We start from the raw sequence: 60,948 nt of genomic DNA on the forward strand, positions 1-60,948 counted from the left end.
GGAAAACTTCCAAACTCATTTTACGAAGCCAACATTACCTTGATCCCCAAACCAGACAAAGGCCCCATCAAAAAGGAGAATTACAGACCAATATCCCTGATGAACATGGATGCCAAAATTGTCACCAAGACACTGTCCAATAGGATCCAACAGTACCTTAAAAGGATTATTCACCACCACCAAATGGGATTTATTCCTAAACTGCAAGGGTGATTCAGCATTTGCAAATCAATCAACATGATACATCACACTAATAAAAGAAAGGACAAGAACCATATGTTCCTCTCAATTGATGCAAAAAACATTTGACAAAATACAGCATTCTTTCTTGATTAAAACTCTTCACAGTGTAGGGATAAAGGGTACATACCTCAGTATCATAAAGCCATCTATGAAAAACCCACAGGAAATATCACTTTCAATGGGGGAAAATTGAGAGCTTGTCCCCTAGGGTTAGGAACACGGCAAAGATGTCCACTCTCTCTCACCACTGTTATTCAGCATAGTACTAGAAGTCCTAGCCTCAGCAATCAGACAACAAAAAGAAATAAAATGCATCTGAATTGGCAAAAAAAAAAAAAAAAAAGAAGTCAAACTCTCCCTCTTTGCAGAGGACATGATATATAATGTGGAAATCCCAAAAGACTCTACCCCAAAACTGCTAAAACTCATACAGGAATTCAGTAAATTGACAAGATATAAAATCAATGTACAGAAATCAGTTGCATTTCTATACATCAACAGCAAGACAGGAGAAAGAGAAATTAAGGAGCTGATCCCATTTACAATTACACCCACACCCACAAGATATCTAGGAATATATCTAACCAAAGAGGCAAAGAATCTGTACTCAGAAAACTATAGAATATTCATGAAAAATTGAGGAAGACACAAAGAAATAGAAAAACATGTTCATGGTTTGGAAGAACAAGTGTTGTGAAAATGTCTGTGCTACCTAGAGGAATCTACACATTTAATACAATTACTATCAAAATACCATAAACTTTTTTCAAAGAAATGGAAACAATAATCCTAAAATTTGTATGGAACCAGAAAAAAACATGAATAGCCAGAGGAATGTTGAAACAGAAAAGCAAACTGGTGGCATCACAGCTCTGGACTTCAAGCTCTATTACAAGCTCTCTTTCAAGCTCTAATCATCAAGACAATCTGGTACTGGCACAAACAGACACATAGACCAATGGAACAGAAATAGAGAACCCACAAATGGACCCTCAACTCTAAGGTAATCTAATCTTCAACAAAGCAAAAAAGAATGTCCAAAGGAAAAAAAAGACATTATCTTCAACAAATGGTGTTGGGAAAATTGGACAGCCATAGGCAGAAGAAGGAAACAATCATTCCTTACACCACACACAAAAATAGACTCAAAGTGGATGAAAGACTTAAATGTGGGACAGGAAACCATCAAAATCCTTGAGGAGAACATGGTCAGCAACCTCTTCGATCTCAGCCACAGCAACTTGTTTCTAGAAGCATCACCAAAGACAAGGGAAGCAAGGGTAAAAATGAACTATTGGGACTTCATCAAGATGAAAAGCTTTTGCACAGCCAAGGAAATAGTCAACAAAACCAAAAGACAACTGACAGAATGAGAAAAGATATTTGCAAGTGACATATCATATAAAGGGCTAGTATCCAAAAATCTATAAAGAACTTATCAAACTCAACACCCAAAGAACAAATAATCCAATCAAGAAATGGGCAGAAGACATGAACAGACACTTCTGCAAAGACATCCAAATGGCCCACAGACACATGAAAAAGTGCTCCACATCACTTGGTGTCAGGGAAATACAAATCAAAACCACAGTGAGATACCACCTTAGACCAATCAGAATGGCTAAAATGAACAAGTCAGGAAAAAATAGATGTTGGCAAGGATGCAGAGAAAGGGGAACCCTCCTTCAATGTTGGGAATGCAAGCTGGTGCGGCCACTTTGGAAAACAATATGGAGGCTCCTCAAAAAGTTGAAAATAGAGCTACCCTATGACCCAGATAAAAGAGACAAAGATACAAAGATAGTATCTTTGTATTTACACCAAATATACAAAGATAGTGTACCGACAGGGCACGTGCACCCCAAAGTTTGTAGCAGCAATGTCCACAATAGGCAAACTATGGAAAGAGCCCAGATGCCTATTGACAAATGAATGGATAAAGAAGATATACAATGGAACATTACGCAGCCATGAAAAGATGAAATCTTGCCATTTGCAATGACATGGATGGAACTAGAGGGTATTATGCTAAGCGAAATAAGTCAGTCAGAGAAAGACAATTATCATATGATTTCATTGATACGTGGGATTTGAGAAATGAGGCAGAAGAGGGTCACAGGGGAAGAGGAGAAAAAATGAAACAAGACAAAACCAGAGAGGGAGATAAACCGTAAGAGGCTCTTAATCTCTGGAAACAAAGGAGTGGAGGGAGTGGTGCGAGGGATGAGTGGCTGGGTGATGGACACTGGGGAGGGTATGTGCTATGGTGAGTTCTGTGAATTGTGTAAGACTGATGAATCATAGACCTGTACCCCTGAAACAAATAATACACTTTATATTAGTAAAAATTTAAAAATTAAAATTAAAAAAATTAAAAGTGCAAAAAACAGGTATAAGAAGAGGAAGAAGAAGAAGAGGAGGAGGAGGACTGGGAGGTGCAAGTAAGTGACTATTTGAGGAAACAATAGTGTGGGCCAGGGCTCTATACAAAAAAAGTGTTCAGTGGAAGAGTATCTACAGGCAATAACTACATTCAAACCAATCAGACGAGTTCCTTCTGAAATTCAGGTCAAGCAAGTCTGAATATGGTGCAGCCCTGTGCGCCGTGGGAGCCTCTCCCTTGTCTTCTCCTAAGGGACTGTTCTTTCCTTGTATCTGTTCTTTGCTGACCCAGTGTGGATTTTTCATGCTCTCTTTTGGTTCCCCCGCCCCAAAACGAGGTCTGGAGAGTGCCATTTCATAGCAGTTTATAGACAAGGAGCCACTGGAACCCGGTACTCCCCCAAATTCTCTTGAGTGCGCTCTCCACATGTCGATAGTCCCAACATTGTGGATCCTGCTTCCCAATTTAGAATTTAAAAACTGACCTTCCGGGGCGCCTGGGTGGCTCAGTGGGTTAAGCCGCTGCCTTCGGCTCAGGTCATGATCTCAGGGTCCTGGGATCGAGTCCCGCATTGGGCTCTCTGCTGAGCAGAGAGCCTGCTTCCCTCTCTCGCTCTCTGCCTGCCTCTCCACCTACTTGTGATTTCTCTCTGTCAAATAAATAAATAAAATCTTTAAAAAAAAAAAAACTGACCTTCCTCCCTAAGTGCAAAGAGGGATTTAAGTTCTGTTGGCACACGCACCCACAGGGGTCTTGGTGTGCAGTGAATCATACTGGGGAAACCGCTAGGTCCCCAGCATTTCTTTCGCGGGTGCAATATTGCTTTTGGCTTCCTTCCAGTTGCTTTCTTTTGGCTCTTTCTGCATAAGAAAGGATCAAAGGATCAAAGACAATACAAGGGGATCTAACCACTGTTGCTACATCCCTCCCAATTACGCCTTGGGGAATAAGTGAAAAAACACAGGATATACAGGATGGGTTTATATTCTAAGATGGAAAATTCCACCTATAAACCTGGTAGTCTGCTGGATATAATCCAGGGATTTCCTTAGCTTTAAGCCAGTTTTGTTTTTTTGTTTTTTTTAGTCTCTGAAAATTCTAGACATGTTCCTCTCCAGTCACAGTTTCCTGATACCTGCCATGGATCCCTAGGAGTAAAATCGGGAGGAATATGTACAGAACATACTTGCGATGTTTTCATAGGGCTTTTCTTCAAAGTAAGTTGGTGTCTGCTGTTCTGGAGGAGATCTGGGTCTGTGATCCGACTCAGGTCTGGCTACTGAGTAAGACGCCGTAATTCTGCATCAGGCTTCTGACTCCAGACATAAAGGATTCTCAGCTGTGCAACTCCAGTAAGAATGAGTTGACTCCTCAATTGTTTTCTGTTCTAGGGACCGACTGACCACATCCCTGCCACCGAAGATGCCTGTGGGCAAACAATTTTTATTCATACTCCAACGTTTTTTTTGTCTCAGGGAACCTTGCCTGACGTGTTTAAATGTCCCTGGTTTGGGATCGCATCACCCCTATTGAAATCAGGAGTCTGTTTCCATGGACTCACCTCTCACTTATGTTGCTTGCTTGCAAAGTAGAGCCTCTCCTGTGCTTTTTAAGTGGCACATGGCTTGGGCCAGAGTCCCGCTCCAGATGGGGAGCCACAAGAGGAACAGCTGAGGGGGTCAGACCTCAGCTGCAAAATCCACCTAACCACTTTGAACCTGAAGACAGGCCTCAGAAACAAAAGTCCAATGTCAGAGGGGGCTCCGGCTGGGCCAGCGATGGCCAGAGCCACATCCCTTCTGAGACTCTAGGTCCATAGACTCATGGTGGAGTCCTCACTCTTAAAGAGGAGGTAACTGACACTAACCAAGAGAGGCAGTTGCCCAATGTGACACTTCCTAAAAGAAAGAAGACCTTACTTGGCACTTATCTTTTTTTCTTTTTCCATTTTGAACATGACCTCAATGCAGGGAGGTGAAAGGTCATGACTTGTCAGGGAGGAAGAATATCCTCTACCCTTTCAAGGTCCTTCTAGCTGACTAAGAATTAAATTGAGGGGAACCTGCTTGGCTCAGTTGGGTTAGGTGTCCAACTCCTGATTTCAGCTCAGGTCGTGATCTCAAGCCCCATGTTGGGCTCCCTGCTCAGCTTGGAATCTGCTTAAGACTCTCTTTCCTACTTCCTCTGTCTCATCCCCTGCCCCACCCCTCAAATAAATAAATACACCTTTTTTTTTTTAAAAAAAGATTCCATTTACTTATTTGGCAAACAGAGATCACAAGTGGGCAGAGAGGCGGGCAGAGAGAAAGGGGGAAGCAGGCTCCCTGCTGAGCAGAGAGCCTGATGCGGGTCTCAATCCCAGGACCCTGGGATCACAACCTGAGCCGAAGGCAGAAGCTTCAACCCACTGAACCACCCTGGTGCCCCAATAAATACACCTTTTTAAAAAAAATAATTAAATTGAGATGAGACAGATTAACAGGAGAAAAATAAAATTTAATTTTGTGCATGTGGGGAATCCACATAGACATGGAAATTCCAAAGACAGTCGGGCAACATGGGGTATATATGTCATTCTGAACTAAGGGGGAGAGGTCTGAAACTGAAAGAAGACATGCACTTCAACAGAAGATGAAAAAGTAAATGTTTGGTAAATATTTGCTGGACCACCCAGAGATGATGGGACATAGAGACTGTTGTTCAAACCTGCCTTACTAGGTCCCTCCCTGTTTACCATACTTAGTTCATAGTATCATGTACTTATCTATGGTGATAAGTACACTGCTATTCCTGGAGCAGGACTCCTAATAAATTCTTTTAGGCATTTATGGGAGAGGTAAAGACCACTTCCTGAATCTACTGCTAAATCTGATTGCCTTTAACAGGAAAATAATCTTCATGCCAAGGTGGCCCATCTTAGGAAAGCCTGCTTCGGTCCCTCCATACTCTTAGGCTCCTTTCAGAAATAAAGCTCACTTGGAAGCAGATGGATAGTGCGGGCCTGGGGCCAAGACCAAAGGAACCAATAGATCTTGGACCATCAGGATCTTGGGTCCAAAGAACCTGAAGCCAGAGAATGACGTTAGTAGAGGGGGTGCCCTCCCTGAGCCCCCCAAGCATAAGCTCATTCTGATGGAGGTCCTGCTCACAGCAGCAAGCCTGCTTCATTCTCTGCCGGCCGCTAAGCCGACTGCCCCGGCTTCTCCCACCAGACCCTGTGGGAAACCAGTGTGATTGTCTGAAAACCAGCTGCAGCCTCTTTGTAGCCTTATAATAAAGCCGTTATGACAGTGGATGGGAAGCAGGTAAGCGCATCTTAAGTGCTGATGACCTAGCCAGGGGCCATCTCCCCATCCCGCCCCCACCACACACATGGTCGCTGGCCTTCTCCCAGGCTCACAGAGCCCTGCTGTTCACGGGGCGGCAGGAGCCCCTCTGCAGATCCAGGTGACGGGCTGGAAGCATTCTGAGACTGCCAAGGAAGCCCTCGACTGGTTTAGGAGAAGAAAGGTGACCCAGTTCCAGGCAGTGAAGGGCGGGAATGAGACAGTCAGGGGGTGACGGGAAAGCTGTAACTCCCAGAAACCCAGAGGCATGTGATAGGTGATGCAGTCGGTTGGGCGTCGGACTCTTGGTTGCAGCTCAGGTCCTGATCTCAGGGTCATGGTCTCGAGTCCTGCGTCCAGCTCCAAGCTCAGCACAGAACTGGCTTCGAAGTCTGTCTCCCTCTCCTACTGCCTCTCACCTGATGCTCACACGAACACATGCCCTCTCTCAAGATCAAACAAATAAATAAATCTTTTTTAAAAAGAGAGAGAGAGACACGTGATGAGAAACATCTCCCTTCACTGCCTTTGGACACTGCCAGGTCAACACGTGCCCCTTACGTCTGTTGCAGCCACAGCGGACCAAGGCGGCTGGCCTCCAGGTAGCTTGAGACCGTAGCAGGACTAACTCCATCTTGAATTCACTTGGCTTTGAACGTTTCTCCCTCCCCTGTTACTCCACAGTAGACCCATTCGTAGGCTGTAAGCGCACTGGGGGAACTCGCTGACCTTGGGGTAAACCCGAATGCGGGAACTAGCTGACCTTTAGATTTTAATGAGAACACTGAATTAAGACCGGACACATTACACAAAATAAACTAACCAGCACATTCTTTCACGTCACTCCCTAAGCCTTCATTACTAATAATCAGTTCTGTTTAGAGTTTCTTAGGGAACTTGAAGAACCTGGCCCAGGTTTATTGAAGACATTTGATTGATGGCTCAAGGCCTGGGGAAGCTTTGGCAGGTGTCTTTTTCATTCCTCTTCTCCTTTAGAAGACCTGCCTGCATGGAGTTGGGAGGGTGAATTTTGGGGCCATCAGTACGCCATCTTCTCTCTTGGCTAGCTTTCTTAACAAAAATCATTTTCCATGCCCCAACACTTGGTCTCTCTCCATTTACTGGCATGTCCTACAGTGAGCAGATCGGACCTGGGTTCAAGGACAAGCCACAGTGATTCCCTCTTCTGAGTTGGGTAATCACTGGCCCTTCCATATAGAGCAAATGTTAACTCTCCTTAAAAAAATAAAATAAAATAAAATAAGGAAGTTTATGATGGCTTCTGAGTGAATCTGCTGGTTATGTGTATGACTCTTGGCCTCAGATCAGGTCTGGATCTCAGGGTCAGCCATGTGAGTCCTGCTTTGGGCTCCAAGCTAGGTATGAGCCTACTTTCAAGTTTCAAGAAAACAGATTTTTATGCAGTACTTTTTAAAGAGTATCAAAAGGAGGGACGCCTGGGTGGCTCAGTTGGTTAAGCAGCTGCCTTCGGCTCAGGTCATGATCCCAGCGTCCTGGGATCGAGTCCCACATCGGGCTCCTTGCTCAGCAGGGAGCCTGCTTCTCCCTCTGCCTCTGCTGCCATTCTGTCTGCCTGTGCTCGCTCTCTCCCTCTCTCTCTCTGACAAATAAATAAAAATCTTTAAAAAAAAAAAAAAAGAGAGACTTTAAAAAAAAAAGTATCAAAAGGAAAAGTGAAAGGAAAACTCTCAAAGTTGCTATAAAAGTGGGTCCACACCCAGCTGAATAGCAGACACCACCATGGCTGAGGTAAGCCTCCTGGGACTTCCTATCTGTGGCTCTCCGGCAGCAGGGCAGCCCTCTCCTCTAAGGGACTGAGTCTGGGTTCCTGGTCTTGGCACACTGAACTCCAGAGTTTGGAAAGGCTTTAGAAGGATGTTATGGAAAACTCTTAGTTGTTTCAAAGTCCCTTTTCCTGCAGGACAGTGAGGGCTTCGGGCCCAGTGAGCCTCCTCCATCCTTTGGCTCAGCACGGGGCGCAGGGGCTCCTGGGGAAGGAGCTGTGGTGGGTTGGGGACTTCGCTCACCTGAGCTGGGAAGCACCTGGTGTGTGGGCCTGGGGGTGTGGGGGGTGGTATTCCAGGACTTGGGAAGTGAGGAGATCCCCAATAAGCTTATCTCCCTCACGGGGGCTGGAGTTCAGTGCCTGCCCAGCTCTACCCGCCCCCCTTGCTCTTCCCTCCTTGGCATCTGTCCTGCCTCGGTAGGTATGCTGCAATTCCAGCTTTCTGACTCCGGACCTCCCTTTCGTTTATTTTTTTGTTTTGTTTTGTTTTTAAGATTTTATTTATTTATTTGACACAGAGAGAAAGGGGAGCTACAGGCAGAGGAAGAGGGAAAAGCAGGCTCTCTGCTAAGCAGGGAGCCCAACTCGGGGCTCGATCCCAGGACTCTGGGATCAGACCTGAGTCTAAGAGAGTCTCTTGACTGACTGAGCCACCCAGGTGCCCTGACTGATCTCCCGACCTGTCAGCCCTGATGTGCAGATCTACACAGGTCTAGGCAGGGGCAGGCCGGCTCCCCGGTTGGTGTGCACTGAAGGGGAAAGAGTTGAACTCAGGCAATTCCAGGAAATGAGGCTGTTCTCAGAAGGAGCAGCCCAGTCTACACCCAGCTGATCATGGGGGTGGGCCAAGGGATGGACTGTTGTCAAAATAAATCTGGCTTTTGTTGCCCGGGCAACCTCTCCTTCTCCAAGCCAGCTGGGTTGACCATTTAACTGCCAGCAGCTCCTGTGCAGGAGCTAACTAAGCTAACTAAGGTCTGGGCTGACCTTAGTTAGACACGGAATCTCAGAGTGAAAAATCCCCTTTTGATTCCCATATGGGAACCATCCCTGGGCCTGCTGTGCCCTGGCTGAGAGAGAGGAGGAGCAGGGCCCCATGTCCCTGCCCCGCGGACCCTCCAGCCCCTTTTCCATGCAGAGTCCCTCTGACCCCCCATTCCAGGCCAGACCCTTCACTGGATCCTGGGGGGCAACATACAGGATCCTGCCCCAGGGGAGCTCAAAGCCCAGAGGGAGGTGCAGACAGACACAGGGAATCCCAGCAGGACACGATGCATGCAGAGGGAGGTACAGGTCCCAGGGACCTGGGGGCCCAGAGAGTGGCAGCTGAGGCAGTCTGGGGCCCTGAGGGCAGCTTCTCAGAAGGATGCTTGATGTGGGGGAGAAGAGGAAGGGAGGGGGTGAGGAGGTGACTGTGACTCAGACAGACGGATATGCAGAAGACCAGAGACAGGAGCCAGCTCTGTGTTGCGGTGAAGGGCAAGCCAGTCAACCTGCGGGCAGAGGGCGGGGACGGTGAGGAGGGCTGAGCTGCCCAAAGTGTGCGCACTGAGCCCTGAGGCCATGGGAAGGTCATAGTGAGATGTGCCCCTTGAGAAGGCCACAGTGGGTCTTGGGGAGACTGGATGTGGGGTTGCAGGGACAGGAGGCCAGGGTGGGCAAAAGAGATACAGTCAAGAAGCTGTAGAGTTGAGGGACTGGCTGGCTAAGTCAGAAGAGCATGTGACTCTTGATCTCAGGGTCGTGAGTCGAACCCAGCTCCGTGTTGGGTGTGGTGATTACTAGAATGAATAAAATTTAAAAACATAATACTCAAGGCTGTGAGGTTTTAGAGGCAGGCCCAGAGACTGTCCTGATGAGTTCAGAGGGTAGGAAGTGGACCAGGACATGAATTCAGGAGAAGCCCCCAGGGTTAGATTTGGTAGTTGGATATTGGCGTGACAAAGAGGACTGAGGAAAGCTGACCCTGGGTCCCTGATTAGATGGCCTGGAATGAGGGACAGAGGGGTGTGGTTTGCTGAAAGCAGGCACAGAAGGAAGAGAAACTGAAACATTCTCCAATCTGATGCTGTGGAAGCCTGGGAGCTGGTGGGGGGAGGGGGGAGGGGCACTGAGGAGCAGGAAAGTGGTGTGGATGGGGAGGGAGGCAGGGGCAAATCAGGGGGAGAAGAGGCAGCTCAGCGCTGCCCAGCTGAGTGCTCTGGGCCAAGCCCCTGTCTCTCTGACCCTCAGTGGCCCACCTGAGCAATGGGGTGATGCTTCCTTCCCTCAGGACTGTGGAAAAAGTGCCTACAGAGGCCTGCTTTGTGCATGCTGGGTGCAGGCCCCCTCAGGGCCAGAAGTTGGCCAGCCCTACAGATCCTCAGGTCCCCTCAGGATGCTGTCAGCTCATGTCCCTTGGGTTGGCATCTCCAGCAGCGGGTGTCCCGGGGCTGGAGGGGACAGAATCTGAGTAGAGCAAGTGCCTGGTGCAGCCATGGCCACTGAGGGACAAGAGGTGTGGGGAGGACTTGCAGAGGGTCGAGAAGCTGCCGACTCACCTCCCCGGCTGCTGGGGAGGGGTCTGGGGCCCCCAGGCTCAGAAGGGGTTTTCACACAGATGGTCATGTCTGCACACACAGGGGTAGGTGTACAACGTACCTGCACATGCACATCACCGACTTGGTGTGCACACAAGTACACCCAGCACACACATGCATACCAGACAGATACACACACACACACACACACATGCGCCCATGAGTACTCCCAACACATACATGCAAACCCAACATACACACACACACTAGTGTGTGCATGACAATGCCCAACACACACACGAAAACCCCCATGCAACACAAAAGATGTATCCCACATACATGCACAATCCCAACATATACAGCACATGCTGATATGCAGGTACATAGAACACAACACAGAGAACACACAAGCACCACATGTACATATACACATGTGTGCTCCCCCACATGCATGCCATACAACGCAAGCATGCACACACGTGCATACATCATAATATGCACGCACTGAATCAATCTCTACTCCCCTATTCCACAAGGACATTTTCTCCAGGCTTCCAGGACCCAGTGGTGTGGAACTCCGGAACATGACGGCAGGACCAGGACCCCACAGGACCCAGGAGTTCCCTCCCATGCCAGGCTCCCACCAAGTGGTGAGCATCACCCAGTGGGGTCCCCAGGCCAAGCTGCAGGGCCCTAGCTGCGCTGTCTACTGTTGCCTGGAAGGCTGCTTACACCACCTTGGGTTTTTGTGTTACAGTTTGGTCAGGAACCCAAACCTGGAGACCTGATTGAGATTTTCCGCTTTGGCTACAAGCACTGGGCTGTCTATGTGGGAGATGGTTATGTGATCCACCTGGCTCCTCCAAGTAAGCGCTGTTGGAAATATTATTTTGTTAATTTCTATAATCATTTGTTCTGTTTTTGAGATTCCGCATATGAGTGAAATCATATGGTATTTGTCTTTCTCCGTCTGATGTATTTCGCTGAGCATAATACCCTGTAGGTCCGTTCACTGTGCCGCAAATGGCAAGATCTTTTTTCATGGCAGAATAGTACTCCATAGGGAGTTTAATTTCTGGAGCTTGGTTGCCCCTTCCAGCCTTTCAGCCTCAGTAAGGGCTGTGCCAGGTGTACCTACGGGTCTCCCTGGGGACCCACCTCTAGCAGTTGCTTGGGGTTTGGGTCCCTCTGCACCAAGAAGGGTGGGAACTCCTCATCCACCCCCCTTTTCTGCAGTCATCAGCTTTGTACTTGTCAAGGGAGTATGACCTTGATGGAATCACAGAAGGTTCATAATCTGTTCCCCCAGGGAGAAGGCGGTGCTCAGCCCATATATGCATAACCAAGAGGGCCGCAGAGGAGCTACAGGTGTAGAAGGTCCACTTCTCTAGAAACATTACTGCTCCTCATTTCAGTTTAGGAAGCCAGGGCCCAGAGACCACAAGCACCTCTCCAAAGCCACACAGCCTGTGACTGACCCTGCTCCCTTTTCCCTTCCCCTCTGCTCATGCTCTTGTGGACGGTGCCAAGGGCCTGTGGAAGGACCCCTACAGGCCTGCCCAGCACAGATCCCCCTGTTTTCTCTTTGTGAATCCTTAGGCGAAGTTGCGGGAGCTGGTGCGGCCAGCATCATGTCCACCCTGACCGAGAAGGCCATAGTGAAGAAGGAACTACTGTGTGATGTGGTTGGCAGAGACAAGTACCAGGTCAATAACAAACACGACGACAAGCACTCGCCGCTGCCTCCCAGCAAAATCGTCCAGCGGGCGGAGGAGCTGGTGGGGCAGGAGCTGCCCTATTCGCTGCGCTGTAAGAACTGCGAGCATTTCGTGAACGAGCTGCGCTACGGAGTCCCCCGCAGTGACCAGGTGCGTCCTCAGCCTCGTCCCCATCCCCAGGAGCCAGACTGTTCCGTCAGCCGGCGGGGGATGGGCATCGGGCACCTAGAAGGCCGAGGAGGCCACACTCAGGGTAGGGACGAGGGTGGGGAGACGGGTAGGTCGGCCCCGTGGGCCGGCGCCGTTGTGCACCATGACCCACGATGTGAGTCACTGCCCGGGAAGAATCCTGTGTTTTGGACAGCACTGTTTGTCTTTTACCCACTTAAACATTGCTCAAAGTGAAGAAAGCACATGAGAAGTTTCCTTTTCCCAAAACAATTCTGAGGCTTTAACACGGAGAATAAACAGCTCATTCTCGGTAGTCTCGTAGAATTCCTGTTTATCCATATTTAAAAAAAAAAAAAAAAAAGGCAGATTTCTTAGCACTTCTAATGAAGAACAGCTTTCGTGTTTCATAATATTCTGCTTTATGACCTGTGCCGCCCACCTGCAGCCCTTTTGGGGTCAGAGCTCTGGTAATTAGGCTCCCCCAGCAGCCCGGCCCGTGAGAAGTCAGTGCGTCCCCCCCTGCAAAAATGTGCACTCTCAGACTCACCAGGGCCCCCTGTCTTGTGTTTGGTTTCTTTGCTTCCGCACCGAGCACGCTCACAGCGAGCTGTTGTTGATTTCCTTGACGAAGTTCCTTTTGTGCGAAGTCGCTGTCTCATGCATTCTCCCTCCATGAGGTTCTGTAAAGAACCAGGGGCACATTGTTCCTCCTCCCTTATCTGCAGACTGTTTCTCCCACCCTGACAAATCATTTAGCAAGGAAAATGCTGGGAACGAGAGCTTTCATGTGGGTACCGCCCCCCCCCCCCGAAAACCGCTGCGGCTGCCACAAAGCCACGCCTGATGACCTCTACCGTGAAGGTTAAAGACTGACTCGCAGTCACATCTTGGGTCTGTAGCTTCGTCCAGACCTTGTCATCCTGGCCTCTGGCTGCTAGGAACCTCAGTTCTGGGTACCGTGTGATGTCAGGGACACTGGTGTGTTTCCTGTCACTGCACACCACCACAAGGGCCCACTTAGGGGCAGCGCCGAGATGTATTTATTTTTAGCCCGTGAAGACCTCCAAATTCTTCTCTATAATGGTCATTAAGGGTTTGTGGCAGCCACATGCATACAATCTAGGCAAGTTCTGTGCTTAGGGGAGCAAGGGCAGTGCCGACCGTGTCAGGTAAGGGCGTTAGTTTTGCGTACAAAGTTCATATTTTCATATTTTTTATTCCTGGGATTTGGGGTACATGGTTCTCACTGGACTTGTTGGCATAAAATCATGATTAGACATCTTTCTCTTTGCTTGTTCTTGATTCTGCTTAAACCCCTGGCTTGGCTCGTGGGTGAGATTTCTAGATCTATGTTGGTGACCATCTTTCACGCCCTCGTGTGGGAAAAAGTACGGTTTTGCTGATTTGGGCCATCGGGCCTTCATTGGGGACAGTGGCCATGAGAGCAGACTCTCCATTTGCATTGTCACGGGGTCTGGTGTCCCCAGAGCTGTGCCCGGATAGTGCTGGAAATAGGAAGAGGCCGAACTTTCTCTCTGTTTCTTGCTGATCTGAACTGTTTCCACTGGGTTCTGTTCCCTTCAGTGTCGCTGCTGGACCTGATGGACCATGAAGGCGCTGGAAAGGGGGCCCTAAGGACATTGTGGCGCAGAGACTGGGAAAGAAGCAGGGGACAGGGCCGCGGGATACACTGACCTTGCAGCCAGACTGCAAATTAGGGCAACAGACTAAAGTGTTGGGATGTTTTCTGAGTCACCTGCTCGTCTTCCTAAAACACCGTGGTCTTTGCCTCCCCTGTGGGATGGTTTCCTCATCATCTTCTTACCTTTCAAGTTTTTTTAGATGTGGCAGTGGCATTTGAAGTTGGAGGGTGCAAAAAGATTTTGTATCAGGTTTCTGGGCTGACGAGGCAGGCTGCTATTTCTTTGTCCTTTTTTTTTTTCTGGAATAGTTTTTAAAATTTAAGTTTTAGATTTTCAAAGTAATGCGAGCGTAGAAGTTGTAAAGATAGCCAGTTCTCAAAAATCCCCTCTTTGCTCCTCCCCATCTCACCAGGCCACCATTCTTTTCTCTTTTAGCTTGGCACAGGAGCTCCTCCTTTGCACAACCACCTTCTGGGGATTTAGGGACTTAAAATACCCACAGAGTAGGTCGAGTTGGCCTTGGGCCCGTGCACAGCCCTGGCCAGCGGCCTCCACCCCGGGTTCTGTCCCCATCCAGCTCTCTTTTCCCCATTTCCCTGCCAGTATGTGTTGACTCCTGAGTTGTCGGGTGGGCCAAGGGGCACGTGAGTCTCCTGGAACTGAGTGTTCTTGTTGAACGGACTGTCCGTCCTCAGATCCCCGACAGCGTGTGACCTCCCCCTCCCTCTCTTGCAGGTCAGAGATGTCGCTGTGGCGGCCGGCATCGCAGGACTGGGCTTGGCAGCCATGGGCCTCATTGGAGTCATGTTCTCAAGAAACAAGCGGCAGAAGCAATAAGTTGAAGGGCCTGACCCATCGGCAGGGACGTTATCCACTGAGCGGGTCTGGTTGTGCCAGAGGTTTTGCGGTTGGGTTTGTGGGTTTCATTCTGTTTTATAGTGAGGCTTATTTTTACAGAATAAAATAAAGCCCAGCAAGGGAGCGCTTTACTGGAGAAACCGCAGCAGGAACTGGCTGGCGTCAAGTCTGTTGGGGGCGCAGCGGGGCTCGGGGCCTGGCCACGCCAGCGGGCGCCCTGGGCCTTGGGCGCTGTCCTCTCCCTTTGTCTCTGTGGCTGTGGCCTTTGTCCTGCAGGAGTCAGCCCAGCTCTGGCTGTCTCAAGGCTGGGGTAATTCTGGTAATTCTGGTTGTGGGGAGGCAGGGGAGCAGCAAGGGGGACCCGCAGCCCTGACTGATGGGCCACAACACGACCCTTCAGACAGCGAGGACCCTCGGCCCGGAACTAGAGCCAGCGCGGCTTCTCGGACTCTGCAGCTGGATCTGTGGGTGTTTGGCGGAGTCAAAGCCAAACCAAAGCCGACGTCTGCCACGAGGAAAGTCAGTAGAGGCTCTTGCCGATCTTGTGAAATCCTTTCCTATCTCCCTCTGTTCTCCACACCTGGAATCGGGGTTACATATAGGAGGTTGGGTAAGGGGCAGTATCCTACTTCAGGAGGCTACCACAAGGTCTTACAAGCAGTGGGGCACAAAATCAGAACCTTTAGAAGTCTGTTCTGGTGACAGATGTCCCTGGCTGAAAGCCACTCAGTTGGCAAAACAGGGCGGAATCCCAGGTGGTCTCGGGATGCCCGGGGTCACAGAAAGAATGGAGGTGCCCGAGTGCAGCAGAGTTCCTGATCATCTGAGCAGAGAAGCCATCTGCAAATAGCGAACCTCCACACTGTTTTTTTTTTTGTTCCGGGTTACCATAAATCACCAACAGGGTCAGGGGACTGCTTTCCCAGCAGGGCCCTGGCAAGCTGCAGAAATATGGGGAGACACCACCCCGCCGGAGGAATGGAGAGGTGCGCACAAGAGTACTCAAAGTTTGCAGACTCCAAGCTGGGTGGCGGGCCAGAGATAACAACGCTGAGTCAGAGGCTGGGTGAACACAGAGTGAGGAGGGAAACCATGGAGACAAGAGTGGCTGCTTGTCTGTGAAGGTGCCCTGAAGAGTTGGGGGGTGCAAGCATTCAGTTCTGGGGCTGGAAACCTCAGCGGGGTCTTTTTCAGCCCTCCATTGGTTCTGAAAGCCTAAAGGGAGCAGAGGAGCGCCACCTAGTGGATTCTGGAGCCACTTACACTTAGCCCAGTCCAATGACAAGGGAGGGCAATTCTGACCTGGGTAGAGCACCTGACCATCATTGCAATAGGGACCTCCCCCAGAGGACCGGCAGGAACATCCCTCATGCGTGAAGTTTACCCATCGTAGAGAACTGCAACGTTTCAGCTCTTGGGGGAAACAGTATATAATATTTGTTGGGTTTATTTTTTTATTCTTTAGTCCCTTGGCATTTTTTTCAGCTATTTCCTTCTTTCAATTCTTTTTTATTATTTTTAAATTTTTATAATATAAACATATACATTCTATACATATAATTTTTTGTTTCCTTTCATTGTATTTTAATTCAGTTTTGGATATATGTAGGTTTTGCTTTCTTTCCTATTTCAAGATCTAGTTTCCTTTAACAAGCAAACCAAAACACAACCAAGATCTAGTTATTTGTTTTGTTTCTAGTTTGATTTTTTCTTCTTTCGTTCTGTGTCTGGTTTTTTTTTTTCCTGTTTTGTTTTGTTTCTGTTGTTTTTGTTATTGTTGTCTTTTGTCTTTCTTTATTCTATTCCTTTCTGGACAAAATGACGAGACAGAGATATTCACCCTAAAAGACAGAACAGGAGGTAGTACTCACTGCCAGGGATTGAATCAATGTGGATATAACGTAGACGTTTGAAGTAGAATTTAAAACAATGATTATAAAGATACTAGCTGGGACTGAAAAGGCATAAAAGAAACTAGACAATCCCTACCTGTAGAATTCAAAGAATTTAAATCTAGTTAGGCCAAAGTTTAAAATGCTATTATGGAGATGCAGTCCCAAAGGGACACTCCAAAAGTGAGAATAAGTGAGGCAAAGAAAGAGTCAGTGATATAGACAATAAAATGATGGAAAATAAGGAAGCTGAAAAGAAAAGAAAAAGACCACTACTGAATCTCAAAGGGAGACATTGAGATCTTAGTAATTCCATAAGTGAAATAATATGCAGATAATAGAGGTCCCAGAAGACAAAGAGAAGGAGAGGGGCAGAAGGTTTCTTTGAACAAATTATAGCTGAGAACTTCCCTAACTGGAGAACAGAAACAGACATTCAAGTCCAGGAGGCCAGAGAAACCCCTCCCCCCAAAAATCAATAAAAATAGGTCAACACCTCCACATATACTAGTGAAACTTGCAGATTCCAAAGATAAAGAGAAAATCCTCAAAGGGCTAAAAGGTTAAGGACAAGAGGTCCTTAACCTACCAGTATAGAAACATAAGACTGGCAGCAGGGCTGTGCACAGAGACCTGGCAGGCCAGAAAGGACTGGAAGGATATATTCAGGGAATAATAAATGGGAAAAACATGCAGCCAAGAATACTCTGTCCAGCAAGGCTGTTATTCAGAACACAAGGAGAGAGAGAGTTTTCAGGACAAACAAAAACTAAAGGAACTTGTGGACACTAAACCAGCCCTGCAGGGAATATTAAAGGGGATCCTTTGAGTAAAGACAGAGCCCCAAAATAACAAAGACCAGAAAGGAACAGAGACAATCTACAGGAACCACTACTTTACAGGTAATACAATGAAACCAAATTCATATCTTTCAATAGTTACTCTGAATGTAAATGGACTAAAGGCCCCAGTCAAAAGACATAAGGTAACAGACTGGATAAAAAAGCAAACCCATTGATATGCCGTCTGCAAGATACCTATTTTAGTCCCAAAGTCACCTCCAAATTGAAAAGGAGGCAATGGAAAACCATTTATCATGTGAGTGGATTGAAAGAAAGCTGGATCCTTATACCAGACAAATTAGATTTCAAACCAAAGACTGTAATAAGGAATGAGGAAAGACATTATAGCATAATTAAAGGGTCTATCCAACAAGATCTAACAATTGTAAATGTCTATGCCCCTTACTTGGGAGCAGCCAATTGTATAAGTCAATTTGTAACAAAATCAAAGAAACAGATCAATAATAACACAGTAATAGTAGGGGACTTTAACACCCCCCCCCCTTAAATGGATAGATCATCTAAGCAGAAGATGAATAAAGAAACAAGGGCTTTGATTGACACACTGGACCAGATGGACTTCACAGATATACTCAGAACATTCTATCCCAAGCAACAGAATACACATTCTTCTTGAGTGCACATGGAATATTATCCAGAATAGATCAGATATGGGGTCACAAATCAGACTGGGATCATTCTCTGGAAAATTTCAGACCACAGTGCTTTGAAACTGGAACTCAATAACAAGAAGAAATTTGGAAACTCAAACTCCTCTTTTGGGAGGCCTGTATGCTTATGTTTACTTTTTGAGAGAGAGAGAGAGAGAGCAAACCTGTGCATGGAAGTGGGGAGAGCATGAACAAGAGAGAACCCTAAGCAGGCCCCACCCCAGCACAGAGTCCAACGTGTGGATGGGCCTCGATCTCAGGACCCTGAGAGCATGACCTGAGGTGAAATCAAGACCAGGAGCCTAACCCCTGAACCACCCAGGGGCCCATGGAGGCCTGTATCCTTCTTCACGGTGTGAGGCTACACAAGGGGGAGGGGAGACACACGTGTGATGCATAAGAACAGGAAACATGGGCCTGTCCCAACCTGGGCCTCAGTGAGTGGAATTGTGTGGGAGACTCTGGGCCGTGAACGTGAGGCCACCACCAGTGAGGGAAGATGCCCCATCCTCCGGTTATCCCTGCTCCTGTCTCGCTTCCACAAACGATGGGATCTCTCACCACGTCCTTCCTCTGCCTCATCACTTCCACACCCAGTGCTCCTGCTTCCTCTCCACTTGGGCTCGCTGGGACCCCCAAGTCTATGATCCCATACCCCTCCTGCAGCCCCTCTTCTCCCATCAGCTCAGCTCCATCTTTCCTGCTGAGGGGGGCCACTCCGGGTGTACCCTGACCAGTTCCCCAGAGTGTGGTGGGCTCAGCGCGCCCCGGGGCTCAGCCTTCCGATTGGCTGCCGTGCATCAGGTGCTCTCATTCGATCAATCAGCTCTGCCCCATGAGGCGGGGTCACCCGGCTCAAACCTGAGATCCAGACCTTGAGGTCCAGACCTGATTCAAGGCGGAGAGTCAAACGCTGAGCCAACCGAGCCACCCAGGTCAGTGCCCAGGGACTGCTCCTCCAGCATCTCCATTCTGCTTTCACAGCAGGCTGGATGAAGGGCCCAGTACTTCTTTGGTGAACACACATTTGGCAAACGCCTAGGTGTGCCATGAAATTTGGTCTGAGGTTTGCTTCGTTATCAGCTGAGGGTGAGGCCCGGGGAAATGGCTCACAGGAAGGCAGTCGGACACTTCCATGGTTACCATTAGGTGCCCGTTGAAACCCGAGAGGTGCACGGGAAGGTGACAGCCCAGCTGATTTCCTACCATGGGGGCCAGACCATGGCTCACAGAGATGGTTCTGGGGCCATAGCAAGCCCCTCGCAGGTGCCAGCCTCCTTCCTCTTCACAGGGTGGGCCCTCAGCACAGATGGGGCTTCTGGCCAGGTAAGGGGGTGGGAGCGGAGGGGCAGAGACCTCTTGTTTCTCCCCCGCTGTTCCTGATGCCAATGAACAGACATTCCAGACATGAAAAAAATAAATGCAAGAGTTGGAATCCAATTTTTTCTTTTCCAAATAGCAGCAATAGGTAGGGGAACCAGACCTCATGAGAGATGTGAGTCAAGGAATGTTCCACGGGTCAAGCCCCAGGCTCCCAGCAGCTCTTGAGATGCCAAGATTGGTGCTGGCTCTGCAGATCCCGGGTGGCTGGGTCGTCACAGGTGCCCATCAGGCATGGCTCACCTGCAAATCCCTCCCTGTGGAACTTATTTTGGGGCCAGGTTTGCATCCTTGTTCATCACAAACATTGGTCCATAATTCTCCTTTTTGGTGGGGTCTTTGTCTGGCTTGGCAATCAAGGTAATGCTGGCCTCAGAAAATGAGTTTGGAAGTTTTCCTTGCATTTCTATTATTTTAAACAGTTTCAGAAGAATATGTTTTAATTCTTCTTTAAATGTTAGAATTCCCCTGGGAAACCATCTGGCCCCGGGCTCTGTTTGTGGGGAGATTTTTGATGACTGCTTTAATTTCCTTGCTGGTTATGGTTCTGTTCGGGTTTTCTATTTCTTCCTGGCTTAGTTTTAGTAGTTTATTATCTCTAGGAATGCATCCATTTCTTCCAGATTGCTTATTGTATTAGCATGTAATTACTCATAATCTCCTATAATTATTTGTGACTGCATATTTTTCCCATTCAGCACCCTAAATATATCCTGCCAGTCCTTTCTGGCCTGCCGGGTCTGTGTAGACAGGTCTGCTGCCAGCCTTATGTTTCTACCCTAGTAGGTAAGCACCTCTTGTCCCAAACTACTTTCAGAATTTTTGTTATCTTTGAAATTTGCAAGTTTCACTAGTATATATCCAGATAGTCACCTATTTTTATTGATTTTGAAGGGGGCTCTCTGGGCCTCCTGGACTTGAATGTCTTTTTCTGCTCTCCGGCTAGGGAAGTTCTCAGCTCTGATTTGTTCATATTATTTCACTTATGGAATTACTGAGTTCTCCATGTCTTCCTCCAAGATCCAGTAGTGATTTTTAACTCTTCTTTTCAGCTTCCTTATTTTCCATCATTTTATTGTCTGTATCACTGACTCTCTCTCCTGCATCACTTATTCTCACTTTTGGAGCCTCCATCTGGGACTGCATCTCCGCAATAGCATTTTTAATTTGGGCCTGACTAGATTTAAGTTCTTTGAATTTTATAGGAAGGGATTCTCTAGAGTTGTCTATGCTTTTTTAAGCCCAGTTAGTATCTTTATAATCATTATTTTAAATTCTACTTCCAACATCTACGTTATATCCACATTGATTCAATCCCTGGCAGTGAGTACTACCTCCTGTTCTGTCTTTTAGGGTGAATATCTCTGTCTCATCATTTTGTCCAGAAAAGAATAAAAGAAAGTGAAAAGACAACAATAACAACAGAAAACAAAACAAGCTAGAGGAAAAAAAAAGCAAAAACAAAACAAACTAAGAAAAAAATCAAACAAGAAACAAAACCAAAAACTGATCACGGGTGTGTTTTCCTCTTTCGTGTTAAAAGAAACTAGATCCTGAAATAGGAAAGAAAGAAAGACTTAGATATATCCAAAACTGAAATAAAATACAATGAAAGGAAGCCAAAAATAATATAGACATAGTAAATATATATATGTGCTAAAAATTTAAGAATAAAAAAGAATTGGAAAAAAATAAGAAAATAGCTGGAAAAAATAATACTTAAGGACTAAAAAATTAACAAAAAAAATTTTTTTAAAAACCGTGAGTGTTATTTTCCCCAAGAGCTGAAACTAGGCAGTTCTCTATGATAGGTAAACTTCATGCCTGAGGGATATTCTTGCTGGTCCTCTGGGGGGCGCCCATGTTGCAATGATTCTCAGGTGTCTTTCCCAGGTCTTTGCCCTCCCTTGTCATTGGACTGGGCTAAGTGTAAGTGGCTCCAGAATCCACTAGGTGGCGCTCCTCTGCTCCCTTTAGGCTTTCAGAACCAATGGAGGGCTGAAAAAGACCCCGCTGGGGTTTCCAGCCCCAGAACTGAATGCTCGCACCCCCCAACTCTTCAGGGCACCTCACAGACAAGCAGCCACTCTTGTCTCCATGGTTTTCCTCCTCACTCTGTGTTCACCCAGCCTCTGACTCAGCGTTGTTATCTCTGGCCCGCCACCCAACTTGGAGTCTGCAAACATTGAGGACTCTTGTGCACACCTCTCCACTCCTCCAGGGGGGAGGGAGGGGGGGTCTCCCCATGTTTCTGCAGCTTGCCGGGCCCCTGCTGGGAAAGCAGTCCCCTGACCCTGTTGGTGATTTATGGTAACCAGGAGCACAAAACTGGCAGGGCCGGGGGGAGGGGCGTGGCACTGTTTACAAATGGCTTCTCTGCTCAGATCGTGGGGAACTCTGCTGCACTTGGGCACCCCCATTCTTTCTGTGTCCCCGGGCATACTGAGACCAAGCTGTCCCACCTGGGAGTCCACACTCCTTGGCCACCTGGGCGCCTTTCAGCCAGGGACATCCCTCACCAGAGCAGACTTTGAAAAATTTCTGATTTTGTGCCCGGCCACTTATAAGACTTTGTGGTAGCTTCCCTGAGTGGGCTACTGCCCCTCGCTCTACCCTCCAATATGTCAGCCCAGATTCAAATCTCTGCACCTCCTACCTTGCAAAAAGTGGTCACTTTTCTATTTGTAGGATTGCAACATTTCTTTTCTCAGATCCCGGATTGATTTTACAGGTGTCCTGAATGATCTGATATCTAGCTGAATTTCGGGGACCGGATGAACTTAGGGTCCCCTCCTCCTCCACCATCTTTACTTCTCCCAGTCTTGGCATGGCTTTCGGATCTCATCAGTCCCTCTGACATTCGAGAAAACAGATCAGCATCCAAAGGAATGAGGATGTCACCTATTATGGGAATTACTTCAACTTTGGTCTAATTGCTATTCCTTTAAAAAGCAAAGAAAATAATTCCTCAACTTTGGCTTGTATTTTGTAACTGGTGGTTCCGCTCTGGGGGTTGGGAGCTGTTGTTCCTGAAACATTTCCAGCAAGACCCGAGTTGGACACCTTTTCACCTGACGCTTCTTTGTATTCTCCTTCGTTTCGCACACGTTTTTGAACACTGAGCTTGTGTGTGGCAGTGGACTCGTGCCCCAGACACACTCATGTTTGAGGTGACGTAGTTCTTTATGGATCGTGTCATCAGTCGGTCAGAGGTCCTCATGAGTAAGCCCGGGTGATGTGTGAGGGCTGCTGTAACAAAATCCCACAGTTCTAGAGTCCGGTCGTCAGAACTCAAGCTGTGCACAGGGCCACACCCTCCTGAGCCTGTGGGGCAGAGTTCGTGCTTGACCTTCTGGTTCCTGCTGGTCTGCGGGCCGTCCTTGGCATTCTTGGACCTTCGCTGTAGACCTTCAGTCTCTGCTACTGCCTTCCCTCTGCGTGTCTCTGTCTTGACATTGCATTCTTCTCCCTGTGTCTGTGAGACTTTTTCTTTTTCTTTCTTTTTATTTATTTGACAGAGGTCACAAGTAGGCAGAGAGGCAAGCAGAGAGAGAGAGAGGAGGAAGCAGGCTCCCTGCAGAGCAGAGAGCCCAATGCGGGGCTCGATCCCAGGACCCTGGGATCATGACCCAAGCCGAAGGCAGAGGCTTTAACCCACTGAGCCACCCAGGTGCCCCTGTGTGACTTTTTCTTATAAGGACATCAGTCATGTTGGCGTAGGGCTCACCCTAATGACCTCGTCTTAATGTGATTACCTCTGTGAAGACCCTGTTTCCAGTAACCTGTCCTGGTGGAGAGCCTCCTTCATTCTAAGCCTCTTCATAGAGGCTGAATTCAGTTCTATCATCCAGTAATAGGACATCTGTCACTCTCGTTTTTTTCTGTATTTTTAAAAAGTTAATAGCATAATCATTGTGAAATTAGAAATGATGTTCTTGCAAAAAATTGGGACACCTTGGATAAAACTGAAGTCCCTCTTTCTCCAGAGGTGATCCCTTGTCTTTGGGCTGTGTCTTCTGCTATTTACTTCTAATTTTTTCAACAACATACTTAGACTACTCCTTCTGGATTTTTTAAAAAAGATTTATTGATTTATTGATTTGACAAACAGGGATCACAAGTAGGCAGAAAGGCAAGCAGAAAGAGGAAAGGAAGCAGGCTCCCTGCTGAGCAGAGAGCCCGATGTGGGGCTCGATCCCAGGACCCTGGGATCACGACCTGAGCTGAAGGCAGAGGCTTTAACTCACTGAGCCACCCAAGTGCCCCTCCTTCTGGATTCTTACAATTGAAAAATTAATAACTTGTTGTATAAAATTAGGGTTTAACACCTTTACCACTCTCCTGCCCTCAGTCACACCTTCCTTCCCCTCATAGTTAGATCTATAACTGTAGATCTTCCAATAGTCAGATCACAATTTTTGGCTAAAAAAGTATTCAGTTGCCTTATTCTATGGATATATTTGTATATTCTTCCTAAGGTTTCTTGTGAATTATGATTGCATTTCTTTTTTTTTTTTTTAAGATTTTATTTATTTATTTATTTATTTGACAGAGAAAGACACAGCAAGAGAGGGAACACAAGCAGAGGGACTGGGAGAGGGTGAAGCAGGCTTCCCGCCCCAGAGCAGGAAGCCCCACACGGGGCTCGATCCCAGGACTCTGGGATCATGACCTGAGCCGAAGGCAGACGCTTAATGACTGAGCCACCCAAGCATCCCTATGATTGCATTTCTTGTAATGAATTACCTGTATCATCTTCTTTGTTAGTTTAGTGTTCTCTGTGCTCATCACTAATGTATCCAGAAGGAAGTGGCTCCAAACACCTCAGTACGGTCTTCATAGTTCAGACTCTGGTTTATTTCCCCCCGGGGAAGCACCACGCGTGGGCACAGCGCTCTCCTTGTCCCCTCCTGGACTGCCTCTTCTCATCCTGGTGCACAGCTTTCCCCCTGGCAACTTCTACCTCCCACTTTTTCCCCTTGATGTAGACTTTCAAGACCGGCTCTTCTAGCAATTTTCAAATATACAGTGTCATATTTTAACTATAGTCAGCATGCTGTACATTACATCCCATGACTTACTTATGTTATAGCTAAAAGTTTGTACCTTTTCACTCCCTTCACCCATTTAGCCTGTTCCACACGACCTCTGGCAACCAACTACTTTGCTCTCTGTATCCATCACCCTGGTTTTTTGGTTTGTTTATTTGGGGTTTGGTTTGGTTTTAGAGTCCACATATCAGTGAGGTCATACAGTATGTGTCTTTCTCTGTCTGACTTATTTCACTTAGCATAGTACTCTCAAGGTCTACCCCTGTTGTTGGAAATAGTAAGATTTCCTTCCTTTTATGGCTGATGAATATTCCTCCGAATATATATGCCACGTCTTCTTTATCCATGCATCCCCTGCTGAACGCATAGGTTGCTTCCATACCTTGGCTATTGTAAATAATGCTGCAATGAACACGGGGGTGCATATGTCTTTTTCAGTTACCGGTTTTTTTTTCCCCCTTTGGATAAATGCCCAAAAGTGGAATTGCTGGAGATGGTAGTTTTATTTTTAATTTTTTGATGAATCTCCCTATTGTTTTCTGCCGTGGCTGCACCAAAGTGTATCCCCACCAAAAGTGCATGAGGATTTCCTTTTCTGCACATATTCACCAACACCTGCTATTTCTTTTCTTTCTGATACCAGCAATTCTAACAGGTGGGGGGGGTATGTCATTGTGGGTTTGATTTGCATGTCCCTGATGATTCCTGATGTCGAGAGTTTTTTTCATGTTGGCCATCTGTATGTCTTCCATCTTCTTACTTTGAATGACTAACTTGTTAACTGATACTTTTCTCTTTCCTAATATAAGGATTTGTGTTATGAAATTTCTCTAAGCAACTCTTCAGTTGCGTGGCCCAAAGATCAATATCTAATATTTTTGCTACCATTCAGTTCTGAATATTATCTAATTTCCGTTATGTTTCCATCTTTGTCTCATAACTTGTCTAACAATGTGCTCTAAGACTGCCCAAAGTAGAAGGGTTTTCTAGCTATCACTTTGTTATTGATTTATTAATTGATTTCATAATTGATAATTTAATGGCATTATGATTAGAAAAGATATTCTCTATGTTATCAGTCCCTTGACATTTGCTGAGATGTGATTTAAGGCCCCACATATGGCCTGTTTTTATAAATGTTCCTTTGTGCATGGTCAGAAGTAATCTGTATGCCACAATCATACTATGTATATATATAGTGCCATATATATTAAATCAGCTTGGTGGTAAGTTTTTGTGAAATATTCTATATCTTCATTGATTTTTGCATCTCCTCGATTTATCAGTTCCTGATGGAGGTGTAATTCGATCTCCCACTATAATGGAGAATTTGTCAGTTTCTCCTTGCAATAGGCCAACATTCTCAGAATCTATGTTGAGATTTGTATTCGATGAATAATCGAGAATTATTGTATCTTTCTAGTGAGTTGGGACTTTCATGGAACCTCCTGGAGTGTTTTCCTACACCAACAACCAATCATGTGATTCTCCAGACACTAACTGGGTGTTGAACAACTCATTTCAATTTTGACACTGACACCTGGGAAGTAGCGCGGACCCCACAGTAAGGCCTCAGTCCCACGAGACTGCATCCCACCCCCCTCCCACCTTCAAGTCCCATACTTCTGACCATGGGTTATAAATCGGGGTTCCCATGACCCCTACTAGGTTCAATGACTTGCTGGAACAGCTGACAAAACTTAAGAAGGCACATTCCTTATGTTTAGCAGTTGATTATAACGGGTAAAACCCAGGAAAAACGAATGGGAGACCTGCATAGGGCAAGACATGGGGGCAGAGGGAGGCAAGGCACCTTCATGCCCTCCTCAGGCACACCACTCTCCCTACAGCTCATAGGTTCACCAACCCAGCAGCTTATCAAGTCTCCCCGTTCAAGAGTTCTTATGGGGCTTCATCTTCAAACTCACTCCCTCTCACAGAGATCAGTGGGATTTGAGGGGGACACTCAAAGTTCCAGTCCTCTAATGACTTGGTCTTTCTGATGACCCGCCCCATCGTAAGGCTCTCTCTGCATCGGCACCTGAGATCAGCTCATTAGCTCATTAGCACACACTTAGGTGTGATCAAAGGGGGTTCATGATGACCAACACCAAATACTCAGGAAATTCCAAGGAGCTCAGGCTAGGGACCAAGGAAAAGACCAAACATATTTCTTATTATGCCATAATTTTTAATGACCTTTGTGGCTAGTAACAATCTTTGCCTTAAAGCCTGTATTTTTTTTATATCAATACAGTTATGCCAGCTTTTAGTTAGTATGTGTTCTTAGTCCTAGCATATCTTTTTTAATTTTTAGAAATTATTATATAATTCACCAAAATAGATCCAAAGGTCTTATTTTATTTAAATGTTCAGGTTCAAATTTCAGATATATTTTAAAGGTTTTTCTATGTAAATTTCTCAACATATAGAAAGTACTAGAAAGACCAGTACAATGACCACCTACATATCCACAGGCTAGACTAAATACTTTGCTGTTTTGTCATATTTGCTTTATCTGCCTCTATTTTTTTTTAATCTAGGTCATGTGTTTATATAAGCCTAATATCAAGTCACTTAATAAAATTAATAATTCTTTAAAATTTTTTAATGCCAGTCCACATTTGAATTTTCCCAATTGCCTCAAATTGCTTTCACGGTTGTTTTTCACATTTTGTTGTTTTGTCCCCAACATGCCTTTCAATCTAGACAGCCTTCACACACTGTATTTCTCCTTCACAGCATGACTTTTCTTTAAGACAACTGACCACTTGTCATGTAAAATGTTCATCCTTTGAATTTACCTTTTTTTTAAGGTTTTTTTTTTTTTAAGATTTTAAGGATTGGGTTTTTTTATTATTATTTTTAAATAATCTCTCCACCCAATGTGGAACTCAACCTCACAACCCCAAGATCAAGAGTCACATACTCTGCCAACGATGCCAGCCAGGCGCCCCTGGATTTTAATTTTTTTATCTGTATGCTTTACGTGTATCTGCTATAAACCGTATTCCTTGAATCCAGTTTCTAACCCAGTAAAATGTTTATCTCTCACTTGACAAGTGTAGTCCATTTATATATATAGTGATTACCAACCAATATAGCTGGAATTCGTTTTTCTATCTTATTTGGTTATTTCTACATATCCCACATTTTTGTACGTAATTTTTCTTTTCTTTTTTTTTTTTTAATCTTTTTTTTTAAAGATTTTATTTATTTATTTGACAGACAGAGATCACAAGTAGGCAGAGAGGCAGGCAGAGAGAGAGGGGGAAGCAGGTTCCCGGCTGAGCAGAGAGCTCCATGCGGAGCTCGATCCCAGGACCCCGAGATCATGACCTGAGCCAAAGGCAGAGGCTTTAACCCACTGAGCCACCCAGGTGACCCCGTAATTTTTATTTTCAACTGAACTGGGATCTTGGTTTTGTTTTCTTGTGCTTATTTTTCCTCATTCCTTTTCTTATCTCTAATTAGCTTGGAGCTCTCCACTCTGCGTGGCTCTACCTCTTCTCTCCTTCTGCCATGTGAGACAGAGGCCTTCAGGAGACCCACCCTTAGACTTTGACCTGTGTCCCCTTCTTTTGGGAGCTTGAGAACTGGTAGGAGATCAACGGAGCTGAGACAAAAAAGAAAGAAAACTGCACCAGGAGAGAACTAGTCTATCAGCCCTGGGACACGGATGGGCTTGCGTTTACCCTGGACCAGATTGGGGCTAAGCAGGAGGGGGCTGGCATGAAGCCATGTGTAAGTCCTGTCCGGGCTTCCCACAGGTCTCCAGACAACCAGGGCTGACAGAGGAAACATTTGCAACCAGTTGGAGAAGCCTTGCCCTGTGGAGGGAAGGCCAGCTGGCCCCAGCAGAGAATTTCTGAGGAAGAAATCCAGAAGAATTTCTGAGACATGCAAGTCTCCTCAGAGAAATGGCCCCTTTGACCATCGGCCATGTCCAGCGACCTATACCAGCAGAACTCAAGGGATCAGCAAGAAAGGTCTTGCCTCATCCCCAAACCCCGCCAAGAGGGCGGCGCAGCAAGGAGGTCAGTCATGGGGGCGGCCATGCCAGGAAGGTCTGAGGTAACCGTGCCCCATGGGACCCAGCCACGGGGCAGAGCTGACTGGCTGAGGGGAGTGTGGAGCTGAGGGGACACGGGAAGAGGGGACACGGGAGGGGTGTGGGGTCCCAGAGTTGGGAGTCCACAAGCTAGCCCAAGTGGAGAGGAAGCAGGAGGGCGGGGAGTGGAAGCAACATGGCCGAGGAAAGGTGTGGAGAGCAGAGAGCAGAGGGACACAGGAGAAGATTTCACAAGATCGGCAAGAGCCTCTACTGACTTTCCTCGTGGCAGACGTTGGCTTTGGTTTGGCTTTGACTCCGCCAAACACCCACAGATCCAGCTGCAGAGTCCGAGAAGCCGAGCTGGCTCTAGTTCTAGGCCGAGGGTCCTTGCTGTCTGATGGGTCGTGTTGTGGCCCGTCAGTCAGGGCTGCGGGTCTCCCTTGCTGCTCCCCTGCCTCCCCACAACCAGAATTACCAGAATTACCCCAGCCTTGAGACAGCCAGAGCTGGGCTGACTCCTGCAGGACAAAGGCCACAGCCACAGAGACAAAGGGAGAGGACAGCGCCCAAGGCCCAGGGCGCCCGCTGGCGTGGCCAGGCCCCGAGCCCCGCTGCGCCCCCAACAGACTTGACGCCAGCCAGTTCCTGCTGCGGTTTCTCCAGTAAAGCGCTCCCTTGCTGGGCTTTATTTTATTCTGTAAAAATAAGCCTCACTATAAAACAGAATGAAACCCACAAACCCAACCGCAAAACCTCTGGCACAACCAGACCCGCTCAGTGGATAACGTCCCTGCCAATGGGTCAGGCCCTTCAACTTATTGCTTCTGCCGCTTGTTTCTTGAGAACATGACTCCAATGAGGCCCATGGCTGCCAAGCCCAGTCCTGCGATGCCGGCCGCCACAGCGACATCTCTGACCTGCAAGAGAGGGAGGGGGAGGTCACACGCTGTCGGGGATCTGAGGACGGGCGGTCCGTTCAACAAGAACACTCAGTTCCAGGAGACTCACGTGCCCCTTGGCCCACCCGACAACTCAGGAGTCAACACATACTGGCAGGGAAATGGGGAGAGGAGAGCTGGATGGGGACAGAACCCCGGGGTGGAGGCCGCTGGCCAGGGCTGTGCACGGGCCCAAGGCCAACTCGACCTACTCTGTGGGTATTTTAAGCCCCTAAATCCCCAAAGAGTGGTTGTGCAGAGGACGAGGAGATGAAGGCCGGATGGCTGAGCTCCTGGCGGCCACCAGGCAGCCCTTGTGGCCAGGGGGAGGCCGTGCAGGAACGGCTCTCGACGACTTACCATGTCACACCTGTGCCCCCCGGGGGAGCAAGGACCTCTCCTGTGTCACCTGTCTTGTTCCTCCCTGCCTCCCCCACACCCGGTTCCGCCAGGCACAAGAGTGCTCTTTACCAGTTCTCAAAGAAATGACCCAACTCGGAGTAGGAGTGACGCTCTACCTCACATTATTAGTATTTCTGACTGCATGGCTCATACCAGGAAAAAGAAGTGTTGCAAAAATAAGAGTAGAGCGTGCCTGGGTGGCTCAGTGGGTTAAGCCTCTGCCTTCTGTTCAGGTCATAATCTCAGGGTCCTGGGATCGAGTCCCGCATCAGGCTCTCTGCTCAGCAGGGAGCCTGCTTCCTCCTCTCTCTGCCTGCCTCTCTGCCTACTTGTGATCTCTCTCTGTCAAATAAATAAATAAAATCTTAAAAAAAAAAAAAAAAAGAGTAGATTTCAGGGTAAAAAGTCCTAAGTCAAATTTCACTCCCCCGGAAACCTGACAAAGAGTAAAGTAAGGCATTTGTTTTCGGTGTCATTTCAGAAGGACCCACAGAACTCTAAATTCTAAGGCAGCAGTGGGAAAAGTTGAGGATCAACCCAAATTATAATGGGATCTTCAGGGAAGGTCAGCTACTGGCAACAACAAAGAAGCTCTGGAAACGGGAAGAGGAGCTTCAGCTGGGTCCCTGGGGCCCCCTCCCCCCACCCACCCACCCAACTACAACAGAAGTTGGAAGTTGACTCCTGCAGAGGGAGAAACAGAAAACCTGGGGGCCTGGGAATTGAGAAACGCATGTGATGATGTGGCCAACATATCAAAAACAATGCTAATTGTGACTCTTGGCACTCCTACCCATCTCTGCTTCCAGAACACTACCTACCACAGAAGAGTCAGGAAGACCTTCCTGGGGGATCTGACCTGTCCAAGTGGAAACAAAAGTTACTTGGGGCACCTGGCTGGCTCAGTCAAGGGAGTGTGTGATTCTTGATCTCAAGGTCATGAGTTTACACCCTTCCTTGGGTATAGAAATTACTCAAATAAATAAATAAAACTTGAAAGAAAGAAAGAAAGAAAGAAAGAAAGAAAGAAAGAAAGAAAGAAAGAAAGAAAGAAAGAAAAGATACCAATATCAAGGATTCCCAAACAAACTACCCACCTGTATCGCCCAAGTGAAACTTAAAGTCAACAAGCCACTTGTCCCCCCGCAGTTCACTCGAAGCTTCCATTCAGCAGCAAACCCCCTTCATCATGAGCATGTCACCAAAATGTGCCAGAAAAGCCAGAAAAGGCAAAAACACAGATTCTCCCCTAGAACCTCCAGAAAAGAACAGAGCCCGGGGCACCTTGATTTTAGCCCCGTGAAACCATTTTCAGACTTCCGACCTCTAGGACTATGAGAAAATCACGTTGGGTTGTTTTTAGCCACTAAGTTTGTGGTCGCTTCAAGAAAAGAAACCCTTCCCCAGTCCCAAAAGGAAATTCATAATATACCACAACACTCGGCTGTGAGTAAAATTTACATAAACATAAAACACTGAGTAGTAACTTAATAAAAATGTATAATATGGGCGCCTGGTAGCTTGGTTGGTTAAGCGTCTGCCTTTGGCTCAGGCCATGATCCCGGGGTCCTGGGATGGAGCCCCGCATCGGGCTCCCTGCTCAGCAGGGAGACTGCTTCTCCCCTCCTCTGCCTCTTCCCCAGCTCTCTCTCTCACTCTCTCTCTCAAATAAAAAAATCTTTAGGGGCCCCCTGGGTAGCTCAGTGGGTTAAAGACCCTGACTTCGGCTCGGGTCATGATCCCAGGGTCCTGGGATCAAGCCCTGCACTAGACGCTCTGCTCAGCAGGGAGCCTGCCTCCCTTCTCTTTCTCTGCCTCCCTCTCTGCCCACTTGTGATCTCTGTCTGTCAAATGAATAAATAAAAATCTTTAAAAATAAATGAATTTTTAAAAATCTTTAAAAAGTGTACAATATAAAAATCGAGTGTGACTGGGGGAGAGGAGGGAATGATGGTTTAAGCAATTTAACCTTCACTTAGCATAAGGAGTGGTCAAAAGAGCATATCTAAATTTTTTGAATAAAATGATGGTAGTGGGGCGCCTGGGTAGTTCAGTCGGTGAAGCATCTGACTTCAGCTCAGGTCATGATCCTGGGGTCCTGGGATGGGCCCTATGTCGGGATCCCTGCTCAGCAGGGAGTCCGCTTTTCCCTCTCCCCTTGCCCCTCCCCCACTTAAGTTCTCACTCTCTTTCTCTCAAATAAATAAAATCTTTTTTTTTAAAAAAAAAGCTGGTAGTGTACACGTATTGTTTAGAAATTCAGAAATAGGTAAATGCCAAGCTAAAAGAGAAAAGAATGGTGGCCTGGTGAGATGGGGAGGAGCAAAGAGGGGATTTTTGAGAACTGGCTATCTTGGGCACCTGGGTGGCTCAGTGGTTAAGCTGCTGCCTTCGGCTCAGGTCATGATCTCAGGGTCCTGGGCCTGTTTCCCTCTCTCTCTCTCTCTCTGCCTGCCTCTCTACTTGTGATTTCTCTCTGTCAAATAAATAAATAATATCTTTACAAAAAAAAAAAAGAACTGGCTATCTTTTTTTTTTTTTTAATATTTTTATTTATTTATTTGAGAGACAGAGAGAGCATGAGAGGCGAGAAGGTCAGAGGGAGAAGCAGACTCCCCATGGAGCTGGGAGCCTGATGCGGGACTCAATCCCGGGACTCCGGGACCATGACCTGAGCCAAAGGCGGTTGCTTAACCAACTGAGCCACCCAGGTGCCCGAGAACTGGCTATCTTTACAACTTCCATGCTCGCATTACTTTGAAAATCTAAAACTTAAATTTTAAAAACTATTCCAGAAAAAAAAAAAGGACAAAGAAATAGCAGCCTGCCTCGTCAGCCCAGAAACCTGATACAAAATCTTTTTGCACCCTCCAACTTCAAATGCCAATGCCACATCTAAAAAAACTTGAAAGGTAAGAAGATGATGAGGAAACCATCCCACAGGGGAGGCAAAGACCACGGTGTTTTAGGAAGACGAGCAGGTGACTCAGAAAACATCCCAACACTTTAGTCTGTTGCCCTAATTTGCAGTCTGGCTGCAAGGTCAGTGTATCCTGCGGCCCTGTCCCCTGCTTCTTTCCCAGTCTCTGCGCCACAATGTCCTTAGGGCCCCCTTTCCAGCGCCTTCATGGTCCATCAGGTCCAGCAGCGACACTGAAGGGAACAGAACCCAGTGGAAACAGTTCAGATCAGCAAGAAACAGAGAGAAAGTTCGGCCTCTTCCTATTTCCAGCACTATCCGGGCACAGCTCTGGGGACACCAGACCCCGTGACAATGCAAATGGAGAGTCTGCTCTCATGGCCACTGTCCCCAATGAAGGCCCGATGGCCCAAATCAGCAAAACCGTACTTTTTCCCACACGAGGGCGTGAAAGACAGTCACCAACATAAATCTAGAAATCTCACCCACGAGCCAAACCAGGGGTTTAAGCAGAATCAAGAACAAGCAAAGAGAAAGATGTTTAATCATGATTTTATGCCAACAAGTCCAGTGAGGACCATGTACCCCAAATCCCAGGAATAAAAAATATGAAAATATGAACTTTGTACACAAAACTAACACCCTTACCTGACACGGTCGGCACTGCCCTTGCTCCCCTAAGCACAGAACTTGCCTAGATTGTATGCATGTGGCTGCCACAAACCCTTAATGACCATTATAGAGAAGAATTTGGAGGTCTTCACGGGCTAAAAATAAATACATCTCGGCGCTGCCCCTAAGTGGGCCCCATGGGGCTGTGTGCGGTGACAGGAAACACACCAGTGTCCCTGACATCACACGGTACCCAGAACTGAGGTTCCTAGCAGCCAGAGGCCAGGATGACAAGGTCTGGATGAAGCTACAGACCCAAGATGTGACTGTGAGTCAGTCTTTAACCTTCACAGTAGAGGTCATCAGGCGTGGCTTTGTGGCAGCCGCAGCGGTTTTGGGGGGGGGCGGTACCCACATGAAAGCTCTCGTTCCCAGCATTTTCCTTGCTAAATGATTTGTCAGAGTGGGAGAAACAGTCTGCAGATAAGGGAGGAGGAACAATGTGCCCCTGGTTCTTTACAGAACCTCATGGAGGGAGAATGCATGAGACAGCGACTTCGAACAAAAGGAACTTCGTCAAGGAAATCAACAACAGCTCGCTGTGAGCGCGCTCGGTGCGGAGGCAAAGAAACCAAACACAAGACAGGGGGCCCTGGTGAGTCTGAGAGTGCACATTTTTGCAGGGGGGGACGCACTGACTTCTCACGGGCCGGGCTGCTGGGGGAGCCTAATTACCAGAGCTCTGACCCCAAAAGGGCCGCAGGTGGGCGGCACAGGTCATAAAGCAGAATATTATGAAATACGAAAGCTGTTCTTCATTAGAAGTGCTAAGAAATCTGCCTTTTTTTTTTTTTTTTAATGTGGATAAACAGGAATTCTACGAGAATGAGCTGTTTATTCTCCGTGTTAAAGCCTCAGAATTGTTTTGGGAAAAGGAAACTTCTCATGTGCTTTCTTCACTTTGAGCAATGTTTAAGTGGGTAAAAGACAAACAGTGCTGTCCAAAACACAGGATTCTTCCCGGGCAGTGACTCACATCGTGGGTCATGGTGCACAATGGCACTGGCCCATGGGGCCGACCTGCCCGTCTCCCCACCCTCATCCCTACCCTGAGCGTGGCCTCCTCGGCCTTCTAGGTGCCCGATGCCCATCCCCCGCCGGCTGACGGAACGGTCTGGCTCCTGGGGATGGGGACAAGGCTGAGGACGCACCTGGTCACTGCGGGGGACTCCGTAGCGCAGCTCGTTCACGAAATGCTCGCAGTTCTCACAGGGCAGCGAATAGGGCAGCTCCTGCCCCACCAGCTCCTCCGCCCGCTGGACGATTTTGCTGGGAGGCAGCGGCGAGTACTTGTCGTCGTGTTTGTTATTGACCTGGTACTTGTCTCTGCCAACCACATCACACAGTAGTTCCTTCTTCACTATGGCCTTCTCGGTCAGGGTGGACATGATGCTGGCCGCACCAGCTCCCGCAACTTCGCCTAAGGATTCACAAAGAGGAAACAGAGGGATCTGTGCTGGGCAGGCCTGTAGGGGTCCTTCCACAGGCCCTTGGCACCGTCCCCAAGAGCATGAGCAGAGGGGAAGGGAAAAGGGAGCAGGGTCAGTCACAGGCTGTGTGGCTTTGGAGAAGGTGCTTGTGGTCTCTGGGCCCTGGCTTCCTAAACTGAAATGAGGAGCGGTGACGTTTCTAGAGAAGTGGACCTTCTACACCTGTGGCTCCTCTGCGGCCCTCTTGGTTATGCATATATGGGCTGAGCACCGCCTTCTCCCTGGGGGATCAGATTATGAACCTTCTGTGATTCCATCAAGGTCATACTCCCTTGACAAGTACAAAGCTGATGACTGCAGAAAAGGGGGGTGGATGAGGAGTTCCCACCCTTCTTGTAGCAGAGGGACCCAAACCCCGCAGCAACTGCTAGAGGTGGGTCCCCAGGGAGACCCGGTAGGTACACCCGGCACAGCCCTTACTGAGGCTGAAAGGCTGGAAGGGACAACCAAGTTCCAGAAATTAAACTCCCTATGGAGTACTATTCTGCCATGAAAAAAGATCTTGCCATTTGCGGCACCATGAACGGACCTACAGGGTATTATGCTCAGCGAAATACATCAGACGGAGAAAGACAAATACCGTATGATTTCACTCATATGCAGAATCTCAAAAACAGAACAAATGATCATAGAAATTAACAAAAGGCAGAAACAGAAAGAGAATGAACTGGTGGTCGGTTGCCAGAGCGGAAGGAGAGGGGAGATGGCCAAACGGGCGAGAGGAAGTGGGAGGTACAGGCTCCCAGGTACACGGGCAGAAGTAAGTCACGATGATAAAGGGCACAAGCTCGGGGAATAGAGTCAGCGGGGTTGTACTACACTGTACAGGGACCGGTGGTAGCTACATTCGCGGTGAGAACAGCATACCGTATAGACCTGTCCAGTCACGGCCCCGTACACCTGTAACTAATGGAACATTGTGTGTCAACTCCATTTCAAGTAAAAAAATAGAAAACTCAAAAGAAAGGGAGTCTAGGGTCCATCCAAGGACCAGGATGGTGGGGAGGGGAGGCTGACATCAGCACAAGACGGGGCAGCCCTCCCAAGGCAGCCAACCTACACAGCTGGGGATGATGGCAAAAGAAGTGGGCCCCAGAGAGACCCACCGTCCCTCAAAGAGCCTCTGTGGCCCTGCTGGGATGGGATCTCCAAGGCCCTTTCCCACAGGGGAGGCGTCTTGTTAGCGGGCCACCACGGGACAGCAGAAGCAACGGCAGGAAGGGCTGCTCAGATTCCAGGTCTTTCCAAAGACGACTAGCCCCCTTTGCCCTGAGTAGATTTGTGAGATTTTGGAAGAGGAGTTCGGGGGAGTTCAGACTTGCTACCAGAGGGGCGGGAGGCATTTGAGGGAGCCACTGGAGTAAAGAATAGAGCTGGTAGCATGCAGCGCTCTGAGTCTGGGGAGGGGGTCAGCCTGGGAATGGGACCAGGTGAGTTTCAGCCCCCAGGCAGGAGCACGGCAGGGCTGAGACAGGGATGGGGTAAGCAGGGTGCCTGCAGCACAAAATTTAAGGAGGCTCCAACTCTCAGGGCCAGGCCCGTACAGAGTCAATCCCTAAGAGGGAGGCTTCCTTAAGCTTTGTGCCACTCTGGTGGGAAGTTCCGTAGGGGAACTCTGGGTTTAGATTCTGCTAGGTAACCTGGATGAGCCAACACTGGCCACAGTACAGACCTGGAAGCTTCCTCTAAGTGTGATGGAAAAGGCAGGCAAGAATTTTAAGGCATGGGCGCCTGGGTGGCTCAGTGGGTTAAGCCACTGCCTTCGGCTCAGGTCATGATCTCAGGGTCCTGGGATGGAGTCCCGCATCGGGCTCTCTGCTCAGCAGGGAGCCTGCTTCCCTTCCTCTCTCTCTACCTGCTTCTCCGTCTACTTGTGATTTCTCTCTGTCAAATAAATAAATAAAATCTTTAAAAAAAAAAAAAAAAAAGAATTTTAAGGCATTTCTTCCTGACTGGTCTTGGGTGAGTTCTGTCTCAGAGCTGGTGAGAAACACCCCCACACCCTGGTCATTGCCTTTTCCTCATCCCCCAAGGAATCTGCCCTATCAGCTCGGGGTACCACGATGGGAGAAATGGCCAGGCGAGATCTGGCGCTCCGGCGTGGTTAGGTACCAATAGCAAGATGTCTTCAGGAAATGCCAAAATTGAGCACCCTGCTCCCAAGTTCGAAGCCACAGCCATTAGGCTAGATGTCCAGTTCAAAAGCATCAGCCTCTCGGACTATAAAAGAAAATATGTTGTGTTCTTCTTCTGCCCTCTTGATTTCTGCATTGTGTGCCCCATGGAGACCATTGCTGTCAGTGATTCAGAATTTAAGAAACTCAAGTGCCAAGTGGTTGCTTTGTCTGTGGATTCTCATTTCTGTCACCTGGCATGGATCGACACACCCAAGAAACAAGGAGGACTGGGACCCATGAACATTCCCCTGGTATCAGACCCCACGTGGACCCCCTCACTCAGGACTGCAGAGTCTTAAAAGCTGCTGAAGGCACCTTGTTCAGGCGCTTCTTTACTATTGATGATACAGTTTCCTTTGGCAGATGACTGAGGATGACCCCCCCCCCAATCGGCTGCTCTGTGAGTGAGACTCTGAGACTACTTCGGGCCTTCCAGTTTACTGAGAAGCCTGGGAGAAGGCCCCCGGCTAGCTGAAAGCCTGGTAATGATACCATCAAGCCTGCCACACAGAAAAGCAAAGAATAATTCTCCAAGCAGAAGCAAGCACTGGGCTGTTTTAGGACCAGGCTGCCGTGGGCGGCCAGGAAAACAAAATCTCTTGTGCACATACTGAAAACACGGGACTTTAGATCCAGTGCAGATGTGGTATGGGGCAGGACAGGCCTGTCCTGCAGGGACTGGGGTGGCCAGCCTTCCTCCCTCTGCAGGGAATGGCCTGAGCTGCGCTGTGGGGTAGATCAACTGATGTGAGAGAGCCAGTAGGGAGACACCAGTTTTGATCTTTTGTGGTTTCTGTTAAACTTGAGCAGAGGGGGAAAAAGAAAAAAAAAAGGAATTTAAAGGACAGAAGTAACATAATCCAATTCATACTTTATTTTTTTTTTAAAGATTTTATTTATTTATTTGACAGACAGAGATCACAAGTAGGCAGAGAGGCAGGCAGAGAGAGAGAGAGGGAAGCAGGCTCCCTGCTGAGCAGAGAGCCCGATCACGCTGGCTGCCCAGGGGAGGAGGGGCGGAGTACGACCCGGCAAGAGGTAGAGAGAACAGCCGCAAGCTGCAAAGCTTCGGATGGGCAAGACAGTGCAGACGGTGAGAAGTGATCAGACCTGGAGTCTCTTTTGGAGAGGGAGGCAACCCGATTTCCTGTTGCATTAGATACGGGTCGAAAAGATCAAGGATGACACCTAAATTCTGGCCTCCAGCAGTTGGACAGCATCATTCACAGGAGCCTTTCTTTCAGGGCATGTCAAGTTCAAGGCACCAATCCAACACCCACGTGGAGATGCCAAGTAGTCAAGAGGTTATACAACTCTGAAGCTGAGTGGGGAGGCCTATGCTGAGGGGGGCTTAGGAAACATCCACCAATGGAAAGTACTAGAAGCCAGGGGCCTGAGGAGATTCCCTGGGTAGAGTAAGGATGAGGGATATAGAGGAAGAGGAGGAGCACACACAGGAGACCGAGAAGGAAGGCCCCAAGTGAGAGAGGAAGAAAGACAGGCTCCCGATGAAGATCAGAGAGAGGTCACTCGTGTCAGATGCTACTGAGAAGCCAAGTCAGCCTTGACCGGAAGACCAACCTTCGGCTTTGCCAAGATATGGAGGGTCTTTTGGTAGCCTTGATAAGTGCTCCTTTGCTTATCAGTTCAGAGGGCTGGTGGAGGGACCCAAAGACAGAATGACAAGAGGAAGTGGATGATGGAAGATTTGCTCTACAGGAAATTAGCTAGAGAAGACGTGAGGTCAAGAGGCTGTTCGTTCTGGAAGTTATTACAGCAGTTTCCATGCCAGTTGGGATAACTGAGAAGAGAGGGGGACCAAGAGAATATAAGAGGTGAGGAATTTGAGGAGCAAAGGCCTCACGAAAGTCAGAGAGGGGGTCCAGGACCCACATACAGAGGTACAGAGGCTGGCTTTTTTTTTTTTTTTTTTTTTTTAAGATTTTTATTTGAGGGACGCCTGGGTGGCTCAGTTGGTTAAGCAGCTGCCTTCGGCTCAGGTCATGATCCCAGCGTCCTGGGATCCAGTCCCACATCGGGCTCCTTGCTCGGCGGAGAGCCTGCTTCTCCCTCTGCCTCTGCCTGCCATTCTGTCTGCCTGTGCTCACTCTCTCCCCTCTCTCTCTCTGATAAATAAATAAAATCTTTAAAAAAAAAAAAAAGATTTTTATTTGACAGAGAGAGAGAGAAACCACACAAGCAGGGGGAGCTACAGGCAGAGGAAGAGGGAGAAGCAAGGAGCCTGGATTCAGGGCTCAATCCCAGGGTCCCGGGATCATGACCTGAGCTAAAGGCAGATGCTTCCCCAACTGAGACACCCAGGTGCCCCCAGAGGCTGGCTTTTTAAACAAGAACAGGGGCAATTTTTTTGTATCTTAACCAAAGAAAAGGCAGCGTAGGAGGGTGCAGACCGTGGTGTGGTTCATCGGGCTGGGGAAGGTGCCACGCGCTCTGGTTCCTTCTGATTCCTCTGTATGTACAGGGGGAGGCCATCAGTTAGGGATAAAGGGGTGGGCAAAAGACAAAGAATGTTCAAGAATGTCACAGCTACCATGTCCACAGCAGCCAAACACGGGAACCAGTCAGTGTCCTTCAGCAGAAGCATGTATAACGGGCTGCGGTATTTTCATATAACAGAAAACACACAGAATGCAAGAGAACTCCTCCTACGGCTCACAGACCGAGGACTCTCCGGGGCAAGGGAGGAAGCCAGACACAAAAAAAAAAACTCAGGCTTTGCGGCTCCTCCCACACGAAGGTGTAGAACAGACAAAACTAGTTTTGTCAGAGCAGTTGTCTGTCGGGAAGAGGAGGGTAGCTGCAGAGCCATGTGGGAGCCTCGTAGTGTAGTGGAAATGTTCTAGATCTTGATCTGGGTCACTGCCACATGGATGGAAGATTTATTTTTTTAAATTCATTGACTATACACTTCACTATATTTTCACACTTTACTGTATTTATGTTATACCTCAGTTTAAGTTAAAAGTTTAAGAAAAGGGGGGCGCGTGGGTGGCTCAGTGGGTTGAGTGTCTGCCTTCGGCTCAGGTCATGATCTCAGGGTCCTGGGATTGAGCCCCGCATCGGGCTTCCTGCTCAAAAGGGAGGCTGCTTCTCCCTCTCTCTCTGCCTACTTGTGATCTCTGTCTGTCAAGTAAATAAATAAAAAATCTTTAAAAGGAAAAAAAAAGTTTAAGAAAAGGGGTGGGGGAATTCTCACAATGGTTCTCCTAGTGAAGCACTCTTAGCTTCAGTTTATAGATAAGGAAACTGAGACTAGAGAGTAGAAACTAGATTCCTCACCAAGCCCACATCCCAAAAGCCCATGCTCTCTCACGGAGTTTTACACTGAAGAGGTGAATAAGTTTAATTAAAACCCACAGTATCGGGGCACCTGGGTAGCTCAGTGGGTTAAAGCCTCTGCCTTCGGCTCAGGTCATGATCCCAGGCTCCTGGGATCGAGTCCCACATCGGGCTCTTTGCTCAGTGGGGAGCCTGCTTCCTCCTCTCTCTCTGCCTGACTCTCTGCCTACTTGTGATCTCTGTCTGTCAAATAAATAAATAACATCTTTAAAAAAAAAAAAAAACCCACAGTATTTAAAACAAGAGCCATCCCCTTGGAAGCCCACCTCAGCCCCTGTAGGGGACCCCTAGGGTTCCAAGGAGCAGAGTTTGAAAACTATTGCCCCATACCAACCTGCCTTCTTGCAGCACTCAGGAACCAGCCACCAGTCGGGGACCACCAGTCGGAGAGAGGCGGAGTTCCCTGTCACCCACAGCTGCCCCATCTCCCACTCCTCCCAGCCCCAGCACAGTGGAGGCCCTCAGTGCCCTTACTTGGCGGGGCCAGGTGGACAACGTATCCATCGCCAACGTAGATGGCCCAGTGTCTGTAGAAAGGGCGGAAGATCTCAATCAGGTCTCCAACCTTGGGCTCTGGCTGCAAAACCAAGAACAAGGCTGTTAGAGGGGGTGCGAGTGAGACCTTGGAACCAGGTGGCAGAGGCTGGGGTCCCTCGCCAGAGGCCGTCAGATTGGGAGGGTGTCTCCCCGACGTTCCCCAGCTGGCCTAGGGCCTGACCAAGAATTGGCCTATCTCTGGCCATAGTGTCCTCCTGGCTGCTTACCCGATGATGAGTGGCTGAGTGTGTGCATGTGCGTGTGCGTGTGAGTATATGAGTAAAGGACACTCCTTTCTCCTGTGCACTAGAATCACACCAACGTTTCCGACACCAGATCCGTGGTTTCTCCACACCACGCAATCTAGTCCTCGGTGGAAACGGACTGGATATCCTACAGTTTATCTCAATTCTGACATTAACTGCCCAGACCTCACACAGACCCCAGGGGTGAAGGGCTCAGTCCCACCAGACTGCCCCCCCCCACCCAAACTCAGCGGCAGCCACCCGTCCAGATTGTCCCCTGCACTTCTGACTTACTAGCTGTAAATCAGGGGCTTCCATAACCTCCTCCTCTGCTAGAATGGCTCACAGAACTCAGGAAAACAGTTTACTTAACTAGATCACCAGCTTGTTACAACAAGTACAACTCAGGAACAGCCAGAAGGCGGAGTGGCAGAGAGGCAGGGGAGGGGCACAGCCACCACGCCCTCTCCAGGGGACAGTCTCCCAGCACCTCTGTGTGTTCACCAACCCAGAAACTCCCCAACCCCTTCAGTTTTTATCAGGACTGTGTTACACAGACAGGATTGATTACGTCATTGGTCCTAATGATTTACTCACCGTCCAGCCCCGGAGATAGGGCTGAAATTTCCAGCCCTCTAATAGGTGTGTTCCTCATCACCTCATTAGCATAAACTCAAGTAGGGTGAAGAGGATTTATGATGAATAACAGAAGACCCTCATCTCTTATCGCTCGGGAAATTACAAGGCTTGTAGAAGCCCAGTGCGGGGAATTGGGGAAAAAGACCAAAACTGTATCTCTCATTACTTCCCAAGCAGTGTGTAGGATGAGTGTTGTGTTAGGGGGAAGGTAGGGAGCAGCAGCTAGAAGCCCTGTCCTGCTGAGGATCGGGGAGTACGGAGCAGAGCTGGAGAAAACCTCCAGAGGTTCAAGATCACTTCCATTCAGCATTATTGAGGCGCCAACAACAGACACTGTGCTAAGTGCTGGGCGTGCAGGGCATTCCATTTGGACCAGAATCGGGGGTGACAAGCTTCTCTGGTCTAAGCCAATCTTAAATCTCTTTACTGAGCGAGGCAACTATCCCTTTAGAAGACCTAGAGAAGGATTCCCTCTGTCCTCTGGCCAAGTCTTCAGGAGTGGGCTCTGACCTGCTTGCTCCTCGTGGCCAGACCCGTAGGGATTTGCCTACATTCCACTGCCAAGCTCCGTGGACCTGACTGAGAAAGTCCATCAAGGATGCCCTGGCGAGGACTCACCCCTGCATGGCCTGCCTTAGGATAGAAACGAAGAAAAGTGGGAAGAGCCAATCACAAACTCCACGAGGCCTATGAAGCAAGGTCAATGGCAGCGTATTTCCATTTATACAAACAGTACAACTGAAAATCTGTATTACATGTGGCAGGAAAAAACTCCTTTCACAGAAATGTTATGTATAAATCAGGTTCTCTTATGCAGTGATTGTAATTAGTCTGCCAAAAAAAAGGCACCCAAACCTTACGGAGAACCTATTTCGGAACAAGAGACAATGGTCACAATTTACGGATCCCACTTGCTTTCCAGAAAAAAAGGAAAAAATATTGTTGGTAAGAATTAGGGAGCCTTCAGAAATGCCCCAAAGGGAATTTAACTGGTGGGGGAGGAGGGTTCCTCCATGAATAAGCAAGGACATAAAGACAAGGCAGGAATCCTGCCCTGGGGAAGGCCATGGATTCAACAGGAGACAGTGTGGGCACCTGGGTGGCTCAGTTGGTGAAGCAATTGCCTTCAGCTCAAGTTGCAATCCCAGAGTCCTGGGATCGAGTCCCACATCGGGATCCCGGCTCCACAGGGAGTCTCTCTTTCCCTCTGACCTTCTTGCCTCTCATGTACTTCCTCACTGTCTCTCTCTCAAATAAATAAATAAAATCTTTAATAAAAACAAACAGGAGACAGTGTGAACATCAGTAATACAATGTCAAGGAATGAGCAGTCAGTGGTCCACAGGCCCGAGGAACTCACTGTGCTCCAGACAAATACCAGAGAAAGGTGGCCTACATGTAGAAAGTCGCCTGAAAAAAAATTTTTTTTGTATTACAATGACAAAAATATCTACAAAGAAATTCACCATAACCACCCCAAGATAATGGGGCAGCAAATGCATGGTGATGGGTAGAAGAAGCCATACCCGAAAAGCAAGTCAACGTCATATCCCATTTATGTCCTGTTCCAGAAAGGGTATCATTATAGGACAGAAAGTGATCGGTGATTGCCAGGTGCTGGGAGTGAGGTAGGGAGCGGACAACAAAGGGGCAGGAGGAAACTGGGTGGGGGAACTCAGCTTCCCCAACCGTTCTGTGTCTGATGGTGGTGACAGTTACGCAGTTGTATGTTTTGATGAAAATTCATAGAAACAAACACTAACAGAGGTCCTGGGGGGCTCAGTGGGTGGAGTGAGTGACTCATGATTTCAAAGTTGTGAGTTCTAGTCCCATGCTGGGGTAGGGATTGAAAAAAAAACAAATATAAACTTTTTTAAAATTATTTTTTAAAAAGGAAATGAACACTAAAAGGAATAAATTAGACTTAGGTTTTTTTCAACACAAATTTTTTTAATGTGTTTAAATTTTTTTTTTAAATTTTGGGGTACCTGGGTGGCTCAGTCAGCTAAGCGGCTGCCTTCAGTCAGGTCATGATCTCCAAGTCCTGGGATAGAGACCCCAGTCAGGCTCCCTGCTCCGCAGGGAGTCTGCTTCTTCCTCTCCCGCTGCCCCTCAACCCCCACTGCTCATGCTCTCTCTCACTCTCAAATAAATAAATAAAATCTTTAAAGATATTTGAGAGAGAGAGAGAAGGAGAAAGAGCACAAGCAGGGGGAGAGGGAGAAGCAGGCTCCCCACTGAGCAGGGAGCCCAATGTGGGGCTCAATCTCAGGACCCTGGGACCATGACCTGAGCCAAAGGCAGCTGCTTAACCGACTGAGCCACCCAGGGACCCCTAAAAATTTTAAAATTTTAATAGCTATCTACAGTTTGAGAGGAAAAAAGTGTTGATTTTTAAAATACACAATCAAATTGCCTGCCCCTTTCAAGGGCAAAAGTACCTATTTCCAAATATGCACAAGGTCAAAACATAATACCACTCAAGGACACTTTTTTAAAACAAAGTGACAGTGTGCCTGTGTGGCTCAGCCATGGAGCATCTATCTGCCTTTGGCTCGGGTCATGATCCCATGGTCCTGGGATTGAGCCTGGCATTGGGCTCCTTGCTCGGCAGGGAGCCTGCTTCTCCCTCTGCCTACCGCTCCCCCTGCTTGCACTCTCTCTCTCTCTATCAAATAAATAAATAAAATATTTTTTAAAAGATAAAAAATAAAAATGAAGTGAAAGAGAGTGCCTGGGTAGCTCAGATGGCTAAGTATCTGCCTTGAGCTCAGGTCATGATCTCCAGGTCCTGGGATCGAGCCCCACGTGGGGCTTCCAGCTCAGCAGGGAGCCTGTCTCTGCCTCTCCTTCTGCCTCTCCCCACTACTCGTGCTCTCTGTCTCTCTCAAGGGAATAAATAAAACCTTTAAAAAATAAAGTGAAAGGTGATGGGCTGATCTGCGGAGCCCTGCCCGCTAGTTTCTAACTAGTGCAAGGACTCCATGTTCACATGGCAACAGGGATAAGCTTTTAGACACAGAGCTAAGTGGAAACATGAGAATGAGTTCTGCAATGCAACCCCACTTGTATCAATTAAAGATACACACACGCAAACCAATGATACACATCTTAGAAGAAGCACACCTGAAAACATCATTTTAAAAAACCAACAAGAGGGGTGTGTGGGTGGCTCAGTGGGTTAAGCCGCTGCCTTCGACTCAGGTCATGATCTCAGGGTCCTGGGATTGAGTCCCACATCGGGCTCTCTGCTCAGTGGGGAGCCTGCTTCTCTCTCTCTCTGCCTGCCTGCCTCTCCATCTACTTGTGATCTCTCTCTGTCAAATAAATAAATAAAATCTTTTAAAAAAATAAAAATAAAAAATAAAAAACGAACAAGAACAGAAGCATATGGACTAAAGAACACACACTAAACACATCAGGATGCCGGCTACTGGGAAGACGGAGGAAGGTATGATAATATCAGGAAACCAAAGAAACCTAAGCCAAAAACCCACAAGACAGGGGTCACGTAGGGATCAGTGAGGACAGGGTGCCATGCACTGAGACGATGAATGGTGTCACCCTCTATCCTAAAATCCAGCTAGAGAAACAACTTCATTGAGTCAAAGCGAAGAACTCCAGGAACCAGGTTATAAAATTAGACCTATGAGAACAACAGCCCAGGTGTCAAATTGGTTGCCTCTGCTTATTTTTGTATGCAAGCTCAGAACGGTTTTTACATTTTGAAAATGGTTGGGGGAAAGTCAAAAGAAGGATGTTCTGTGACACGTGCAATTACAGGACACTCAGACTTGAGCGTGCACAAAGCTTTATTGGCACACGGCCACACCCCATTCATTTACATCTCGCCCTGGGCTGCTTTCTCTCTACAGCAGATGGGCTGAGGAGTGGCAATGGAGACCGTGTGACCTAAAATCTTCCACTCGCTGGCCCTTTACAGAGAAAGCTGGCCAGCTCCTGCTGTAAGAGAATCGATTGTGATGCCTCCCGCACTCATTCCACAATCTCGGGGGGATTCACTGCCAGGTGGTTCTTCCTAGGAAGAAGGGGGCTAGCAGGAGGCCCCAGGAAGAGAGCTCCCTCTCCAGCCCAGGGCTCAGGGGACCCCCCAGCCCGCACAGTAACCAGGGCTCAACTACGCAACGCAGGCTCTAACAAGGGCAAAGCTGAGACTCTGTCTGTGCCCACGGGATTTCAGAACAAAAGGTCTTTATCCTTCCCACAAAAGCAGGATTACAAAGAACTGCATTAACAACCGTTTTCCTTAGCAAGCAAACTGAGGACCAATTTCTGGCCTCCGAAATTATCGAAAAAACAACCTAAATAATCATTAATAGGACCAATTAAATAAATGATCCTGCATTCATATGTCCATATGTCCATATGTACATACCGTCGCTAGAGAAAACAAGATGGATTTATGTGAGCAGACGTGGAACCGGTTGAGAAAAGCACACTGAAAAACATTAATATCCCATTTTTGCTTAGAATATATTTTTAAAAATTAAAATAAAATAAATACTTTTTTATACATTTATAAGCAGAGTCTACTATACATTAAGCATGATCTGAAGAAAATACACCAAAATGTTGTATATTTTATACAGTAGGGGTTTGGGATTCAGACTTTGACAAATTATATTATTTCTTTCTTTTTTTTAACCAATATGAGTTACTTTTATAATAAAAACTTTTTAAGATTTTTAGATGGAGGAAAAAGTTCCTCAGGGGGATGAGCCTGAAGTTTTCTCTCTTCATTTTTTAAAAAAGATTTTATTTACTTATTTGACAGAGAGAGAGATCACAAGTAGGCAGAGAGGCAGGCAGAGAGGGAAGCAGGCTCCCCACTAAGCAGAGAAACCGATGTGGGGCTTGATCCCAGGACCCCGAGATCATGACCCAAGCTAAAGGCAGAGGCCCCAACCCACTGAGCCACCCAGGCACCCCAATCTCTCTTCTTTATTTTTTTTTATTTTTTTTTAAGATTTTATTTATTTATTTGACAGACAGAGATCACAAGTAGGCAGAGAGGCATTCAGAGAGAGGAGGAAGCAGGCTCCCTGCTGAGCAGAGAGCCCGATGCGGGGCTCGATCCCAGGACCCTGGGATCATGACCTGAGCCGAAAGCAGAGGCTTTAACCCACTGAGCCACCCAGGCGCCCCCCTCTTCTTTATTTTTTTTAAATATTTTTAATAATCTATTTATTTTAGAGTGAGAGTAAGAGAGAGCATGGGGTTGGGGGAGAGGAACAGTGGGGGAGAGAGAGAAGAATTTCAAGCAGACTCCTCGCTGAGCACAGAGCCTGGCACAGGACTCCATCTCAGCACCCCATATTCATGACCTGAGCCAAAATCAAGAGCCAGTTGCTTTACTGACTAACCCACCCAGGCGCCTGGTGCTTGAGGTGTTTTAACAGGAAAAAGTGAGTATCATCTATCACCAAAACCTCTTGAAAACATCTCCCACTTGGAACCTATACATAAGATCGTATTAATGATCCCTAAAAATCAATCACATTTAAATGTAGGATATAAAACTATAAACAAATTTTAAAATAATATAGAGGCCTTTGTATCAGGTCTTAGAATAAAGACACTTGAAGGATAAAAGCCGAAGAAAAAGACACAAAGGAAAAGAGTAAAAGGTTTTACAATTTAAAAAATGTTAAAGGTCTTATTATTAGAAATTTCTATCACTGCCTCTTATGTCCATGCTCCCTTTTAAGGGAAAATGATGGCCCGCGGTCCCCGCTGCCCAGGCAGCTGCCATATTTCCTATCCTGTGACCACCGCCTCCCACACCAGCTGGCGGGACCTAAGAAGGCAAGTAGGTCCCATCCTCTGATCCTCCACATGTGTCCTTCAACTAAGACTCCTTTCCTCGACCTGGCTTACGTGGACTGCTGGCTACCAATAGCCAAATCAGCCAGACCAATACATTCTCTGCATTGAAAAAACAACAACAACAAAAAAAAAACCCACAAACTACCAAGATAAGCTAGAAGAAAATGACAGAAAATGTAATATCTTTAATATATGAAGAGTTTTTATGAATCAATAAAAATGATTTAAATTCCAAAATCAAAAAGGGGACAAAGGGCATGCTAAATAACTTTAAAAGGAGAAATATGTTATTACCACTAATTTAACTAAACATATTCTACCTCATTTGTAATCAAATAAATGCAAATTAAAAACTGGTTTGGGGGGGAAATTAAAATACTAATATTAAAAATAAGAAAAGAGGGCGCCTGGGTGGCTCAGTGGTTAAGCCGCTGCCTTCGGCTCGGGTCATGATCTCAGGGTCCTGGGATCGAGTCCCGTATCGGGCTCTCTGCTCGGCAGGGAGCCTGCTTCCCTCTCTCTCTCTGCCTGCCTCTCTGTCTACTTGTGATTTCTCTCTGTCAAATAAATAAATAAATAAAATCTTTTTAAAAAAAAAATAAATAAATAAATAAATAAGAAAAGATACAAGTAAACACGCACTGTCAGCCATTGCTGATGGGAATAGAAATCAGTACAACTCTTCTGAAGGGCAATTTGGCAATTTTTTTTTTATAATAGTTAGTGACTATGATAGTACCCAACATCTTTTTTTTTTTAAGATTTTATTTATTTATTTGACAGAGACCACAAGTAGGCAGAGAGGCAGGCAGAGAGAGAGGAAGGGAAGCAGGCTCCCTGCTGAGAAGAGAGCCCGATGTGGGGCTCGATCCCAGGACCCTGAGATCCTGACCTGAGCTGAAGGCAGAGGATTAACCCACTGAGCCACTCAGGCACCCCAGTTTGGCAATCTGTATCACTAACCTTGAAAATAGTCATGCTCTTTGACTCAATTTCTATTTATAGACCAAATCTTAAGGAAATAATCTGAAATGCCCACAAAAGCTATCCACCAGAAAGTGACATCCAATGGTGAAACACTAGATACCTAAAATCCTATGTAAAAAAATTATTTAATTCTTGCCATATTTAGGGTTGCCTGGGTGGCTCAGTCATTAAGCATCTGCTTTCAGCTCAGGTCATGGTCCCAGGGTCCTGGGATTGAGCCCCGCATCAGTTTCCCTGCTCAGTGGGAAGCCTGCTTCTCCCTCTCCCTCTCCCTGTCCCCCGGCTTGTGTTCCCTCTCTCGCCATCTCTCTGTCAAATAAATAAAATCTTAAAAATCTTAAAATATATATATACATTATAATTCTTGCCAAATTTATATACTAGGACACTCTATGTTTTAAAGTTCTATTTTAGAAAAATACCTAATGACAATAAACGGCCATTACATAATGGTTAATGAAAAAGCTTTATACAAAACAGTATATTTTTTTAAACTTTTTTAAAAAAAGAAAACACATAAAGAAAAGCTGTGGAAATATACCAAAATGTAAACTGTTTATTGGCAGTCAGTGACATCTGGGGTATTTTTAATTCTTTTCTAGTTTTCCAAAATGCTTAAATACACATATATTCATTTTAGAAGCACACACACACACACACACACACACCAAAAAAAAAAAAAAAAAAAACCCTGACAAACATCAGAGTGTTCAGTTTGGGGTAAGCTATACGATGACTACTATGTAATAAAATAAATACACACCACAGAAAGACTAGAAAGATACACACCAACATCTTCACAGGGAATCCTTCTGGGTGCGGGGCTAGGGGCGGTTACTGGAATTATTTTGCTTCCTTCCCTCTTTCTATATTTTCCAGCTCTCCTGCAATGAGCATTGTTAAGTTCATAGCATGCTTCCTGACATTTTATTATGAAAAATTTTCAGACGTAAAATTTCAAGTCTCAAGCGTTGAAAACCGAAAGCGCTGTTTGGTGAACATCTGTGTACCCAACCACCTACTCGCTACACTTGTATTACTGTAGTTGCATTATTCTAAATACGCCCACCAGCTCATTCCGGCTGTTGAGTATCTTTAAACTCTTCTTTTAAACTCCAATGATCGTTGTTTGAGAAAAGCCGAGGTTAAGCGCTGAGGGCATCCAGGACAATGACAAAGGCAATAACGCTGTGTGTGACGCGCTCTAACTCTGCTCTCGAACCCACCGGGTTCCTGACTCTGAGCCTGCAGCCTCTATCCCCAGCTGTGGTTCTCGGACTCGAGTCTACACACAATTTGCTGCAGAGGGGGGTGCTGGCATGCTTCCAGGATCACCGTGCCCCCCCCCTTTTTTTAAGATTTTATTTTTATTTATTTGACTGTCAGAGATCACAAGTAGGCAGAGAGGCAGGCAGAGAAAGAGAGAAAGGAGGAAGCAAGCTCCCCACTGAGCAGGAAGCCTGACGCTGAACTCGATCCCAGGACCCTGAGACCATGACCCAAGCTGAAGGCAGAGGCTTAACCCACAGAGCCACCCAGGCGCCCCTCACCGTGCCTTTTTAACAAATATTCTCCTCTGCCTTAGGGCAGCTGTAAGCGGCCAAGGATGCCCACCTCTGCATGGGAAGGTCAAAAAAAAAACATTTATTTGCTCACTCAACAGATGCTCACAGAGCTAGATGCCAGGCACCAACCTGGCACCTGCCCCGTGTCTATGAACAAAGTAAAAATCCCAACCTCCATGAGCTTTGGTTCAGTACCAGGGAGAGAGACAGAAATGTTTCCATTTCTTTTAAGCCTTAGTAAAGAACTAAATCATCTAGAATATTAGAAGAGATGCCAAATAAAAAAGAAAGAAAAGGGAGGGCAGTGTTACAGGAGCTGGAGGGGACGGGGTGACAACAGAGGCTGCCGTATGAAATGAGGGGTCTGGAAGGCAGACAGAGGGCCCGACAGATGTCTGGAACATTCAGGCAGAAGGAGCCGCCCGAGCAATGGCCCCAGGTGTTTGAGGAGCAGCCCAGAGGCCAGTGTGGCTGGAGCGGAGGGGACAAAGGCGGAGAGAGGCGTGCAGGTGGTGGAGCCGGAGGGATGACAAGTGAAGGGTTCTGGATTGCTACCAAGGTCAAACCTACAGGGTTTGCTGACGGAATGCGGTGGGGCATGAAGGAAAGCGGGGTCAAGCTCACCCCAAGGTGATCTGGCCAGAGCAAGGGGGAGGCAGGAGGAGCAGGCTCGGGACAAGTGGGTGCCCCTGCTTGGGGTGCTGGCGTGAATCGCCCACCAGGTAGCCAAGTGGAGAAGCCAGGGAGGCAGCTGGAAACGGGCCTCTGGAGGCCAGGAGTGCGCTCTAGGGTGAGGGCCACGGGTGGCCTGCGTGAGCGCGGCTCCTCTCAGAGTTGGAGGCCAAAGTCCGGCTGAACGGGCGTAAGAGAGGAGGGGGAGAGGCGCTGCAGATGATGCTAGAAAAGGCGCTCCTGAGATTTTTGGTGAAGTCCTGAAGCAGGTGAGAGGGTCCGCATGTGGTATAGACAGAATTCCAACCCAAATCCTGCACTTACCCCCTCACATCCTCCGGCAATCCGGCAATCCGAGAAGGTGGTGGGGAGGGAGTGGCCTTAAGGGGGATGATGGAGACAGGGAGGCAGGGGTGCGGGCAGCTGAAGCAGAAGCACAGCTGTGAGGGGACGGCCAGCTGCCCGGCGGGGCATTTTTTTAAAGCTTCCGGGTGGTTCTACAGTGCAGCCCAGAGTGAGAACCAGAGGAGAGGGTATCTGAGGGGAGAGATCTGTGACCCTGAACATCAAGCTGAGATGAGCAGATACCCCTGATCTTGCACGCGGGGAAACTGAGGCTGAAGGAGAGCAGATCACTTACCCCACCACTATCAGTCTGAAAGTGGCAAAGGGGTGGCTGAAGCCCCAGCCTCTTCCCTCACAGGAGAAAGGACACAGCCGAGCCCTCCAGCAGTCGACTCAGTCTGCAGCCCCCGCAGAGTCAGCCACATTCACCCCTGCAGAGTCACCCACATTCACCCCTGCGGCTCTGATCCAGTGTGAGACCCTCAGCTGTGCACCCCGCACAGCAACAGCACCTGGAGAATTTTCAACCCAAGCAGTGAAACAAAACAAAACAAAACAACAACAAAAAAAGTGCTTCTTGAGGCACCTGACTGGCTCAGTCAGGGGAGTGTGTGACTCAGAGGTCGTGAGTTCAAGCCCCGTGTTGAGTGTGGAGCCTACTTAAAAAGTAAATAAATAAAATAGATACTTTTTTAAAAAGAATGTTTTTAAAACATTCATTTAATTTAATTAGTTAATTTAATGTTTTTAAAGAATGTGCTCCAATTCACACACATCCGGTCCCATTTAGACTCATTGGTCAGAGCTTTGCGATTTTTTTTTTTTTAATGAAATATTTCAGATGTTCCCAAAAATACAGAAAGTAGGCTACTGAACATGACTCATGAGCATGTCTAAATCCAGATGGATTTCGTTTTCAGAAAAAGCATACTGACTACAGCCTCGGGGCTCCAGAGTCAGACAGTCTGGGTTCAAATTTAGGCTCTGCTCCTTCCTCAATGGACAGCCTTGGACAAGTTACCCAACTTCTCGCAGCCTCAGTTTCCCCAGCTGTAAAGTGGGAAGAACTTACGGGGTTATCCTGAGGATCAAATGAGGTAACACATACAAAACACTCAGCAAACACCACAAATACATAGGAACACTTCAGTAAATGGCAGTTTTTGCTGCCACTGTCACTGGGTGTGTTTTCATTATGTTTGATTTGGAAAGTTCTCAGTTCCAGGACCAGCTGGAGATGCCGTGGAGGTTGTGAAACCCAGCCTGAGAGCAGGTTCTCCTTGTTCTCAAAACCACATGCTGTGGCAAGTGTGGAAATTCTGATCTCCCTTCAGATCCCCTTCATTCCTGATGTTCTGGGGAAACTCCTGGAAAATTACAAGAAAGACCGAAGTCCAACGTGGGTGCTTAGAGGTGATTTTCCAGCAAAGTGCTGGTTCAAGGAGAAAAGGAAACCTGTGAGGGGCTGGCATCAATACTGACTATCCAAGTCTGCGTTTTCAGAAGCAGAGCCCATGTCCACCCAAGATTCAGCCCCTCTCTGCTCTACTGCTGTGTGACCTTTAGGAATCACGGAGCCTCTCTTGGCTTCTCTGGTACAATGGAGCCATACAGACCCATCCCGCAGTTTGTGTGAGGAATAACTGAGATCATGGGGCAAAAGCTGTAAAACCAAATACTTGGGAGAGGGGAGAGACCCTGTGCCCCTGGGTGGGTGGGTGCAGAAAGCATGTGAGGGAGGGAGTTCTGACCACCCACACTCTCCAGCCTCAGCCCTACAGAGAGGGTAGAGGAGGGGCGGGGTTGACATATCACCTCTTCCCTTGCCAGCTGCTGAGAAAGGACCGGGGGCAGCTCTAGTGGGTACCAGGTCCAGACCCTGTGAGGATCCTAGAAAAAGGAGGCAAATTTTCCAGGGCCTTTCAGGCTCTTGGCCTCCAGGCCTGAGGCTGGGGCGATGCATGAATCAGGACTGCCTCCTAACTCCTCTGGAAACCATGATGGCCACCGCTGCTATCAGGCACTGCGTGCACACGAGTTATCTGGAATTCTTAACAGCCGCCCTATTTTATGGGTCAGGAAACAGCTCAGAGATGGGAAGTAACTTGCCCAAGTTCTCAGAGCTCCCCAAGAAGCAGTGGGAGGATTCTACTGTAGGTTTTCCTGAATCCAAGGGCCAAATTCTTTCCACTATACCAAGGAGTTTGCACGAAGGTACTGACTTCCAGTAAAAGCCACATGGTGAGCTTTGCCTCTACATCACGCTCATTCTAAGCAACTTTGGAACACAGAGAGGAGAGAAATGGTCAGCGCTGGCCCCGACCAGGAGGTGTCACAGGCTGGACTAACAGGCTCAGAGAAAAGGGGAACCCTCCTACACTACTGGTGGGAATGCAAGCTGGTGCAGCCATTCTGGAAAACAGCATGGAGGTTCTTCAAAGTTCAAAATAGAGCTACCCTATGACCCAGCAATTACACTACTGGGTATTTACCCCAAAGACACAAAGGTAGTGATCCGAAGGGGCATGCGCACCCCAATGTCCACAATAGTCAAACTATGGAAACAGTCCAGATGTCCATCAGCAGATGAATGGATGAAGATGTGTTTCATATCTACAGTGGAATATTATGCAGCCATCAAAAAAGAAATCTTGCCATTTTCAACAATGAGGATGGAACTAGAGAGGATTATCCTAAGCGAAATAAGTCAACCAGAGAAAAATAATTATCATATGATCTGACTGATATGTGGAATTCAAGCAACAAAACAGGATCGTGGGGAAGAGAGGGAAAAATAAAACAAGACGAAATCAGAGAGGGAGACAAACCATAAGAGACTCTTAATCATAGGAGACAAACTGAGGGTTGCTGGGGGGGGCGCGGGTAATGGACATAAAGGAGAGCACGTGTTGTAACGAACACTGAGTATTATCTAAGACTGATGAGTCTCATAAATCTACCTTAAAACCAATAATATGTTAATGAACTGAATTTAAATAAAAATAAAAGGCTCAGAGAAACACTGGCTGAACAGGAGACAGGCGGTCTCTCCATCCCAGGGAGGTCCAGACAGCTGCTCTAACAACAAATGACATTCGACAAGCCCAAAGAGGCAGGCAGCCACACACTCAAAAGAGCAAGAAGGTGGGAGCTGTATTCCTTGGGTGCAAATAGGGATAAGCTGTCCATAGAAATTTTTAAAACAATAAGAACACACCTTAAGCGGGGGCGCCTGGGTGGCTCAGTGGGTTAAGCCTCTCCCTTTGGCTCAGGTCATGATCTCAGGGTCCTGGGATCAAGTTCCACATCAGGCTCTCTGCTCAGTGCAGAGCCTGCTTCCCCCTCTTTCTCTGCCTGCCTCTCTGCCTACTTGTGATTTCTCTCTCTGTGTCTCAAATAAATAAAATCTTAAAAAAAAAAAAAAAAAAAGAACACACTTTGGGGTGCCTGGACATCTCAGTCGGGTAAGTGGCTGACTTTAGCTCAGGTCATGATCTCAGGGTCCTGGGATCAGGCCCTGCATCAGGGTCCCTGCTCAGTTGGGAGTCAACTTGTCCCTCTCCCTCTGCCCCTACCCCTGCTCATTATCTCTCTCTCCTTCCCTTTCAAATAAAAATATTTAAAAATCTTAAAAAAAAAAAAAAAAGCCTGGGTGGCTTAGTGTGTTGAGCCTCTGCCTTCGGTTTGGGTCATGGTCTCAGGGTCCTGGGATGGAGACCCGCATCAGAATCCCTACTCGGTGGGGAGCCTGCTCCCTCCTCTCTCTTTCTGCCTCTCTGCCTACTTGTGATCTCTCTCTCAAATACATAAATAAAATCTTTTAAAAAAACAACAATAAAAACATACCAAAAGTTGGTCTGCTGTGTATCAGGTACCAATTTTAAAGAATATTGATGACAAAATACTAGTGACTTAATTTTAGTGATAAAATACTACTCACCCCTCCCCCAAAGCTATCTCCTTGAAGTTCTAATTGCTGCCATTACTATTAAGATTTAAGATTTAATTACATCCATGAGCCTCAAATAAGCACATTTTTATTTCTTTTTCTTTAAAAAACTTCGTCTTCTACATGGAAGTTCGATCAGAGAACACTCATTTGTTTAGTCTGCGGACACACAGACTTAGCTACTGTTCCAACAGTAAGTTCCAAGTGGCTCAGTGGTTCGAGCTCACGCTAGGCACAGTTTGTGCGCCGACTCTCAAGGTCCTGCGTTTTCCTGTGTTTCAATGCAGAAGACAGAAGAGTTGGCTCTCCCAGTGCCAGAAGAAACTAAAAGAGAAGCGGATCCCTTTTACTGAGAACTAAACTCATTCTAAAACAATGGATTAAATAAATGTCAGTACCCACTATCACTCAACAGTTTCCTCTAATCTTTTGCAGAAGAAGGAAAATGGAAGAATTTTGTCAAATAAGATAAAAATATATGATGAATTTTCTGGTGATGATGTTTCAGTGAAAATATTTCGTATGTGGAGATATTTAAAAGCCACTAGATTGATTTTTTTTTTTTTAGAGACATAGGCAGTATTGAAATTTCTGGAATTTACTCCGAAATGTGATTTTTAGGAATCTCTGACAAACCTACCCTCACATTTAAGACTTTTCCTAGTTGTATATTTGTGATTTCATGTGAGAGGAGCTTTTGAAATTAAAATTAATAAAAAGTGCCCTTCAGTCAGCTTTGAGCAAAGACAGACGACAAAGCGAGCTCAGCTGAATACGGAACATGGACATGCAAAGATCAATCCTGACAAAGTCACAGACAACTTTCCAGAAGTAAAAGTTCTAAAACAGAAACTGTCTTGTTGCTATTATTCATGACCATAACCAATCTACATGCAAGAGTAAGCTTTCTTTCAAAACTACATTCATGCAATTAAAAACTTCTTTAAAAGATTTTATTTTTAAGCAATCTCCACACCCAACATGGGGCTCAAACCCACAACCTTGGGATCAAGAGTCACGGGCTCACCAGATGCCCCAAATTAAAAACTCCTAAACTCCTAATCCATGACTTTTTCCTATTTTTCTCCATAATATTTACCTTATTTTTCTTTTTCTTACTTTTTTTTTTAACTTTTGCACTGGCATGATTCCACATACAAACCTCCATAAATAAGAAAATTTTCACTGTTTCTTTCCTGGATACTCTTAACTATCTGCTTCATGATTATTATTGAAAACAGTGCTGTCAGACCGAGGAAAGGGATGCTTAAAATGACCACTAGAGGCATCATCTACGCCAGGTCCACCCTGTTTCCGGTCTTGGCAGCATCTTTTTGTGGACTGAAATAGTAATACCAGTGAATTACAGGGGAGCACTAGCTCTGCATGGGGAGCACTCTTCCCAGCACGTCCCGTGTATTAAGTCTTATACACTCTGGGGAACCGACTGGCTTTGAGACAAAAAGTGCTCAGAACAGCGCCCCCGCAGGCCTGTGCCCCCCCCAAGGGAACACGACCCCAGATGGGTCTACATCCGAGGCCGGTGCCCTGAATCCCTCCATCACAAGTTCTGGTAGGTAGAAGGGAAGCATTTGCTAAGCCCCTTTATGATTTCTGAACCAGATCACAGGGTAGAAAAAGGAAAAGTGAAAGCCGAGAAATTGCTGTCAGGGCTGATCATGGGGTGAGTCAGCCGAGACCGGAAAAGCCCGGAGAAAAGGTTAGACCCAGGCAGGGCCTGGAGCAGCAGGTGCAGCCCCAAACACCTGGCTCCAGAGCCAGTCCAGATGTTCTGGTCTGACAGGCGGGAGGTGGGGGGGGGGGGGGATAGGACAGGGCCATCTGGGAGCAAGTCGTGCCTTGCTGCCTCCCTGCTCCCTGATGTCCTCCCTGCTGTGGCATTTGTTTCAAGAGGAGGACTGAGACATCTGGACCAGGAGAAGGCTAACCCACATGGGACACCTGATGGCCCGCGGCTGCGGGAGGTGTGGTCCCACATCCTCCAGGATCCTTACCCGCAGCAACAACTCAGGCTCCAGGACAATGAGTCCCACTAAAACTCAGCCCTCCCGCAGCCCACAACGCCCCACACTTACCATGGACGCGCGCATCTTTTTCCGTCCTGTGGACCCTCAATTCCAGGCTGGAGTTGGGTGTATCCGCTGTGTAAAGGCCTGAGGCAGGGGAAGCAGGAATTCATTATGTCATTAATCGGGAACTGTGTTCCCAGGACCCCCAAGATACCGCGGATTCTGGCAGAGACCGTGCGCGGTTCTCCTCTGACCCCTCCCAAGGCCACCAGCTTACTCTTGGCGTTCCTCACTGGCCCCCTCCCTGTCCCTGAACTTGGCTGTGAACTTATGAATCCCTTGAAGAGTCAGGGGAGGCTCACCAGACACCTGAGAGGCGGCGGCGCACCCGGGGAGGACGATCATTGTCGCCTACCCATGGTGGCGCTCGCGGCCTGGGGTGCCAGGGGGCGCGGCTGCTGGCAGGCTGCCCCCTCACTTGTTTACGCCCGCCTCCCCCACCTTCTCCGTCTCCCACGCAGCGGTCCGGGGGCTAGACAGCCATCCCGAGCGCCTCATCCTTCCTTAAGTTCGGGGAAGGGCCGCTCCACCCACCTCTCGAACTTGGGAGGCAGCGCACCGCCAAGGGACCGGGTTTAATGGCCGCAGAGGCTCCAGCCGGCGTAAGGTCACCCGGCTCCTCCCCGCGCGGCTGACTAATGAGAGCCTCGCTGAGCTCCCGGGCCCCGCGGCAGGGACAGCCTGCTCCTGCCCCTGGGGCAGACCCGCAGGGATGCCTCCCACTCACCGCCACTCCCTCCGCCCTCCGCCACCTAGAGGCGCCCCTGAACCCAGTTCCAGCGCCACCACCTCCTCGCGGATTCCACATACGCGCCTCGGGCCGCCCATCTTGTATTACACGCCGCGCTGGACTGTCCTCCGTTGACTTATCTCCTCCATTCAAGTGGGCTTACAGTTTAAAACTATATTAAATTTGAAAACCATGTGAAGGCTTTCAGAGGTCCGGCAGAAAGAAAGCCCTTTTCACGATTGGGTCTTAAGCCATCAGATATCCCCCAAACCAGGTCCACAGCTCGAATTCCATGAATGAACGACCAGACACAGGCCCTTCCGGCACCAGGCTCTGGCTGGACTCTGACTCCCTAAGAGTGGAACGAGCTCCTGTTCATCCCTCTTGTCCCCACTCCCAGCCAGCCCTGCCCCTTGCCTTCCAGATGCTTGGGCCACATCCTGACCCAGTCACTTGCTGGCTGTAGGGTCCAGGACACCCGTCCCCCTCTGAGCCTGGTCTATTCATCTCGTAAACAGAGCAATGGTGATGCTGGACAATATGTAAGATCACAGGTGAAAATATATTCCCCGAAGGGAGAGCCGCAGATGAAATGATGCTTACGAAGCACGGAGCCTGGTGCGTGGCACGTGGTAAATCCTCGTGGGGACACGTCAGCTGTTAACAGGAGGAAAAGCACAGACTCGTCAATGACATCACACGTCAGTCACCAGCTTCCCAATGGGAGAGTCAGAGGCAACACAAATACATACCAGAGCTTTATGGGCATTGCTACTCACCCAACAAATCGTTTTGCATATTAAACAAGTGACTACCCGTAATGTACTCCAAACCCAAGGTGCAGAGGTTGGGGTTGGAGAACACCAGACTGACTCCTGCTTCTCCTGACTCTCTGCTTTCAGAACTGCCCAGAGGTGACTGCCCAATTCCTGAGTGTTGTGCCAGGGAAAACAAAACAAAAAGCATCCTGATGAATGAGGGTGTCAGGAAAGTGATTTTCATCTTCCACACAGCGCTACAAAGTGGAGCTCTGTAAGACCCCAGGCCAAGAAGCTACCACTCGATGTTGGTGCCGCCACCAGCGAGAGCGTCCCCAGGCCCCTCGCCAAGTCCACCACCAATGTTCGCATGGGAAGCCATGCCAGGATCAAACCGAGCGCGGACTCCAAAGCCTCTGGTCTTTTCTGCAACCGCAGCCATGGAGCCCTGCTCTTTGTGTGGCAGGGGACGGGGTGATGGTGGGCCGAGGTGGGGTAATGGTCATTATTTGCAATGTCCCCATTCTCTGCCTTCTAATGAGGACAGTGGCTCCCCCAGGAGAATCTAGTGTTTTGGAGTCTCTGAGAAAGTTAAGGGAAAAATGGCTCAAATTTATGCTGAAGACATGAGACCCTCTGGGGATTCTGAGCAGGTGGGGTAGGAGGGGTAGCAAGGCCAGGGCAGGAGAAGGAAAGGGGGAAGGGGAGAGAGGGGAGAAAGAAAGAAGAGGCCAGCAAACCACATTTAAAGGAGCAGAATCCATTAGGAACACTTTGTGAGAACACGAGGGTTTCTGTTACTTGACATTAACTCTCAACACCTGAACACTCATCTGGGGAAAACTCCCATCAAGGTCAACTGAATATAGTCTTTCTTCTTTTTTTTGAGTAGGCTCTGTGCCCGATGTGGGGCCTGAACTTAAGACCCTGAGATTAAGAGTCCCTGCTGACTGAAAACAGGTTTTTTAACACTCACCCGGGCTACTCTGGTGTGGCTTTGTGACCGTTGGACCAGAAAAATCAGGTTTTCATGAAAGAAAAGGAAGGTGAAGTGTAATTTCCTCCTAGAACCGATTTCTGAAACCCCTTAAGTCCACTAATGAGAACAAATCTGAGAGGCTCTGAAGAGCTTCCCCTACATAAATGTGCAGCATAATCACCTACTTCCCTTTGAAAGAACATTCCTGAAATGTTCCAGGCTTTCTCATTCTCCCATTTGTTAAATGGAGCAACAGTCTGGGGCACTGGGGACTGTGATGGGCATTTGTTTTTTGTCTGTCCAGCAGTCTTTCACTTGGTGACTCTGTGTTTCCGGTGGACCTGCCAAATCACCGTGCCGCGTCACCCTGAACTAGGAACACATGTGACCTTGGTCCGGCTATCAGGCCCCAGCCCCCAGGCTATAGCAACTGACCCTGAAGGAACATATGACCCAAGCCAGACCAATCAGAAGCCTTCTCTAAGTTGGAGCTATGTACACACACATTTTTAAATAGGCAGTGGGTTAAAAAAAAAAGGGCTCTTCCCCCTGGAGACATTAAAGAGGTATGATGTAAGCCTGGAACCATCTGTCCCTTACCTCCCCTGCAGCACAGAAGAAATCCATCTGCAAACACAGATAATACAGCCGCCACAGACATGAGGTAATTGCCCGGTTGACACATGAGTTCTTCCAGTGCCTGATGTCAATTTTGCTCCCAGACATCCAGTTACCATCAGTTCTTCTTTGATTCTGCTAGAGTTGAACTCATCTTTGCAAACTGATAGATGGTAATCAAAGGCAAGAATGTCAATGCCCCAAAGACAAACCATAGTTTGCTTGGCTTCTCCCATCCACACACGCCCACTTTCCCCACCTGTCTTTCCTTCTCCCGGGCTTATGCTATGGGGGGCATCGCCACTCTGATGGTAGCCCTCCGGTGTGCTCCATACCTTCCCTATCCTACCAGTTTGTCAGTTTGCACTTTCCCTAACTATACTGCAATGAACACAAGTGCAACAGCTAGCCTGGCACCTTCCATATGACCACCATGAGAGAGAGAGACAGAGGGGGAGAGGGAGGGATGG

The 60,948-nt window shown here is 47.7% G+C and overlaps 2 protein-coding genes, 1 long non-coding RNA gene and 1 pseudogene across 7 annotated transcripts; 2 read left to right on the plus strand and 2 right to left on the minus strand.

The window, feature by feature from the left end:
- The first annotated feature begins 7,257 nt into the window (after nucleotides 1–7,257).
- On the plus strand, nucleotides 7,258–14,813 carry LOC309873171 (phospholipase A and acyltransferase 3-like). The gene is made up of 5 exons (XM_082748282.1): nucleotides 7,258–7,390; nucleotides 7,633–7,722; nucleotides 11,036–11,144; nucleotides 11,878–12,146; nucleotides 14,546–14,813. Exons 2-5 carry the CDS (start codon nucleotides 7,714–7,716, stop codon nucleotides 14,645–14,647), a joined length of 489 nt encoding a protein of 162 aa, XP_082604408.1. The 5' UTR covers nucleotides 7,258–7,390; nucleotides 7,633–7,713; the 3' UTR covers nucleotides 14,648–14,813.
- Nucleotides 12,366–13,336, minus strand: LOC309873182. The gene is made up of 2 exons (XR_014316219.1): nucleotides 12,715–13,336; nucleotides 12,366–12,494 (listed from the first exon to the last, which is right to left on the minus strand). It is a non-coding gene; the product is annotated as an uncharacterized lncRNA (long non-coding RNA).
- Nucleotides 14,814–29,207: 14,394 nt separating the features above from the next.
- LOC309873170 (phospholipase A and acyltransferase 3) lies at nucleotides 29,208–58,152 on the minus strand. Of its 4 annotated transcripts, none has more exons than XM_082748280.1 (6): nucleotides 57,928–58,113; nucleotides 57,400–57,477; nucleotides 49,562–49,656; nucleotides 40,992–41,094; nucleotides 34,642–34,910; nucleotides 29,208–29,475 (listed from the first exon to the last, which is right to left on the minus strand). In XM_082748280.1, exons 3-6 carry the CDS (start codon nucleotides 49,565–49,567, stop codon nucleotides 29,374–29,376), a joined length of 480 nt encoding a protein of 159 aa, XP_082604406.1. In that variant the 5' UTR covers nucleotides 49,568–49,656; nucleotides 57,400–57,477; nucleotides 57,928–58,113; the 3' UTR covers nucleotides 29,208–29,373. The 4 variants fall into 4 exon arrangements, with proteins under 4 accessions (XP_082604406.1, XP_082604407.1, XP_082604404.1 ...); XM_082748281.1 differs by lacking the exon at nucleotides 57,928–58,113 and adding an exon at nucleotides 57,696–57,897; XM_082748278.1 differs by lacking the exon at nucleotides 49,562–49,656 and having other exon boundaries at nucleotides 57,928–58,152.
- LOC309841307 (peroxiredoxin-1 pseudogene) lies at nucleotides 36,920–37,908 on the plus strand (annotated as a pseudogene). The gene has a single exon. The product of its transcript is annotated as a peroxiredoxin-1 pseudogene (transcript).
- Nucleotides 58,153–60,948: the final 2,796 nt, after the last annotated feature.

The sequence above is a fragment of the Mustela nivalis genome (genome assembly GCF_964662115.1).
Source record: "Mustela nivalis genome assembly, chromosome: 9".
Classification (NCBI taxonomy): domain Eukaryota; kingdom Metazoa; phylum Chordata; class Mammalia; order Carnivora; family Mustelidae; genus Mustela; species Mustela nivalis.

Bases quoted from the DNA above. Each gene is read 5' to 3' on its own strand.
- LOC309873171 (XM_082748282.1), top strand. The intron at 11,145-11,877 runs GTAAGCGCTGTT...GTGAATCCTTAG, and splicing joins GATCCACCTGGCTCCTCCAA to GCGAAGTTGCGGGAGCTGGT. The intron at 12,147-14,545 runs GTGCGTCCTCAG...CCTCTCTTGCAG, and splicing joins GAGTCCCCCGCAGTGACCAG to GTCAGAGATGTCGCTGTGGC.
- LOC309873170 (XM_082748278.1), bottom strand. The intron at 34,911-40,991 runs GTAAGGGCACTG...GTGAATCCTTAG, and splicing joins TGTCCACCTGGCCCCGCCAA to GCGAAGTTGCGGGAGCTGGT. The intron at 29,476-34,641 runs GTGCGTCCTCAG...CCTCTCTTGCAG, and splicing joins GAGTCCCCCGCAGTGACCAG to GTCAGAGATGTCGCTGTGGC.